The sequence below is a fragment of the Pseudonaja textilis genome, chromosome 4 (genome assembly GCF_049901715.1).
Source record: "Pseudonaja textilis isolate UNSWEBS1 chromosome 4, rPseTex1.2, whole genome shotgun sequence".
Classification (NCBI taxonomy): Eukaryota; Metazoa; Chordata; class Lepidosauria; order Squamata; family Elapidae; genus Pseudonaja; species Pseudonaja textilis.
In genome coordinates this window covers 92,723,987-92,787,170 of record NC_141993.1, presented here as the reverse complement: position 1 = coordinate 92,787,170, position 63,184 = coordinate 92,723,987, and the positions used below count along the sequence as shown (strand labels likewise).

The 63,184-nt window shown below is 46.7% G+C and overlaps 1 protein-coding gene across 1 annotated transcript; it reads left to right on the top strand.

The window, feature by feature from the left end:
- The first annotated feature begins 18,757 nt into the window (after positions 1-18,757).
- On the top strand, positions 18,758-33,535 carry GMNC (geminin coiled-coil domain containing). The gene is made up of 5 exons (XM_087933796.1): positions 18,758-18,778; positions 19,665-20,028; positions 24,340-24,425; positions 25,893-26,009; positions 31,897-33,535. Exons 1-5 carry the CDS (start codon positions 18,758-18,760, stop codon positions 32,467-32,469), a joined length of 1,161 nt encoding a protein of 386 aa, XP_087789922.1. The 3' UTR covers positions 32,470-33,535.
- Positions 33,536-63,184: the final 29,649 nt, after the last annotated feature.

Sequence of the window (63,184 nt, the reverse complement as noted above, 5' to 3'; positions counted from 1 at the left end):
ACTCTGGTCTTCTTGCAGAAGCCCCTCCCCCCGAAGGGGTCCAAACTACGGGGACAGCCCACCTAGGACACCTTCTCTCCCTCCCCACCGACTGATCCGTTGACAGCTGATTCACCACTTTCCTGGCTTTTCATTTTCCAGATGTTTTAATCTGAATTTGATGAATGAGATTTGCGGAAAAGCCTCCCCCTGAGCTGCATTTTTGGTTTTCCGTTGCCCAGGTGAACATTTAAAGAGTTCAAGGCAACCCAGACAGACATCAGTTGGTTCCCTTCTAAAAGGGGACAAAAACAAACAAGTACGTACAAAATAATGGTGGGTCTTCCTTCCTTCCTTCCTTCCTTCCTTTCACTCCCTCCCTTCTCTGACTTCTCCTTCTGTTCCTTTTCCTTCCTTCCTTCCTTCCTTCCTTCCTTCCTTCTGACTTCTCCTTCTGTTCCTTTCTTTCTTCCTTCCTTCCTTCCTTCCTTCCTTCCTTCCTTCCTTCTACACTCCCCCTTCTCTGACTTCTCCTTCTGTTCCTTTCTTTCTTCCTTCTTCCTTCCTTCCTTCCTTCCTCTCCTTCTGTTCCTTTTCTTTCTTCCTTCCTTCCCTTCCCTTCCTTCTACACTCCCTCCCTTCTCTGACTTCTCCTTCTGTTCCTTTTCTTTCTTTCCTTCCTTCCTTCCTTCCTTCCTTCCTTCCTTCTGCTCCCTCCCTTTCTTTTTTCTTTCTTCCTTTTTTCTTTCATTCATTCTTTCTTTCCTTCTTCTCTTTTCTTCTTTCCTGTTTCTCTCTTTTGCCTTTTTCTCTTCCTTTGTTTCTTTCTTTTCCTTCCTTCCTTCCTTCCTTCCTTCCTTCCTTCCTTCCTTCCTTCCTTCCTTCCTTCCTGTTTCCTCTTTCTTTTCTTTCTTTCTCTTCATTTTTTTTCCTCCCTCCCTTCCTCCACCATCTTTCTCTTTCTGATAGATTGCAAGGAAACTGTCAGAATAGAGCTGGAAAGGACCTTGGAGGTCATCTAGTCCAACCCCCTGCTCAAGCAGGAGACCCTATAACATTCCAGACAAATGGTTGTCCAAACTCTTCTTGAAAGCCTCCAGTGATGAAGGCATCTCCCATTCTCACTGATTAATTGTTCTCGTTATCAGAAAGTTTCTCCTTATTCCCAGGTTGAATCTCTCCTGGGTCAGTTTCCATCCATTCTTCCTTGTCTGGCCTTTGGGTGCTTTGGAGAATAGCTTGACCCCCTTCCTCCTCCTCTCTGGGGCAGCCCCTCAAGTATTGGCACACTGCTCTCCTGTCTCCTGGTCCTTTTGCTCATTAAAATCAGATTAAAGTCTGATTAACAGAGTTGGAAGGACCTGTAGATCATCTAGTCCAACCCCTCCTCAAATATTGGAAGATGCTCTCCTGTCTCCCCTGGTCCTTTTATTCATTAAAATCAGATTAAAGTCAGTTTAACAGAGTTGGAAGGGACCTTGTAGATCATCTAGTCCAACCCCACCTCCCTCAAATATTGGAAGATGCTCTCCTGTCTCCCCTGGTCCTTTTATTCATTAAAATCAGATTAAAGTCAGATTAACAGAGTTGGAAGGGACCTTGTAGATCATCTAGTCCAACCCCACCTCCCTCAAATATTGGAAGATGCTCTCCTGTCTCCCCTGGTCCTTCTCCTCCCTAGACCAGCCAGGCCCAGTTCCTGCAACCGTCCGTCATATGTTTCAGCCTCCAGTCCCCTCATCCTCCTGGTTGCTCTTCTCTGCACTTTTTCTAGAGTCTCAAGGTCTTTTTTATAGTGTGGGGACCAAAACTGGATGCAGTACTCTAGGTGTGGCCTTACTAAGGCTTTATAGAGTAGGATTAGTCTTTCCCTTGATCTCAATTGTATCCCTCTGTTAATACAACTTAGGATTGCATTGACTTTTTTGGCTGTTCAATTCTCTCTCTCTCTCTCTCTCTCTCTCTCTCTCTCTTTTTTCCTCCATCCACAGAGAGAAATGCACACACGGAATTGATAAGGCAGGAAATTACAGGTAGTAAATGGATTTAGTGACTGTTTGAAGTTACAAAGGCACCGAACAAAGATTTTTCACACTTATGACCATTTGCAGCATTCCCGTGGTCACGTGATCCAAATTCAGAGGCTTGGCCACTGGTATGTACTTATGACAGTTGCGGTGTCCCAGGATCACATGATCTGCTTTTACAACCTTCTGACAAGCAAAGTCAGTGGGGAACCCAGATTCACCGAAGCAGCTGCATTGCTAACTGCTTAAATGCAATGATCCATTTAACAACGGTGGCAAGAAATGCCGTAAAATGGAGCAAAACCAACTTATCTTTCTTTTTTTTTTTTCATTTAGCAATATAAATTCCAGGTTCAACGATGGTTGTAACTCGAGGATGTCCTGTATTTCTTTGCCTTTTTTTGCACCTGCCTTTCGAGAAGAGATTGGGCTTCCCCTTCGTCTGAGGTTCTCCTGCTTGAAAAAAAAAGGGGGGGCTGGACTAGAAGACCTCCACGGTCCCTTCCCGCTCTGTTATTCTATTTTCAAATATTTGGGGAGTGGGTGATTTTCTCTTGACTCAGCTGACTCCGATTTACTCCCCCCGTGCGGAAGAAAAGAGCCGATGGGGAAAATACAATCCGCTTAGGCGGCGCGTAATCTCGTTAGAACAATAACCAGCCGCCGTAGCCGTCTGTCCGAGCACCAAGGATTACCTGGGCAGCCTGCAATTATGCCCCAGACCTCCCCATTTCCCCTTCTCCTCCTCCTCCTCTGCAGCCATGACTCCTGGCCACCACATTCCTCCCTTCCCAGAGCCGGCCTGCTCGCCTTCCCCGCTGCTCCAGGCTCTGCCCCGGGTTACAAACAGCCGGTGAGTTCCGGCCCCTGTGGTTCCAACCCGTGATTAGCTCCCTTGCCAGCCATCTGGGCTACCAGGTGGGCACATTCCTGCCCCCTTCAGGCACAGGGGAGGGAATGTTCTTGGTCAAAAGAAAAATGCCCCGACCATGTACCGGTGTCCAGCTTGGACCATAATCCCCTGCTTGGATGCAAGATGTCTTCCCATCTGCCTCGGATGCATGGCTTACCTGGGGGGGAAAAACTTCTCCACCGACTTCGATGGCTCTCGTTTTGGTCACCCCACTACACAAAGGATGTTGAGACTCTACAAAGAGGGCAGAGAAGGGCAACTAAGAGGATTAAGGGACCGGAGGCTAAAGCGTGTGATGGACAGTGCAGGAACTGGGCCTGGCTGATCTAGGGAAGAGAAGGACCAGGGGAGACAGGAGAGCAGCCTTCCAATATCTGAGGGAGGGGGTTGGACTAGATGATCTACAGGTCCTTCTCAACTTAACTGATTTTAATGAATAAAAGGACCAGGGGAGACAGGAGATCTTCCAATATTTGAGGAGGGTTGGACTAGATGATCTACAAGGTCCCTTCCAACTCTGTTAATCTGACTTTAATCTGATTTTAATGAACAAAAGGACCAGGGGAGACAGGAGAGCATCTTCCAATATCTGAGGGAGGGTTGGACTAGATGATCTGCAAGGTCCCTTCCTGTTAATCTGACTCTGATTTTAATGAACAAAAGGACCAGGGGAGACAGGAGAGCATCTTCCAATACTTGAGGGAGGGGTTGGACTAGATGATTAGGTCCCTTCAACTCTGTTAATCTGACTTTAATCTGATTTTAATGAACAAAAGGACCAGGGGAGACAGGAGAGCATCTTCCAATAGTTGAGGGGCTGCCCCAGAGAGGAGGAGGAAGGGGGTCAAGCTATTCTCCAAGGCCAGACAAGGAATAATGGATGGAAACTGATCAAGGAGAGATTCAATTTGAAATAAGGAGAAACTTTCTGACATTGAGAACAATCAACCCGTGGAACAGAAGTTGCCCTCGGAAGTTGTGGGAGCTTCATCCCTGGTATAGAAGTTTTATAGATCTGTATTATATATTTTAAAAAAAACTTCTAATAATTTATCCATTTCAAATCTTATGCTCCTTTTTGCTTTTACCATCACATTATTAAATATTCCTATTCTTTTGGTATATTCTCATTTCCATATCTATTTCAAATGAGGTTTGTCTCTAGTCTTCCAATAGTTCTTTCTTTGACTTCAACTCTAATATTTTGGATAGCCCCCTTCTTAACGACCACAATATCCTTCCGTGCAGAATCTCTTGTGCTAAACACTTGCTACCCATCGTCTCCAATCCATTGGATGGAGGATTATTAGAAACCCAACCTAGAACTAAGGAGAAATTCCCTAAGAGTGAGGACCATTAACCAGTGGCGTCGTGGGCGCTCCCACAAGGGAAGCTTTGAAGAAGAATTTGGAAGAGCCCTGTGTCCAGACGATCTCCTGCCTGAAAAGGAGATCAGGCTAGAAGACTTCCAAAAACCCGCTTCCAACTCTCATATTCCGTTCTCTTATTTTGCTTTGCTTAGCCGCGGAAGTTCTGTCCCACGCTGTGGTGATAAGCGAAAGACTCGTGTTGTGGTATATTACCCAGAGCTCCTGGATTCGCTCTGGAACGACAGGGCGTTGCAAACAGACAGACCATCCTGCCTCCACCAAGGCGTTCCAGTTTGCAGGCCAAGCAAAGGTTGAGTTCTCTCCGTCTGGCTAATCCAGCTTCCGTCGGCCTCCTCTGCCTGCGAAGCAAATGTAATGAAATTTTCTCAGCAGGCGCGTGGCCTCCGACGGAGACGGCGAGGATGGAGAACTCCAGCCTCAGCAAATCCCTTGTCCAAGAAGGAGAGAGAGAGAGAGAAGAGAGAGAGAGAGAAAGAGAGAGAGACGGGGAATTGCAACCACTTACAGAGAGCGTGGAACTGACTCTTAATGAAAACCCTGGACAGAGTCAGCGCAGTCCTTGGGTTGACCTACAGCGAAGATGTCGGCAAGGGCCTACTATGCTAATCCTCTTTCGAAGAGGCTTGGAGAAAGGTTTCAGTGACCCGCTGCCCCGGCCCGGGGTATTTCGTATGCATGCTGACTCGGTGGTTTCCCTTCTTTTGAGCACCCCCCGTTTCCAGAAGGGGTTGAGGAACGGAACAACGATGGCCTTCATCGGGCTCTTCCAGGACGGAGAGGCTGGGAGGGGATGGACTGGCTCCCCCCACCCCCCCCCCGAGGGGATGATGGCCTGCAAATCCAGTCCAGACAGGATAAAAACGGTCTTTGATTCCAAGGATTCCCAACCTGAGCAAGTTGGAGATAGCAATAGCCCTTTGACTTATATACCGCTTTATAGGGCTCTACAGCCCCCCTCAAAGCAGTTTACAGAATCAGATGCCTGGACTTCAACTCCCAGGATCCCCCAGAGAGAATTTCCCCTTGAAGTGCACGAGCCCCAAACCTGCCAAGGTTGGGAAATCCTGTTTGATTGAGACGGGCTGTAAGACCACAATCTGACCAGTTTAAATTGTTCTATTCCCCTCTTCCTCCCCCCCTTCACCTCCTCCTCCTCCTCCTCCTTGTTTCTCCTCCTCCTCCTCTTTCTCCTTCCTCCTCCTCCTCCTTTTCACTTTCTCTTCCTTCTCCTTTCCACTTTCTCCTTTTTCCTTTCTCCTTTTTCACTTTCTCCTTTTTCTCTTCCTCCTCCTCCTTCTCTTCTTCCTCCTCTTCTCCTCTTCCTCCTCCTCCTTCTCCTCCTCCTTTTCCTCCTGTTTCTCCTTTTCCTTCTTTCTCCTCCTTCTTTCTCCTCTCCTCCTTCTCTTCCTCCTCCTCCTCCTCCCCCTTTTCCCTTTCTCCTCCTTCTCCTTTTCCTCCTTCTCCTCCTCTCTTCTCCTCCTCCTTCTCTTCTTCCTCCTCTTTCTCCTCTTCCTCCTCGTCCTCTTTCTCCTCCTTTCTCCTTCTTCTCCTCCTCCTCCTCCTCTTTCTCCTTCTCCTTTCTGTTTATCCTCCTCCTTTTCCACTTTCTCTTCCTTCTCCTTTTCCTCTTTCTCTTCCTTCTCCTTTTCACTTTCTCTTCCTTCTCCTTTTTCCTCCTCCTCCTCCTTTCTCCTCCTTCTTTCTCCTCCTCCTTCTCTTCCTCCTCCTCTTTCTCCTCTTCTTCCTCCTCCTTCCTCCTCCTCCTCCTTTTGCTCCTGTTTCTCCTTTTCCCTTTATCCTCCTTCTCCCTCTCCTCCTTCTCCTTCTCCTTCTTCCTCCTCCTTCTTTCCCTCTTTTCCTCCTTCTCCTTTTCCTCCTTCTCCTCCTTTCTTCCTCCTTCTTCTCTCTCTCCTTTCTTTTTCTCTTCCTTCTCCTCCTCCTTTCTCCTCCTTTCTCCTTCTTCTTCTCTTCCTCCTTCTCCTCCTCCTCCTTCTCCTCCTTCTCCTTTTCCTCTTTCTCCTGCTCCTTTCTACTCCTCCTCCTTCTCTTCCTTCTCCTTTCTCCTCCTCCTCCTCACTTTTTCTTCCTCCTCCCTTTCCTCCTTCTCTTCCTCCTCCTCTTTCTCCTACTGTTTCTCCTTTTCCCTCTTTCTCCTCCTTCTCCCTCTCCTCCTTCTCCTTCTCTTCCCCTTTTTCTCTTCCTCCTCCTCCTCCTCCTTCTCCTCCTCCTTCTCTTCCTCCTCTTTCTCCTCTTTGTTTCTCCTCTCCTCCTCTTTCTTCTTCTTTTTCTCCTCCTTCTCCTCCTACTCTTTCTCCTCCTCCTTTTCCCTCTTTCTCCTCCTTCTTTCTGCTTCTCCTTTCTCCTCCTTGCAAATCCCCGTCCCTCCTAGCACCGATGATATTACTGAGCTGGGTCATGAAATGTCTGCAAGAAAACAGTCAGGCTCAGAGAGCACCCAGGACCCCACAGTCATCATCGTTGTCCTCCTCCTCCTCCCTCTCCTGCTTCCTCCCCTCCTCCTCCCCCTCCTCCTCTTCCTCCTCGGGTTGGTCCCACGGCTGACCCAATCCTGTGACCCTTTTTGCAGCTTTTGTTAAGCGAATCAATCAGTGAAAAAAATACGCTCAATCAGACTACAGCTGGAAGGGGCCTCGGAGGTCTTCTAGTCCAACTCCTGGTCAAGCAGGAGATAGAGACTCTGGACCCTTTGAGACATGGGACTGTCTAGAGACCCTTCTTTGTGGTCGTTAAGCAAACGGCCCAGTTATTAAGTGAACCCACTATTCGCTACGCACTGTGATTGCTGCACTGAAGAGGAAGCCATCTTCTGATCCGGGACTGGGTTGGTGGGTGGTTATGTCATTTGCGGCTTAACAGAACCTGACACGATGGGTATGGATTTGCTGAAAACTGGAAGTTACTGCTGGTTTTGGGCAAAAATGACCTCAATTGTGGCCCTGTGACCACAAGAAACTACAAACAGCCAAGAATACGGCCCAGCACCAAGCGCTCCAAGGGCGAACCCGTGACGGTGGGAAGGGCCGGACGGTCAGTATTTCAAATCTGGGACAGACTTACTCCCAGATAGGCCTGTGGGAACTTCAAACGGTTGCTAAGTAACCGCTTGTACGTCAAGGGCTGTCTGTCGGGAATCCTTCATTCATTGCATTGAAGAGACAGGCATATTTTGGGGTCCTCTGCAAACGTGGCTGTACCCCCGTTCTGATTACGTCATTTGAGGAGAGATTTTTCACCACTGTTTCCAGTTTTCCGTTCAGACAGCCGTTCCCATCTGTTCAGTTCTTGGTCTGTTTGGAAGCCATTAAGTGGGCCACGACTCTGCCAACCTGATCTTTCTTATTTATTTATTTTATTTTATTTATTTATTTTTGTCAATTGCTTACAAGATAATAGGTATAAGTAAAAACATAGTTATGAATACATGGATACTTATAAGAAAAATAAAAAAAAGAAACAATAGGGACGATTGGTGCGCTTATGCACGGCCCCTACAGACCTCTTAGGAAAGGGGTGAGGTCAATAGTAGACAAGTTAAAGTTTTGGGGGTTTGGGGAAGAAACCACAGAGTCAGGTAGAGGATTCCAGACATTGACCCCTCTGTGGCTGAAGCCGTATTTCCTGCAATCAAGTTTGGTGCGGTTAACCTTGAGTTTGTATCTATTGTGTTGCTCTTGTGTTGTTGTGGTTGAAGCTGAAGTATTCATTGACAGGTAGGACATTGCAATGTATGATTTTATGTACTATACTTAGATCGGGCTGAAGGTGGCATAGTTCTAGGTTTTCTAGCTCTAGAATTTCAAGTCTGGTGGCATAAGGTATTCTGCATAATTCCCCAAAATTCCCAATTGCCATGTATGGCTGTGAAAGTTGGACCAGAAGGAAGGCTGAGCGCCAAAACATGGAGGCCTTTGAACTCTGGGGCTGGAGAAGATTCCTGCGAGTCCCTTGGACTGCAAGGCTATCCAACCGGTCGGTCCTAAAGAAGATCCACCCTGACTGCTCTTGAGAAGGCCAGATCCTGAAGAGGAAACTCAAAGACTTTGGCCACCTCATGAGAAGGAAGGAAGGAAGGAAGGACTCGCTGGAGAAGAAGAGATGAATGTTGGGAACGATTCAAGGCCCAAAAAGAAGACGAAGGAAGGGCTGGATGGAGTCACAGAAGCAATCGGACTGAGCTTAAATGGACTCCAGAAGATAGAAGGAGAGGAGAAGAAGGCCTGAAGGACCATTGTCCATGGGGTTGCAATGGGTAGGACATGACTCCGAGACTAACAACAGCAATTCCCAAAACCTCCCCTTCATGAGACCCCTCCCCATCCATAAAAGTTCCAGGGAGGCACCCAAACCAGTTCTTATTAATTCTTACAATCTTGGAATCATAGAATCAGTCATAGAATCCTACGATAATCATAAAATCATAGAATCAATTATAAAATCATTGAATCAATGCCACAAGCCTAGAATCATGGAACCAATGGTAACGTCAGAATAATTAAAATCATAGAAGTCACGGAATCATAGAATCAATCATAAAACCATCCAACCAATCATAAAATCATAGAATCAATTATAGAATCAATCATAAAATCATAGAATCAATCGTAAAATCATAGAATCAATCATAAAATCCCAGAATTAATCATAAGATCAATAGAATCAGCCATAAAAATCATAGAATCAATTATAAAATCATAGAATCAATTATAAAATCATAATCAATCATAGTATCATAGAACCAATCATTGGATGAAAGAGTTAATGATACAATGATAGAGTCAGTTATTGAAATCAAAGAATCACTCATAGAGTGACACGTTCAACCTCAGAATCATAGGCTCCTAGAATCACAGAATCCCTAAGGCTGGGAGGGACCTCAGAGGTCTCCTAGTCCACCCCTACCCTATCCCATTGTGGACCAATGGCTGTCCAACCTTTCCCGGAAGACCTCCAGCTATGGATCCAGGGATTTGCATGGGCCATCCTGCCCCTCCCGCCCTTTCTGATCCTTGCTTGGATTTCCAGGGCCTTTGGCAAACAGACCAGCATTCAACCCGACATCCGTGCATCCACCCAGGTGCTCCGTTTTCGAGTCCCTGGCAGCCCTCGCTAGCCGGCCGGCCGGCTGGTGTCAGGAACGAAGCTCTTCTCGGCTTCTCCTTCTTCTTCTTCTCCCAGGCGGCTCATTAGGTCAGGCTCTCCACGGGGGCTGGTGTTCAATTAACTAGCTGACTTCTGCTCGTGACCCCCTGCAAGCCAACCGTGGTCTGTTTACCAACACAGCCTGCCAGCCCATACGGAAAGGCCAGGGCAGGGCAGGCTCCCGCTGGGGGAGTTTGTTCAAAGCTAAACAGAGCTTTGTCAAGGGAAGGATCAACATCTTGGTTCCGGAGGGAGGGGGCCACGGGGGAGGGGTGGCTTTAATGGTGGGGTTGCAATTGGGGGAAAGGGGGGCAAAGAGACCCCTCTGCATATTCAGCCTTTGCTGCCTCCAGATGAGAGGATTGTGGGGGGGCAGTCAAGAAGGGAAACCTCCGCACTTGCAAAGCATTTCTGTCCCACGAGATGCAATTCACCATCCTTCCTTCAAACCGGGATTCCCAACTCCCAACTATTATTATTTAATATTATTATTATTATTGCTATTATTGCTATTATTGCTATTATTATTCGCAACAGTGTACACAGCAAACGAGATAACTATGCTGGGCTTCATATCACAAATCACTAGTCGAACACTTCCCAAGTGTTTAGGACCGCGTGATGCATCGGCGGATTATGCGAGCAGATCCCAGTAAGGTGGCCTTCTGCAACGGATCAATGGTGATCTTGTCAGCGCCAATGGCTTTCAAGTGCTTGCCTAGGTCTTTAGGCACAGCAGCACCCAGTGTGCCCAGTACCACTGGAACCACCTGCACTGGTTTATGCCAGAGGCTCTGCAGTTCGATTCTCAAGCCCTGATATCTGGTGACTTTTTCAAGTTGTTTCTCGTCGATTCTGCCGTCACCAGGTAAGGCAACGTCGACGATCCACACTTTTTTCTTCTCCACAATCGTGATATCCGGGGTATTGTGCTCCAGAACTTTGTCAGTCTGTATTCAGAAGTCCCCACATGTATATTACTATTACTACTACTAGTAGTAGTAGTAGTATTTTTCAAAATACGTATTCATTTACATTTTAACAGCACCGTGTCAAGCATCACTTATATTTACAATTCTTTTTCATATTGAACCTTGTTTCTCTTCTTTAACCATATATACCACATTTCCAATACCTCATAAAACTCAGACTCCTCTTTCCCTTTCAATTTCCTTGTCAGCCTATCCATCTCGGCACAATCAAGTATTCTGTTTATTACCGTATTCTTGGAAGGTACCTCATCTACTTTCCAGCTCTGGGCATAAGCAATTCTTGCCGCTGTTATGATGTGTGTTTTTGACTCATTGGATATGTTTTTTTTTAAATTTCCTTTAATCATCCCCAATAAAAATGTTTCTGGTTTAACCCTAACCCCCATTTTTTTTTTTAATTGATGCATTTATGTTCTGCCTTTATTGTTTCTATATATCACTCAAGGCAGCAAACATCCCTAATATGCCTTCCACCTCCTATTTTCCACATAACAACAATCCTGTGAGGTGGACTGGCCTGAGAGAGGACTGGCCCAAAGTCACCCAGTTGGCTTTCCTGCCTAAGGCGGGACTAGAACTCACCGTCTCCTGGTGATTGGCCCAAAGTCACCCAGCCGGCTTTCGTGCCTAAGGCAGGACTAGAACTCCCCGTCTCCTGGTGATTGGCCCAAAGTCACCCAGCTGGCTTTCGTGCCTAAGACAGGACTAGAACTCACCGTCTCCCGGTGATTGGCCCAAAGTCATCCAGTTGGCTTTCATGCCTAAGGCAGGACTAGAACTCCCCATCTCCTGGTGATTGGCCCAAAGTCACCCAGCTGGCTTTCGTGCCTAAGGCGGGACTAGAACTCACCGTCTCCTGGTGATTGGCCCAAAGTCACCCAGCTGGCTTTCGTGCCTAAGGCGGGACTAGAACTCACCGTCTCCTGGTGATTGGCCCAAAGTCACCCAGCCGGCTTTCGTGCCTAAGGCAGGACTAGAACTCACCGTCTCCTGGTGATTGGCCCAAAGTCACCCAGCCGGCTTTCGTGCCTAAGGCAGGACTAGAACTCACCGTCTCCTGGTGATTGGCCCAAAGTCACCCAGCTGGCTTTCGTGCCTAAGGCGGGACTAGAACTCACCGTCTCCTGGTGATTGGCCCAAAGTCACCCAGCCGGCTTTGCGTGCCTAAGGCAGGACTAGAACTCCCGTCTCCTGGTGATTGGCCCAAAGTCACCCAGCTGCCTTTCATGCCTAAGGCGGGACTAGAACTCCCGTCTCCTGGTGATTGGCCCAAAGTCACCCAGCTGGCTTTCATGCCTAAGGCAGGACTAGAACTCCCAGTATCCTGGTGATTGGCCCAAAGTCACCCAGCTGGCTTTCATGCCTAAGGCGGGACTAGAACTCTCCGTCTCCTGGTGATTGGCCCAAAGTCACCCAGCTGGCTTTCATGCCTAAGGCGGGACTAGAACTCCCCGTCTCCTGGTGATTGGCCCAAAGTCACCCAGCTGGCTTTCATGGCTAAGGCGGGACTAGAACTCCCCGTCTCCTGGTGATTGGCCCAAAGTCACCCAGCTGGCTTTCATGCCTTAGGCGGGACTAGAACTCCCCGTCTCCTGGTGATTGGCCCAAAGTCACCCAGCCGGCTTTCATGCCTAAGGCGGGACTAGAACTCCCTGTCTCCTGGTGATTGGCCCAAAGTCACCCAGCTGGCTTTCATGCCTAAGGCGGGACTAGAACTCCCCGTCTCCTGGTGATTGGCCCAAAGTCACCCAGCTGGCTCAAAGTTGCCAGTTGGTGAGGAATTCTGGGAGTTGAAGTCCATACATCTTAAAGTTGTATAGGTTGAGAAACCCTACATTAAACCAGAAAGAGGTTTGCTTATTTAGGAGCAACTTCTCATGTGAACCCAGAAACTCTGGTTTATTAATCTAGATTTGGGGGTTAAATAATTGGAATAAGTGAACCCAATTTATGGGTTCCATTAGTGGGCGGGATGACAACTTCTCCGCTTTCAACAGTTTTTTGTACAAATCGCTTTGGACAGTGAGAGGGGTGGCATATAAATGTAATAAACAGACATAAAATTAATAAGCCCCTCCCTCCCTCCCTGTCAAAATTCACTTAGAAGAGACTAGCTAAGTTTTTATATTTAATCATCTAGTTTGTACTTCCTCACCTTGATCCAAGTTTGCGTTGTTTAAAATTCTGAATGAAATACAGAGGAGAACCTGACCCGCAACACGGGTAGTCCTCAATTTATGACCACAATGGAACCCGACATTTCTGTCGCTAAGTGAGAACTGAGTTTTGCCCCATTTCCCAACCTTTCTTGCCACCATTAAGTGAATCTGGGACACTGTTACCACGTCGTAACTATGACTCACTTACCCAGTGTCTGAATTTGGGGATGTTGCAATGGTGACAAGTGTGAAAAACGGCCATCAATTATTATTTTTCAGTGCCGTTGTAACTTTAAACAGTCCAGCAGTTGTATCTTGAGCTTTACCAGTCAGGGATCCTATGGCAGAAACATTTTTTGCAAAAACGGCAAACACACTAGGAAAAAAAGACTGTAGGGAGATGGTGCGCGCAAAGTCAGCGTGTGAATGTTTATACACGCTGAGGTTAAGAATCAAACTTGTGGTCAAACTGAATGACACGCAAAATAGACCAAGATTTGTGTCTCTTTTGAGGGGAGAGAGCGCAGAATTTGTGGGCAAAGGTGGCTGGTCAGAACCAAGGACAGATCCCAAAGGCTAGGAAGAGTGCGGAGAAGAACAACCAGGATGATGAGGGGACTGGAGGCTCAAACATGCGACGGACGGTTGGAGGAACTGGGGCCTGGCTGGTCTAGGGAAGAGAAGGACCAGGGGAGACAGGAGAGCTAGTGGTCCAATATTTGAGGGGGCTGCCCCAGGGAGGAGGAGGAAGGGGGTCAAGCTATTTTTTAAAGCACCCGAAGGCCAGAGAAGGAAGAATGGATGGAAACTGAACAAGGAGAGATTCGACCTGGAAATAAGGAGGAATTTTCTGACAGGGAGAACAATCCACCCATGGAACAGAAGTTGCCTTCGGAAGTTGTGGGAGCTTCATCCCTGGAGGCTTTCAAGAAGAGGTTGGACTGCCATCGGTCAGAAACGGTGTAGGGTCTCCTGCTCAGGTGGGGGGGTTGGACTAGATGACCTCCAAGGTCCCTTCTAACCCTGTTAATCTGTTAAGACACTGATCTTGCAGCAAAATCCTTGAAGTGGTTGAACCAGACTAGAGAGTGCCGGAGACTGAGCTTGCGTTGCACAATGGTCAATCAATCAGAATAGACCTGGAAGGGACTTTGGAGGTCATGTAGTCCAACCGCCTGCTCAAGAAGGAGAACCTAGACCGGACAAAGGGCTGTCCAGCCTCATCTAAAAACCTCCAGGGACGGAGTCTTCACCCTTTCTGGAGGGAAGCACTTCTCTAGCCACTGGCTAAGAGACTTTTGTCCATTTTATGACCATCCTGGCCACCTTTGTTCAACGAATCGCCGTTAAGCAAATCCGGTTGGCCCCTTGACTTTGCTTGTCGGAAGGTCTCAAAAGGGGACCATGGGATCTGTTGCCCGGCGTCCTAATTTTGACCCGGTGACCCTGGTGGGGGGGATGTTGCAACAGCTGTTAAATGTGAAAAAAAAACCGCCATAACTTTTTCAACGCCATCCTAACTTTGCACAGTCCTGAATCCAAGGGCCGCAATCCGAGAACAGCCTGTAACATGAAACCAGCGCCAATGCATTTTTTGGTCCATCTCTGGTTTTGCCCAGGCTTGCTCAAACCAGGATGGAGTGGGGGGTGGGGGGGGAAGGTTGGAGAGCCAACTTTGTTGGCACGATGCAAACTCAACCCCTTCTCCCCCCACCCCCAAAAAAACCCCAAGACCCCTTCCACCTCCCCTTTTCTCCCACGCCCTCCAAGTCCTCTCCATGAGCCTGGAGACATCTGCGCCCCAGCTGGGGTGCAAGCCCAGGTGGGGCATGTGCCTTCCTCCCCGGTGCCGCCCCCCCCAATCCGGTGCCCACCGGGGGCGAGGCCAATTAAAGGAGGGTCGCGTGCGAGGAAGCCACGCCGCGCGCCGCCCTTAACCACAAAAGTCTTAACCGCCTCCAAATCTCTGTTATTACCAAGCTGTTCCTGCCGGCGAGCGCACCAGCCCCAGACAAACAACAAAAAAAGAAGAATAGATTAAGATCTAGCCAGCCAATTCCCGCCTCCCCCCACCCCAAAAAAAGGCTGCCCCCCCCCTCCCGCCCCAAACTCTCCCCCCAGCACCTCCTCGGCTGGCGGCTGCAGCCCCGCCGCCGCCGCCATATGCTCACAATTAAGCCCCAAACTTCTCACGCTGGCACCGGCGCCCCGACTCGCCAGCGCCCCGGAGCAGCCGCAGCGGCCCCCGAGGGGATTTGGGCAAGGGGGTGGGTGGGGGGGTGGGCTGATCCAATTGACGCCACCAGCCGGGCCGGAGGAGGCCGTCCGCCGACGCCCCTCGGCCCCCCGCCTCCCCCAGACCCAGCCGGTTCCCTTCCAGCTGTGGCCCCGTCCGCCCCGCTCGCTTGATCCCCAATTTAAAAAACCAGCGTGAAATCAGGAGAGGCGGGAGGAACGGGAGGAAAGAGGAGGAGGAGGAGGAGGATTATGGTGGGGTCCTCGGTGTTCTCTGAGCTTGGTAGTTTTCTTGCAGATGTTTCATGACCCAACTAGGCAATATCATCCATGCTAGAAGTGGACTTTGTGGAGAGGGGGAGGAGGAGGAGGAGGGGAGGAGAGGAGGAGAGGAAGAGGAGGAGGAGGAGGAGGTGAGGAGGAGGGGAGAGGGAGAGGAGGAGGAGGAGGAGGAGGGGGAGAGGAGGAAGAGGAGGATGAAGAGGAGGAGGAGGAGGAGGAGGAGGAGGAGGGAGGAGGAGGAGGAGGAGGAGGAGGAGGGGAGAAGGGAGAGGGGGAAGAGGAGGATGAAGAGGAGGAGGGAGAAGGGGGGGAGGAGGAGGAGGGAGGGGGGGGGAGGAGGAGGAGGAGGGGAGAGGGGAGAAGGGAGAGGGGAAGAGGAGGATGAAGAGGAGGAGGGAGAAGGGGAGGAAGAGGAGGAGGGGAGAGGGAGGAGGAGGAAGGGAGGAGGAGGAGGGGAGAAGGGAGAGGAGGAGGAGGAGGAAGAGGAGGAGGGGAGAGGGGGAGGAGGAGGAAGAGGAGGAGGAGGGTAGGAGGGTGAGGAGGGGGATTCTTGGCTTCTCTGAGCTTAGTAGATTTTTTCCAGATGTTTCATGACCCAACTAGGCAACATCATCCATGCTAAAAGGGAGGAGGAGGAGGATTCTTGGCCTCTCTAAGCTTGGTAGTTTTCTTACAGACATTTCATGACATTTCAGATATTCTTCTATTCTGCCTAGTATCCAATTATCCACACTTCCTTCTTTTCAATCACAGTTAAATCTGACACGTGCCAAGAGTTTATCGGCTTGTATGTAGAAATCCCGCACCATTTTCACCTGCTCATTTTCAAATGCATTCACAAACTTCATCTTCCATAACTGGCACACGGTTCCTTTTACAGGTATTCCAGTGGATCATTGTGGCCATTGTGTTAGGCGGTGATTTATCATCCGTTAGTGCAATCTTCTTGCACAAGCTTTATTTTCTCTTTCTTCTGCTTCTTTGCACAACCTGCACTCTGAATTATTGACTTGACTTTTTGGGTTGTGGGCATTAGTTGGAATAGCTTGCTCGTAAGCAACCAAAATCGAACTTTCACTTTCTTCTCTTAATGTCCTAGTTACAAGGCACGGCCCGTTTCATCTTTATCCACTCTCCACTCAGTTTTTTGTAGAAATGGGTCCTGAAAAAGGGTCACTGCCAGCATTCAGGTATTTTTAAATAATAATAATAATAATAATAATAATAATAATAATAATAATAATAATAATAATAATAATAATAATAATAGTATTGTATATTTCATTTGAGAATAACTTGGAAGCCAAGGTCAACGTGTGGGCAAGAAACAAAACAGTAAAACAACGAGGATGAAAATTGGGATAGCCAGTACCTGATGGTTCTTGGGTAAGTCTCCAAAAATGGTCCTCTCTTAAAATATGTCATTGATCATTTTATACACCTCCTGCCTCTTTTGACTCAAGGAAGTTTACAGCATGCCATTTCAATGGTACATGACATAATGTGAAAAAGCAAAAATGCACAGCCTGTAACTCCCTATTGATTTGTAGAGAGTGGGAGGAGGAGGAGGAGGAGGAGGAGGAGGAGGAGGAAACAGTGGGGTCCTTGGTGCTCTCTGAGCTTGGTAATTTCCTTGCAGACATTTCATGACCCAACTAGGGAACATCACTGGGCTACAAGGGAGTGGGGTTTCCTTTCTGTTTATATACAATATGACATCATTCCCTTCTAGCATGGATGATGTTGCCTAGTTGGGTCATGAAACATCTGCAAGTAAACCACCAAGCTCAGAGAGCACCAAGGACCCATAGTCCTCCTCCTCCTCCTCCTCCTCCTCCTCCTCCTTCCTCCTCTCTTCTTCTTCCTCCTCCTCCTCCTCCTCCTCCTCCTCCTCCTCCTCCTCCTCCTCCTCCTCCTCCTCCTCCTCCTCCTCCTCCTCTCTCCTCTCTCTGTCAAAGACAGCAAGGTTACAAAAGAACATTCTCCAGATTTTACAGAGCGAAGGCCTCATGCAAGCCACACACACCCCCTGAGAGCTGCCTGGTGCTGTATCAGCATGTTCATGTGAAAAAATATTGCACCTTTTCAAACAATAATGAATATCTAGGATAAAAGTTGGGTAAATTTTAGTGCACTATTTTAAGCCTAATCGTCGGTGTGCACATTGTTTCTTCTGTTACACGTTTGCTCCTGAAGCAATTATATTTCTGCATAATTGCAGTTTTCCTCCTGTTTGATTAATGGGCTGCATGAACCCGTTTTTAATAATGAAAATTTAATAATGAATGTGTTTTTACATTCGGGCTATTTTACACAGATCCGAGGTTGTTTGCTTAGTATTTTATTTGTGACCGTAGGTGTTGTTTCATTGTGTTAAAACATAACCCCAACATTTGTTTGGAGTGCATTTTTTTAATGAACGAATATGAAAAGAAATGTTTCTCTTTAGTCAAGGATGTGTGTGTGTCATACACACCAGGAGAGTCAAGTTAAGCATTTTCTTAATTTTTGACACTTTTGTCAGCCCGGAAGATTTTCCCACCGCTGCTCTAACAGGGAAGTGAGCTTTTCCCTCTTGCAGGTTGTTCTGAGAACCACTTTGGCAAAACTGACCCATAATCAGCAACGCAGCTGCGACTCCAAGGTTTGTTGCATCTCAGCTTGGACTGGAAAGCCCGCAAGTTGGAGGCTGGTGTGGTTGTTGCCCCAGACCCACAATGGCCAGGTGGGCAACCGTGGCCCCCTTCCGACCTGTGGACTTCAATTCCCAGAATTCTCAAACCAGCAGGAATTCCTTCCTCCCTCCCTCCCGTCCTTCCTCCTCCTTCTCCTCCTCCTCCTCCCCTTCCTTCCTTCCTTCCTTCCTTCCTTCCTTCCTTCCTTCCTTCCTTCCTCCCTCCCTCCCTCCCTCCATCCCTCCTCCTCCTCCTCCCTTCCTTCCTTCCTTCCTTCCTTCCTTCCTTCCTTCCTTCCTCCCTCCTCCCTCCCCATCCCTCCTCCTCCTCCTCCCTTCCTTCCTTCCTTCCTTCCTTCCTTCCTTCCTTCCTTCCTTCCTTCCTTCCTCCCTCCCTCCCTCCATTCCTTCCTCCTCCTCCCCTTCCTTCCTTCCTTCCTTCCTTCCTTCCTTCCTTCCTTCCCTCTCCTTCCCTCCATTCCCAATTCTTTCCACCTTTCTTCCTTCCATCTTCCTCCCTCCCTTCATTCCCATCTCCTTCCTTCCTCCATCCCTTCCTTCCTTCCTCTCCTTCTCTCCATTCCCAATTCTTTCCTTCCTTCTTTCTCATTCCCATCTCCTTCCCTCCCTCCCTCCTCCTTCCTCCATTCCCAGTTCCTTCCTTCCTCCATCTCCTTCCTTCCTTCCCTCTCTCCCTCCCTCCATTCCCAATTCTTTCCTTCCTTCCTTCTCATTCACATCTCCCTCCCTCCCTTCCTCCCTCTCTCCTTCCCCTCCTCCTTCCCCTCCCTCCCCCCCTTCCTATTTTTAAATGGTCCCCTCCCTGGCTGGCTCAGGGATTTTTGGGAGTTGAAATGCAGAGCTCATCCAAGGACCACCGTTGCCCGCCTCCGCACTACCCCCCCCCAAAGAGGCCGGGGTCTCCTTCCAAGGCCAGCGGCCGAAATGCCAGAACATCCTTCGCTGGTGAGGCGGGGGGCGTCTCTTCTTCTCCCTTGGCAGTCCTCCGGCAACAAACCAGCCCTGCCAGGGAGGCTTCTTAGCGCTGCCAGAGAAACGGGTGGGGGGCGGTGGGGTGGGGGGTTAAGGAACACCAGAACTATAGATAACCCAAGCAAGGGGCCCCACTGGCCCATCCGAGGGCTAGCAAGATAGGTGTGCCCCCCCCACTTGCCTTGATGGGGGGAGGCTTTGTTGCACGGGGCCCCCAGCAGCCCAAAGACCCCTGGGCCTTGTCCGCGGGGGTGGGCAGGGGTGTGTGCGGGTGTCGGTGGGTGTCCCCCTGACGTGGGCCGGGCCGGGCTGGCACCAGCGGAGCTCCAGACGGCTCCTTCGCCCCCACCTTCCCTCGCCTGGCGTGCCCCCTTTTCCCCGTCCTCCCCCCCCCCTCCCCACGGTCAGCGCTCGGCTGCTCCGCGTCACCGCTTTGACAGGCTGGCCCCGGGGCGGGCGGCGGCGGAGGCGGCGGGCGTACCAACCTGGGCGCCTCCTCCTCCTCCTCCTCCTCTTCTCACCCGCCCGCCCCGTCGAGGGGCCGCCGCTTGCAAGGAGCCTCGACGGAGCCCAGGCAGGGGAGGGGGCTGGATCCGACCCCTCCGCCCCGGCCGCTCAGATGGTAAGTGGGGAGCCCTCCCGAAGGGGAAGGGGCTCCGGGGCCGAGGGGGGTGGGGTGTCCCTTTTTTCCTCGGCTGCTCCCTCCCTCCTCCCCACCTCGGACATCGGCGCTGCCTCGGTTGCGGGTCTCAGCCGCGGGCGAGAGAGCTGCATTTGCAACCGGGCGCCCGCGCTCCACTGGCGGCCAGGGAGGGGGTGTCCCTCGCCCCCCAACTTTTCCCCCTCGCCCCGGTTGCAGGGAGGTCGCCTAGCCGGACGGGACGGCGGGGGTCGGAGAAGGGCCGGAGCAGTCGCCGGGGCCCGCATCCCGACCCAGCCGGGCGACGCGTGTCGTGGGAAGGCGGCCGTCCAGCCTGCCCTTCCCGACTCCTCCGACTCCTCTTCCTCCATTCACGCGGCCTCTCTGCCTCTTTCTCCCGGCCAGAGCAGCGCCGCGCCCTGCCAAGAGCCTCCGCCGCCGCCGGCCCTGGCTGGGGTCCCGGCCCACCTCCTCCCCTGGAGCCCCTCGACGGCGGCTGAGGTTGCCCCGGAGACGTGGCTCGACGCGATCTGGGCCGCCGCCGCCGCGGCTCTCCCCGACGACCCGGCCCCGGCCGGCGGAGGTAAGTCTCGGCTGCTGCCGTCCAGGCGAGGGAGGGAAGCGGCACCTGGAAGGAGCCGTCGCGGATGCCGCTGCTGGCCGCGCAGAGGCGCTTCTGCCCGAAGCCAAAGCAGGCGGGAGGCTCAGGGAGGGCGAGGGAGAAGGGAAGAGAGAGGGAGGGAAGGAGGGAGGGAGAACGGGAGACAAAGAGAGGAGGAGGGAGAGAGAAGAGAGGGAGAGGGAGAGGAGAGAGGGAGAGAAAAGAGAGAGGGAAAGAGAGAAAGAGAGAGGGGGAGGAAGGGAAGAAGAGAGGAGGAGGGAGAGAGAAGAGAGGGAGAGGGAGAGAGAGAGGGAGAGAAAAGAGAGAGTGAAAGAGAGAAAGGGAGAGAGAGGGTGTGGGGAGAAAGGGAGAGAAAGGGGAGGAGGGAGAGAGAAGTGGAAGAGAGAAGAAAGAGAGAGAAAGAGGCAAGGAGAGAGAGAAGAGATAGAGAGGGAGGAGAGAGGGAGAGAAAGAGAGAGAGAAAGAGACAAAGAGGGAAGGAGAGAGAGAGAAGAGATAGAGAGGGAGAGAAAAAGATAGAGGGAAAGAGAGAAAGGGACAGAGAGAGGGAGGGGAGAAAGGGAGAGAAAGAAGGGAGGAGGGAAAGAGAAGAGGAAGAGAGAAAGAGAGAGAGAAAGAGACAAAGAGGGAAGGAGAGAGAGAGAAGAGATAGAGAGGGAGGGAGAGAGGGAGGGAGGGTGGATGAGAGAAAGGGAGAGAAAGAGGGGAGAAGAGGAGGGAGAAAAGAGAGAGAGAGGGAGAGAGAGGGAAGAGAGAGAGAGGGGAGGAGGGGAGGAGAGAGAGAGAAAGAGAGAGAGAGGAGGGGGAGAGGAGGAGAGAGAACAGGGGCCATCATCCCCCTGCGCCCCATCCTGTCTGGGCATCCCAGCTTCAGGACCTACTGGGCACTGCCAGGTGTGGAATTAGAGACCCTTCCAGGTGGGGAGGAGGGGAGGGGCTGGAGCCCGAGAAATACCTGGCAGGCTCAGGTGAGGGTTAGAACCTCCAACTACCAAGGCAGTTTACCTCTGAGATACTGAGCAGGGGTGGAAGGCGGGGCAGCCTAGTTAAGGGGTTGGTCTTGCACTCTCCAGCCCCCCCCCAGCCCCCCCCTTCCGCCATATAAAGGCTGGGGAATTCTGGGAGCTGAACTCCACATGTCTTTAAGGGGTCTTTAAGGTTGGAGACCCCTGGGATGGATCGCACCGTGGTAGGAGAATCCCAGCGTGGCAGGTCAGCCTCCCTGTTGCTGAGGAAGTCAGCTGTCAAGTGAGGTTTCACCTCCTTTTATGACCTTCCTTGGTACCGTCGTTAAGCGAATCGCTGCAGGGGTTCAGTGAGTCACACGGTCGTTAAGCAGATCTGGTTTCTCCCCATCGACTTGGCTCCTCAGAAGGTCTCCAAAGGGGAATCACGTGATCCCGGGAATCACACTGGGACCGTCATCAATAAGTGCAGGCCAGTTGCCAAGCCTCTGAATTTGGATCACGTGACCATTGGGCAATGCAGCCATGGTTGTAGGTGTGAAAAATGGCCCTTATTTTCATGGCCGTTGCAACTTCGAATTGTCACTAAAATCAATGGTTGTAAGTCAAGGATTACCTGTACATTGTGCTCTTTGCTGTTCAACACACACACACACACAATGTGATGACCCAAAGGGGCGTGGCACAAAAGCAACAAAGTCACAAAAAATTCCCTTGAATTCCTCCAACTCGGCCTTCAGTGTCCAGTTATCCTCGACTGGAGAGAAAACTCTTCCAAAACCAGTTTTTAAAAAGAAGAAATTCAGTCCGAACCCAAAGTACATCTAAATTATAAATAAAAACCAACACAAACCGGAGCTGCAGCAATTAACGAGACAGGGATTGAAGACATCAAAAGATAATGAAATACACACCCTTGGGAGGATGCCAGAACCCAGATAAGGAAGAGGAAGGAGAGAGAAATAAGGAAGGAAAGGAAAGAAAGAGGAAGGAAGGAAGAGGAAGAAGAAGGAGAAAAAGAAAAGAAAAGAAAGAAAGAAAGAAAGAAAGAAAGAAAGAAAGAAAGAAAGAAAGAAAGAAAGAAAGAGAGCAAGGAAGGAAGGAAGAGGAAGGAGAGAAAAAGAGAAAGAAAGAAAGAAAGAGGAAGAAAGGAAGGAAGGAAGAGGAAGAGGAAGGAGAGAGAAAGAAGGAAGGAAAGAAAGAAAGAGAGAAAGAGAAAGGAAGGAAGGAAGAGGAAGAGGAAGGAGAGAGAAAGAAGGGAGGAAAGAAAAGAAAGAGAGAAAGAGGAAGCAGAGAAAAAGAAAGGAAAGAAGAGGAAGAGGAAGGAGAGCAAAAGAAAGAGAGAGGGAGGGAAGAGACGGGAGGAAGGAAAAGGAGAGGAAGGAAGGAAGGAAGGAAGGCGTGATAGAGGAAAGTGGCCCCGAAAGGAGGGGCAGGACTCCCCCTCCCCAGAGACTTGGAGCCGGGCCGGTGCCCCCATCTGAGCGCGGGGGAGGCGGTGTGGGGCGGCTCTGGCAGAACCGGGCCAGGCTAATCCGCCCGAGAAGCGCCGGCCTCCTCGCCAGGCAAACCCTCTTAATTAGGGGGTGGCGTCTTTCGGCCCCATTGTTCGGCGGGGAGGAAGAAGGAACCGGGTGACTCATGTTTGCCCAGGCAGCGGCGGCGGCAGCGCTTCTGTAAGACGATCCAGGCGCCGCCAGGAGCTCCCACGGAGGAGGAGGAGGAGGAGAGAGGAGGAGGAGGAGGAGGAGGAGGAGGAGGAGGGTCAAGAGCCAAACGTTTGCCCCCAGGCCAGGAGTCGAAACAGGGCAGGACAGGGAGCTGCTGGCAAGGGGGCCAAACCGGCAGTTGGAAGGACCCAGGAAAGGGGGGCTCGGCGGGCTTCGTTGGGGCTGCCGCCTTGAGTCCCCCCACCCCCTCCAAAGGTTCTTTTAATTAAAGTTTATTTGCAGTTAAAAATATATTTTTTTAAAAAAAATAAGAAACCCCAAAAGTTAGAAAACTAAGGAGAAGAAGAGAAAAACTCACTTCTGGACTGTCCAGTCATTCACCTGAGCAGACTTCCGGCTTCTGCCTTCAGCAACAGGTGATTTACCTGTTTTTCATTCTTCTCTTTGTTTTAGGGCCCACAAAGCGCACACACACACACGCACACACACACACACACACACACGATCACCCCTCCTCTCTCTCTCTCTTTTTCTCTCTCTCTCTCTTTCTCCTTCTCTCTTTCTCTCTCTCTCATCTCTTTGTCTCTTTCTCTCTGTCTCTGTCTCTCCCTCTTTCTCTCTCTCTCTCTCTTTCTCTCTGGGTTTCTCTCTTTCTCTCTTTCTCTGCTTCTCTTTTCTCTCTCTCTGCTTCCCTCTTTCTCTCTCTCTCTCATCTCTCTCTCTGTGTCTCTTTCTCTCTCTCTTTCTCTCTTTCTCTCATCTCTTTCCTCTGTTTCTCTTTTTCTTTCTTTCTTTCTTTCTTTCTTTCTTTCTTTCTTTCTTTCTTTCTTTCTTTCTTCCTTTCTCTCTTTCTCTTTCTCTCTTTCTGTCTTTCTCTTTCTTCTCTCTTTCTGTCTTTCTCTTTCTGTCTCTCTTTCTGTCTTTCTCTTTCTGTCTTTCTTTCTCTCTTTCTAATCTCTTATCTGTGTAATCTCTCTCTCTCTCTTTCTTTCTCTCTCTCTCTTTCTTTCTCCTCTCTCTTTCATTCTGTCTTTTCTCTCTCTCTTTCTGTCTTTCTGTCTTTCTCTTTCTCTCTTTCTTTCTCTCTAATCTCTTTCTGTGTAATCTCTCTCTCTCTCCTCACTCATCCGGGTCATGTTTGTCCCAAAAGTCTCATCTCCAAGACTTTCTTGGGGTTTTTTTTTCCCCTTGAAAACCAGAACTGGAGAAGCTTCTTGGATGAGAAGTGAAATGTTTTCAAGTATAAAACCAAGAAAACCCAGTTTGCCTTCGGGGCTCTCGGCACAAACAGGCTGATTAAATTCTGCTCTCAAAGCTCCATCAAACGGGGTTTCCCAACCTTGGCAGCGAACTTAAGACCCGCGAACTTCGCCTCCCACCGTTCCTCCGCCTGTTTCGTTCCCCCACTTCAGCCACTTTTAGGAAGTCTGGTCTTGAACTCCCAGAATCCCCCCAGGCTGACTTTGGGGAAAGTGAAGGTGTTGGCTTAGGAGGGGGAGGGGAGACCAGAGACCCTGCACCCCATTTCACCTGGCTGACCCACTCAGGATGAGAGGGGCTGCGCCACCTGTGGGGGCGGGGGAGAGGGGGATATGTGGAGGGGGTCTCTGACCTCTTGACCTTCTTCCTTTGTTCAGATCAGGTCTACTTCCCAGGTGACGTCCTTCCAGATGTTGCCCCCTCTGGAGACCAACTCTCAACCCAGCTCTTCAGAAACCAACAGGTAACCCGCAACATCCCCGTCCGGATTACTGCACTTCCCTCTACGTGGGGCTGCCCTTGGAGACTGTCTGGAAGCTTCCATCGGTTCCAAAGACGGCAGTGCGTTGGCTCTGCGCAAGGCTAGATTTGCACACACACCACCCCTGTTGCGGGAGCTGCGCGGGCTACCCGTTGGCTCCTAAATCTCATTCCGCCACCTGAAAGACCGCTGGGGACTTCAACTCCCAGAATTCCCCAGCCAGCATCCTTCACGCGGTCAAGATTGAGACACTGGTGCCGTTCAGAACTGCATCCGGAGAAGAGGAAAAACATGGAAAGCTTTAATCCTGAAGTAACTAACTAAGGCTGCTAGTAGTCCCTGACTTACAATCACTATTAGTACCAGTTTCGGTTGCTAACCAAGGCAGTTGTTAAGGGAATTGGACCTCATTTTTACATCCACGTTTGTTAATGGCTGAGTGGGGGAATCCTGGGACTTGAAGTCCACCCATCTCAAAGTCACTGAGGTTGGGAGAGACGCTGGTTTAACAGGGGTGGGCTGCTGGGGTTCGCAGGAGGAGAGCCCCAGCTAAGACTCTGCAGGGCTCGGAGAGACAAGCAGCGAGGAAAAGCTCTTAGTAGGTTTAATTGAACTTCTGGGCATTCTGCCAAAAGCATTTCACACCTGGTAAAAGTGTTGCAAGCTAGATAAACAATCCACTCTTGCTTGAGAGAGAGAGAGAGAGGGAGGGAGGGAGGGAGGGAGGGGGAGAGAGAGAGAGAGAGAGAGAGAGACCCCTTGAGAAAATCAGATAGCACAGCCACTAGCCTCCAAGCGGATTAATTCCCAAATAATAAGAATCCCGTAACTTACCAGAAACTCCAGTTAGATTCCAAGATCCCTCTCACAGTCACTGCTATTAAGCCTGGTTTCAACCAGTCTTTTATTTAAGTATTATATTAGATGCACGAAATAATAAACAACTTTTTGGTATATTATTATATTGTTATTATATTATTATTATTATTATTTAGGTAATTAGGGCAAAGAAGTGATGTTGAATTGGCCACACCCACCCGGCCACATGACCACCACCCAGCCACGCCCACCCAGCCAGTCATTAGGGCAGAGAGCCCCTTGCTAAAAAAATTTGAGGCCCACCCCTGTCTACACCATTGGAGATAGGAGAAGAAGTTCTCAGAGATCAGACACCAAGTCCTTCACGGGCGGGTGTCCGCTGAGAAGTTAATCTCATAGAATCCTAGGGCTGGAAGGGACCTTGGAGGTCTTCTAGTCCAACCCCCCAGGCCAAGGCAGGAGTCCTCATCAAAGCGTGGACAAAGGGTTGTCCAGTCTTTTCTTGAAAGCCTCCAGTGACGGAGCACCACAACTCCAGGAGACAAATTCTGCCCCACGGACTCATTGTGGGGGATGTCAGGGAGTTCCGGGCGGAGTCCAACCTCCTTCTTCATCTCTCTCCCTTGGCAGTTGCGGGACATCCTGGTCCAGAAGGAGGTGGAGCTGGCTCGGCTGCAGGAAGAGAACCAACACCTTAGACACTTCCTCAACTCGGCCCTGGTCCAGCAGCTGGAAGAGAAGACCAAGGTAGCTATGTATCTGCAGCCAGGCCAACTCTGGACCTCGTGGTGCAAAGAAACCCGTCCCCTGCTCTATGCAACTGACATCTGGGGGTGAGGGTGGTGTCCTGTGGGGGTGGGGAGGGGGTTCCCCCCAAAATCAAAATGGCAATTGAAGCATGAGTTTTTCACTGTTCTCCAAAAATCTTGGTGTGACCAAACTAGCAGCAGAGTCGGACAGTAGCGAGGAGGTTGGGAAGGAACCTGGGCCGGTTCTGGAATCTGGGGAAGGCTCGGGTGAGGGCTCTGCATCGGAGGCTGAGATGGGGCCAGGGCCGTCCGACAGTTATCAGCTGCCTTCGGGGTCAGAGATCAGCGGGGAAGAAGAGCAGCCGGAGCCTGTTCCCAGTGTGCGCATGCACAGAGCTGCCAGATGAAGGGAATAGCTAAGGAACAAGAGGCAGAGATGGGGCCAGGGCCGTCCGACAGTTATCGGCTTCCTCCGGAGTCGGAGATCAGTGGGGAAGAAGAGCAGCTGGAGCCTGTTCCCAGTGTGCTCATGCGCAGAGCTGCCAAAAGAACAGAACAATTACAAACTAAGGGATGACGTGGGAGTAAGGCCACAGGTGGAGAGTGAACGGCCCCTCCCATGGGAATTAAAAGAGGAGCAAACGGGGAGGAGGCTTTTCAGGAAACAATTTGTTGGCTGCAGCAGTGTGAAGATCTGTCTGTGCATCTCGGGGACTCTGTGCTGAGCCCTTCCTTGTCAGCACTGCGTTTGGAGATATTTACTTGGCAGCTCTCCAGGCTAGATAAGGTCTGTGCTCCTCATTAGACCCTTGAAAAGACTGTTTGCCAGGCCTTTGGCTGAAAGTGGATGCAAGAAATTCACCTTCGTTTAATAAAAGGGGTTTGACCGGGACAAAAACTCGGCTTAGTGCTTTTGGAGGAAGCCGAGGTCAGACCAAATCTGCCTATTTTAATCTGTTCATTCAATGCCATCAAACTGATGTTAACTCTTAGTGTGGTCAGTGAAAAGACTTTCTCCAGGAGAGTAGTCCCCAATCTGGTCCTTCAGTGGTGCCTCCATCACTTTTATCTGTTGCTGAGCTTCTCCTTCCTTCCACCTTTCCCACCACGGTGGACTTCTCAATGGAGCTGGACCTTTGCACCGATGGATGGTTGAATGCTATCCGATCAGTGTTGACTCTTAGCAGCCCAAAGGATCGATGTTCTCCATGATTGATCTGTCTCCAACCTGGTCCTTCAAATCTTCTAACAGGGATCCCATCACTGCTGTAACTGAGCCCATCTTTTCTGGTTGTCCTCTTCTTCTTCCCTCTCCTTCCATCGTTCCTGGCATGATGGACTTCTCCAAGGAGATGGACTTTTGCATTTAGTTGATTAATTGACGAATTGATTATGTGCCATCATCAAATCTGTACTGATTCTTAGCGAACCACTTAGATGGACCTTCTCCATGGCCGATCTGTCTCTGGTCTGGTCCTTCAGGTCTTCCAATAGCGCCTCCTTCCCGATCCTGAGATCATCTACCTCACCACTGGTTGTCCTCTTCTTCTATTTTCTTCCACCTTTCCCTGCATGATGGGCTTCTCAAAGGAGCTGGAACTTTGCATTTATTGACTTATTGATTAATCAACTCATCATGTGCCATCAAGTCAGGGTCAACTTTTAGTACCTGCATGGATAGCCCTTCTCCATGGTGGATCTTTCCCTAAGCAAGTCTTCCAACCGCGTCCCTATCACCACTGTAACTGAGTTGATCTTCTTTGATGGTGGTTGTCCTCTTCTATTCTCTCCTTCCACCTTTCCCTGCATGGTGGGCTTCTCAAAGGAGCTGATCTTTGCATTGATCGATCATTGTTGACTCTTAGCAGGCAAAAGGATAGGTTTTCTTCACGGCTGATCTGTCTCCAGCCTGGTCTGTCTGGGTTGGGGTCTCAACCTAGACTGATATGGTCCTTCAGAACTTCCTTTCACTGCTGTAACTGAGTCCATCTTCCTTGCTGGCAGTTGCCTCCTTCTCTTTCCTTCCACCATGATGGACTTCTCAAAGAAACTGGGTTTTGCATTGATTGACAGATTGATTAAAGACTACCAGATGACTGTTGACTCTTAGCAGCAAACAGGATAGATGTTCTCCATGATAAGCTGACCTCAACTTGGCCCTTCAAGTCTTCCAATCTTGGCCCCCCATCACCACCATAATTGAGTCCATTTTCTTTGCTGCTCAAAGTCCTCTTCCTCTCTTTCCTCCCACTTTTCTCAGCATGATGGGCCTCTCAAAGACGTTGGGACCTTGCCTTGATTGACTGATTGATCAGTTGATGAGGTGCATCAACTTAATGTTGCCTATCAGCCGCCACATGGATAGAATTTCTCCAGAAAGATCCGGCCCTCATTCAGGTTCTTTAGATCTTCCAATAGTGCCCCCATCACCTCTGAGTTTCACTGCGTCCATCCCTCGGTCTCCTGGTTGCCCTCTTCTCCTCCTTCCTTCCATCTTTCCCACCATGACGGACTTCTCAAAGGACCTGGGTCTTTGCACTGATTGGGTGATGATCAGTTGAGGAGATGCCATCAAGTTGGGGTCAACTGCTAGTGACATCGTACCATAGATAGACCTTCTCCACAGGTATATGTCCCAAACTTAGATCTTCAGGACTTCCAGTATTGGACTCCATTATAACTCAAGTCCTTCCACTTTTCTGCTGGCCATCTTCTTTTGGGCCTTCTGTCTTTCCCAGAATTACAGCCTTCTGCAGAGACCTTGACCTGGAGTTTGGTCTGCACAACTCTTGTACGTCTAAAATATGTGATCGTTTGAACCTGGTCAGTTGTGCCTCGGTTGAGAAGTCTGGGTTGATTAATGCACAATATCCCTTTCTATTTTCAATTTTAGGGCTCTAAATTGTGCCAAAACAGGCAAATAGGTTGAAGATGTTGACCGAGAAGAACCAAATATTTAGCTTATTAATTCAGTCTGAATGCATTCCTTCCCATGTGAGGCCAGACAGACAATAGATATTTTTCATTGGAGTTCATAGTTCATAAGGCAGCAGGCTGGAAACTGGGAGACAGTGAATTCTAGTCCTGCCTTAGGCATGAAAGTGGGCTGAGGGACTTTGGACCGGGACATAGAGAATAGAATAGAATAGAATAGAATAGAATGGAATGGAATGGAATGGAATGGAATGGAATGGAATGGAGTGGAGTGGAGTGGAGTGGAGTGGAGTGGGGTGGAGTGGAGTGGAGTGGAGTTTACTGGAATGGTATGGAATTGAATGGAATAGAATGGAACGGAACGGAACGGAACGGAACGGAACGGAAGAGAAGAGAAGAGAAGAGAAGAGAAGAGAAGAGAAGAGAAGAGAAGAGAAGAGAAGAGAATAGGAATAGGAATAGGAATAGGAGTAGGAATAGGAATGGGAATGGGAATGGGAATAGGAATAGGAATAGGAATAGGAATAGGAATAGGAATGGAATAGAATAGAATAGAAAAGAATGGAGTGGAATGGAATGGAATGGAATAGAATAGGATAGGATAGGATAGGATAGGATAGGATAGGATAGGATAGGATAGGATAGGATAAGGAATAGGATAGAATAGAATAGAATAGAATAGAATAGAATAGAATAGAATAGAATAAGGAATAGAATAGGATAGGATAGAATAGAATAGGATAGGATAGGATAGGATAGATAGGATAGGATAGAATAAGGAATAGAGTAGAATAGAATAGGGTGGGATGGGATGGAATGGAATAGAATAAGGAATAGAATAGGATAGAATAGAATAGAATAGAATAGAATAGGGAATAGAATAGGATAGAATAGAATAGGGAATAGAATAGAATAGAATAGAATAGAATAGAAATACAGGAATAGAATAGAATAGCAGAGTTGGAAGGGACCTTGGAGGTCTTCTAGTCCAACCCCTGCTCAGGCAGGAAACCCTATACCACTTCAGACAAATGGTTCTCCAATCTCTTCTTGAAAACCTCCCGTGTTGGAGCAGCCACAACTTCTGGTGGCAAGCGGTTCCGCTGGCTCATTGTCCTCCCTGTCAGGAAATGTCTTCTTCATTCTCAGTTGGATCTTTCCTTGGTTCGTTTCCATCTGTTGCTTCTGGTCCTGCCGTTGGGCGCTTTGGGCCTGAAGGCCGTGCAAGAAGCCATGGATGGAAACTCTTCTTTCTATCCTTTTTTTTTTTCCGGCAGCCTCTCAAATATGAAAACTTTGCTCTCCTGTCTCCGCTGGTCCTTCTTTTCATGAAACTAGACAGGCCCGGTTCTCGCAACCGTCCATCGTAGGTTTTAGCCTCCAGTCCCCTCATCCTCCTGGTTGCTCTTCTCTGCACTTTTTCTAGAGTCTCAACCACTTTAGTATCGTGTGGTGACCAAAACGGGATACTATATTCCAAGTGTGGCCTTACTAAGAGTTCTAGTAACGCCTTAAGTATGAAAGCCGGTTGGGTGACTTTGGGCCAATCACCAGGAGACAAGGAGTTCTAGTCCCGCCTTAGGCATGAAAGACGGCTGCGTGACTTTGGGCCAATCACCAAGAGACGGGGAGTTCTAGTCCCGCCTTAGGCATGAAAGCCAGCTGGGTGACTTTGGGCCAATCAGCAGGAGACGGGGAGTTCTAGTCCCGCCTTAGGCATGAAAGATGGCTGCGTGACTTTGGGCCAATCACCAGGAGAAGGTGAGTTCTAGTCCTGCCTTAGGCATGAAAGCCAGCTGGGTGACTTTGGGCCAATCACCAGGAGACAAGGAGTTCTAGTCCCGCCTTAGGCAGGAAAGCCAGCTGGGTGACTTTGGGCCAATCACCAGGAGACAGTGAGTTCTAGTCCTGCCTTAGGCATGAAAGCCAGCTGGGTGACTTTGGGCCAATCACCAGGAGACAAGGAGTTCTAGTCCCGCCTTAGGCAGGAAAGCCAGCTGGGTGACTTTGGGCCAATCAGCAGGAGACGGGGAGTTCTAGTCCCGCCTTAGGCATGAAAGCCAGCTGGGTGACTTTGGGCCAATCACCAGGAGACGGGAGTTCTAGTCCCGCCTTAGGCATGAAAGGCAATTGGGAGACTTTGGGCCAATCACCAGGAGACAAGGAGTTCTAGTCCCACCTTAGGCAGGAAAGCCAGCTGGGTGACTTTGGGCCAATCAGCAGGAGACAGGAGTTCTAGTCCCGCCTTAGGCATGAAAGCCAGCTGGGTGACTTTGGGCCAATCACCAGGAGACAGGGAGTTCTAGTCCCGCCTTAGGCATGAAAGCCAGCTGGGTGACTTTGGGCCAATCACCAGGAGACGGGGAGTTCTAGTCCCGCCTTAGGCATGAAAGGCAATTGGGTGACTTTGGGCCAATCACCAGGAGACAAGGAGTTCTAGTCCCACCTTAGGCAGGAAAGCCAGCTGGGTGACTTTGGGCCAATCACCAGGAGACAGTGAGTTCTAGTCCCGCCTTAGGCATGAAAGGCAATTGGGAGACTTTGGGCCAATCACCAGGAGACGGGAGTTCTAGTCCCGCCTTAGGCATGAAAGCTGGTTGGGTGACTTTGGGCCAATCACCAGGAGACAGTGAGTTCTAGTCCCGCCTTAGGCATGAAAGGCAATTGGGAGACTTTGGGCCAATCACCAGGAGACGGGGAGTTCTAGTCCCGCCTTAGGCATGAAAGCTGGTTGGGTGACTTTGGGCCAATCACCCGGGGACAGTGAGTTCTAGTCCCACTTCAGGTACAAAAGACAGCTGGCTTACTTGTGCAAACAATAAAGTCAGGATATAAATCTATAATCCCACCCCTAAAGCTTTCCTCCGAATACGATGCCCCCTCCTGCCTGGCTCATCCATCTTGTCCTCTTTCTTCTTCTTCTTCCTCCTCCTCCTCCTCTTCCTGAGCAGAAGCTGCTTCTCCTTCAGGACAGCCAGGACATCGATGGGACCTGGAAGACCGGCAAGCGACACCGGAAGTCTGAGAGCCGCGTGGCCCATGAGGGGCGCCACCCACCCAAGGCCAGGCGGGACCTCTCAGGCGCTTTCTCGGCCTGCGAAGAGCAGCCGGCGCCTCCTCCCGTGGACTCCTGGGTCCTCCAGACCCTGGGGCTCAAGGACGTGGACACCGTGGACGAGTCAGCTAACTACAGTGCCTCGACCCTGGACCCCTCCCCTGTGGGGTCTTCCCTTTGGGGTCTCCCCTTTGGGGGCCCCGACCTGGGCCTCTGCGAGAGCCAACCTGGCGAAATCATCCCCTTAACCTCCCCAGCGGACAACGCTGCTGGCCCCTTCCTCTCGCTCTGTCCACCGCCTTGTCGCTCTGACCGCCCCTCTCCAGCCAAGATGGACGTGGCCTTCACCACGTCCCTGAGCCCCCATTGCAACGTGAAGACCCACAGCTTCCGCCAGGGACAGGCCTTCGTGCGCAGGGATGAAGACGGAGGGTGGAAGCTCACCTGGGTGCCCACCCAGTCGGAATGAGGCCTTTTCCTTCCGTCCCAGGCGGCCACCGGTCCACCGTGCCGTAGTAGGGTTCTTCTACTTGAGCGAGGGGGTTGGACTAGAAGACCTCTCAAGGTCCCTTCCAACCCGGTGAGGGTCGGAACCATCCAACCCCGCTCTAACTGCCAGTGAAGGATGTGTTTACAGAGGGGGGGGGTCGTTTCCTTCTAAGGTCTCATCGACTCTACATTGCACTTGCTTCGAGGATGGAAGGATTATAATCCTAAGGATTGTCGGGATTATGTCGGCAAGGTTCACACACAGCCGTAGGAAGGTTGGCCACCAGGGCCACGCAAGGTGCCACAAACGAAGAGCGCGCCAGGAGCAGAAAGCCCCTCCAGATGCGAGGAAGAGAAGCTGCTGAGATGCTGCCTCCTAAATCCCCGGCGTCTTCTGAACTCCGAAGAGATTGCCATGACCCGTTGGGTTCTAGAAAAAGGTTCTTGCTTGGAGGGACCTGTCAACTGACCTGGAAGGCATGGCCTTGATGGAGTGAACCGGTGAGAGGAAACTGTCCATTTTGCCTGGACTTGGAGACACCTTGACTTGCTCAACACTAGCCTTCCAAAACGCCACCCTTCTGAGATGCCTGCTCTCTGGTACGGCTGCTATTGTTGTGTTAGTACCAGAACTTGGAAGAGGGACTACCCACAAATGCCTGAAGAAGACCTCTGCAAGGTTCAAAGACCTGTCGGTTGACTCCGATGAAGGAAAGCTTTTTGTGAAGGATCGCGTGGTGGCCACTCTCTCCTGGCTCTCGAAGGCCAGCTATGCTGCTCCTGCCTATTTTATTATTATTATTATTATTATTATTATTATTATTTTTGATGTGCCCTAAGTGGGGAGCATTCTCTGATGAGTCCCATCTGCCAATTTTTTGGGGGGAAAAGTTAGGAAAGGTATAGCTGATGGGCTAAGGTTAAAAAGGGGAGAATTCGAAAGGTCTAAGAATTTGGGGAAAATATTAGGAGAGATGTAGCAGATGGGCTAAGATCAAGAAAGTGGGGGTGGGAATTCAGAAGATCTAGATCAGGGGTCCCCCAAACTTGGCCACTTTAAGACTTGGGGACTTCAACTCCCAGAGTTGCTAAGGTTGGCTGAGGAATCCTGGGAGTTGAAGCCCCCAAGTCTTAAAGTGGCCAAGTTTGGGGGACCCCTAGGAAGAATTCAGAAGATCTAGAACTTTGGAAAGAGATGTAGGTGTAGCAAGGAACCCAAAGGGAGAATGACTAAACATGGAAAGGGGAGGGGGACCGGTAAGTGGGAATGAAGACAGGTATCAACCTTGGCACTCCTTGGGACTTCACCCCAGAACAGGTGGCTGAGGAAATCTGGGGTGAAGCCATCTTAAAGTGCCAAGTTTGGGACCCTGATCTAGAACTTCAAAGCTCTCTGGAGAGCAGGTGTCTGGAGAAGATTTTCCCCAGGGTGACCTCCTTGGTGCTCCTTTTTTATATACTCCACGGAGTTGATGCAACTAGATTTGTCAGTCTCTTTCTAGATATTTTCTAGGCTTTTCTCAGCTTCAGTTGATTTTATCCAGCAGAGTCTGGATAATGGACAATTGTGAGATTGCCTCGTGTTTATTACAGCTATTATTTGTGATCATTACCATCAAAATAATTGGCCCTTTGGATCTCTGCCTGATATTTTTTTCCCCCTAAATTAAGATCACATAGAACCAATAGAGAGAGAGACGTTTCCAGTATCTCTTCTTCGAGAAATAAAGTAAAATATTAACTTCCCAGGCTGGATCATCGTTTTCTGCATGGATTCCAAAATTTTGTTTAGCGTGAAAGCATCCATCAATGGGAATAAGGGGGCTTGCGGGCGCATGGACAGACGCATGCCGTTCTCACTTGGGAGTCTCTTGGGGATTTCTTGATTTTTCTCCTTCACTTGGGTTCAAACTTTGAATTTTCTAGGCTAATTGCCCCAGAGGAATGAGGGCTGGGGTGTGGTGTGGGGGGCACACTGGCTAATCCCAACCTTCTGGATTGGTGTCTTTCGACTTTCAATCTGGAAAGCTGCCTGGGTGCTGGGGTGTCTATTAATTAACGTCTATTAAATTAGTGCAGTTTTTCTCTCTCTCCCCACTCTCTCTCCTTCTCTCCCTCTCTCTCTCTCTCCCTCTCTCTCTTTCTCTCCCCCTCTCCCTCTCTCTCTCCCTCTCCTTCTCCCTCTCTCTTTCTTTCTCCCTCTCTCCCTCTCTCTTTCTCTCCCTCTCTCTTTCCCTCTCCCTCTCTCTCTCCCCTCTCCTTCTTCCTCTCTCTTTCTCTCTTTCTCCCTCTCTCTCTTTCTCCCCCTCTCTCTTTCTCCGTCCCTCTCTCTTCCTCTCTCTCTCCCCCTCTCTCTCCCTCTCCTTCTTCCTCTCTCTTTCTCTCTCTCCCTCTCCCTCTCTCTTCCTCTCTTTCTTTCTCTCTCCCTCTCTCTTTCCCTCTCCCTCTCTCTCTCCCCCTCTCCTTCTTCCTCTCTCTTTCTCTCTTTCTCCCTCTCTCTCTTTCTCCGTCCCTCTCTCTTCCTCTCTCTCTCCCCCTCCCTCTCTCTTTCTCTCTTTCTTTCTCTCTCCCTCTCTCTTTTCCTCTCCCTCTCTCTCCCCTCTCCTTCTTCCTCTCTCTCTCTTTCTCCCTGTCTCTCTTTCTCTCCTCCTCTCTCTTTCTCTGTCTCTCTCTCTTCCTCTCTTTCTCCCCCTCTCTCTCTTTCTCTCTCTCTTTCTCTCCCTCTCTCTTTCTCTCTTTCTTTCTCTCTCCCTCTCTCTTTCCCTTTCCCTCTCCCTCTCTCTCTCCCCTCTCCTTCTTCCTCTTTCTTTCTCTCTTTCTCCCTCCCTCTCTTTCTCCCCCTCTCTCTTTCTCCGTCCCTCTCTCTTCTCTCTCTCTCTCTTTCTCTCTCTCTCTTTCTCTCCCTCTCTCCCTCTCTCTTATCTCATCATCTATCCTTTATCTATTTATCATCTATCATCTATCATCTCTCTCTCTCTCTCTCTCTCACACACACACACACACACACACACACACCACACAGAGACAGACATCAAATACAAACTGAAAATTCCCGACAGTGAGAACCACTTAATCATCGGAAAGGCTTTGCCTCCAGAAACTGTGAATGCTCCAACACTGGAGGTTTTTTTAAAGAAGAGACTGGACAATTATTTGTCTGGAATGGTATGGCGCCTCCTGCTTCACAAGTGGGTTGGACTAGGACCTCCCCCGCCCCTCCATCTCTTTACTATGATTGGACAACGGTTCGGAAAACGAACCAAGTTCCGAGTTGTGAATGCTCCATCACTGGAGGTTTCTGAGAAGGGATTGGACAGGGGGTCCAATGAGCAGGGGGTTGGACTAGAAGACCTCCGAGGTCCCTTCCAAGTCTTTTACTCTGAAAGTGTTTTTGATTATGGACTATCAAGTCAAGGTTGACTTTTAGCAGCCCCAAGGACAGATCTTCTCCAGGGTGAAAGGTTGTCAGTTCCTTAGAGCAGAATTCTGGGAGTTGAAGTCCTTCTGGCTTAAAGCTGCCCAGGTGGGAGACTCCCCTCCCTTAGAGAAAGACTTCCAAAGGAACTGAGTCTTAATATTATTTATTAAATGTTAATAAATATTTGCATTATACAGATATGCAATATGGGTAGCTCTGCTGGAGCTGGAGAATTCTGGGAGTTGAAGTCCCCAGGTCTTAACGCAGCCAAGATTGGCCACTTTGATTCCAGGCTAGCAAGGCTACCCTCCTGCCTTAAACCTTTCAACTTTGAACCCCTAAAAAACAGGGTTCCCCCACCACCACCTTGGATTGGACTGCTCCTCTTGAAGTCGTGGTTTTGCTGGAGGAGGGAAGACTTAAGAGGCTCACTCCGCAGAAGGCTGGCCAAACACCCATGGCAAGAGGGTTAGATTAGCAGAGTTGGAAGGGACCTTGGAGGTCATCTAGTCCAGCCCCCCTCACCCAAGCAGGAGACCCTACACCATTTCTGACAGGTGGCAATCCAGGCACTTCTTGAAAGCCTCCAGGGATGAAGCTCCTACAATTTCTGAAGGCAACTTCTGTTCCAATGATTAATTGTTCTCACTGTCAGAAAATTCCTCCTTATTTCCAGGTTGAATCTCTCCTTGTTCAATTTCCACCCATTGTTCCTTGTCTGGCCTTCAGGTGCCTTGGAAAATAACTTGACGCCTTCCTCCTCCTCTCTGGGGCAGCCCCTCAACTATTGGAAGATGCTCTCCTATCTCCCCTGGTCCTTTTATTCATTAAAATCAGATTAAAGTCAGATTAACAGAGTTGGAAGGGACCTTGTAGATCATCTAGTCCAACCCCCTCCCTCAAATATTGGAAGATGCTCTCCTGTCTCCCTGGTCCTTCTCTTCCCTAGACTAGCCAGGCCCAGTTCCTGCAACCGTTCTTTTTAAAAAAAAATATTTTTTATTTCTATACATACATCATTGTATGAACAGTGTGAGCTCCAGGTCATTTAACATTTTGAAACAAACCTAACCATATTTTCATATTCATACTATTCACTTTCTTGTCTAATTTAGTATTCCTTTGTAGTATCAATTTTTATCATTCAATATTCTCATATGGTACTTTATATCAATCACTATATTCTTTTTATTTATTTTTTGTTACACATATTCCCTTAATACTCATATTTGCAATGTTTAATAAATTGTATTGTTTAAATCATCATATAAGTTCATATAGAATAGAATTCTTATTGGCCAAGTGTGGTTGGACACACAAGGAATTTGTCTTTGGTGCAAATGCTCTCAGTGTCCATAAAAGAAAAGATACATTCGTCAAGAGTCCAGAATCATCAGGTACAACACTTAATAATAGTCATAGGGTGCAATAAGCAATCAAATCATACTGGGAAACAGTCAATAAAAATTGTTAGGATACAAGCGACAAAGTTACAGTCATAAGGTGGAGGAGATGGGTGAAAGGAAGGACGGGAGGATTAATAGTTATAGTAAAAGTAATGCAGACTTTGTAAATAATTGGACAGTGTTGAGGGAATTATTTGCTTAGCAGAGTGATGGCGTTCAGGGGAAAATATGAAAAAATATTAATTTATATTGTGCAGTGTTTTATCCCCTTTTTAATATTAATTGTGCCACTATTATATTTTAAGACAAAATCTCTCTCTGATCTCATTGTGAGACACAAATCATAGTTTCCATCTTATTTTCATTTAACAAATGATACATTCTGATAGTAATATCATCATTTATATCTATTAACATACACCAGGGGTTCCCAAACTTGGCAACTTTAAGACTTGTGGACTTCAACTCCCAGAATTCCACAAGTTGAAGTCCACAAGTCTTAAAGTTGCCAAGTTTGGGGACTCCTGATCTAGAACTTTGGGGAAATTAGGAGAGATGTAGAAGATCTAGAACAGAGGTCTCCAAACTTGGCAACTTTGAGACTTTGGGACTTCAACTCCCAAAGTTGCCAAGGTTGGCCGAGAAATTCTGGGAGTTGAAGTCCCCAAGTCTTAAAGTGGCCCAGTTTGGAGACCTCTGCCATATACTACATTATATTATTTTCTTTGTATCGTACTCCACGTGTCATTTCTTTCCCTACAATATCATATTGATTTTCATACATATTTCAATTCACAATTCACAAGCCTTAAATAATAATCCTATAAGAAGACCCTGCAACCGTTCTTCGTGAAAGCGGGCAGATGGGAGGAAGGCAGCCTTAGAAAGGTCCGTTGTGGTTGACTTCCCTGAGGGCCAGTTGCGTTGTTGATTAACTCCCGATGGGGTTGATGAGTAATGGTGGCTCAGGTGGCATCAGAGGGAAGATGTTCCTTTCATAGGAATGCAGAGATGGAGGGACGGCCCATCGAGGACGCCAGGTGCCTCCAGATCCCTGGATCTCCCAAGGTCACTTTTGATCTTCCAACCAAGCTCCTCTAGCAAAGGGGAATATTAGTATCTCTTCCTGGAAAACCAGAGACTTCAGAAATCATTGACAGAATGGAAGCAAACCCCTCTCCCAAAGCGGGAAATTCCTCCACTGAATGACCAGAATCGAGCCCAACATTTCTAGCCGCTAAGCAAGGCGGTTATTCAGTGAGTGGTGCCCCGTTTTACAGTCTTTTCTCACCATGGGAGTTCACTGAAACACTGCCGTTGTTCAGTTAGGGCCATGGCTCTTTAAGTGAACCTGGCTTCCCTGTTGACTTTGCTTGTCCAAAAAAAAATCACGTGATCCCAGGACATTGTGTCGTGTCACCACCACCATCCCCGTTGGAGTCTGAATCCTAGGAGGAAGGAGCTGACGGAGTGGGAGTGTGGCTCCGTTGGCTGTGGAGGAAACTGAGGAAGAGCAAAGTCCGGCTGGGCAGAGCAGGGGAGAGGTAGAACAAGGGAGAAGGGAGTTCAGAGGAAGACCCAGACCCACCCCTTCCTCATCCTAGGGCACGCAGGGAGGAACAGAGAAGGGAGCAAGGTGAGTTAGGTGGCTTACAGGGGAGGAAAGGGCCCTGATTCCCTTCATTAGCCACACCTGGGAATGAGAGTTTAAAAGAGATGCAAGCTGAGAGTCGCAGCTTCTGGGAACAAATGTGAGTTTATCTTGTGTTGACTTTGCTTATCTGTGTTCCTGGAGTCGTCCCAACTGGGTTGATTTACTGCCGTGTTACTTCACTTCTGTAACTTTTTATCTTGCCCTGCCGGATTTATCTTGTCTTGCTAAATTCATATTTTAAAGTTTTCTGTTTGTAACCTTTTGGACTAGAATATCCATAGTCGAAGGCTGTTGCAGGTTCCTGGGAGAGTTTTTTTTTCCAGACTGGAAGGTAACCGGGACATACCAATCAAGGGACCCATACCTATCATCTGGCTGCGTTGCCTTTTTGCCATGCCCCGGGTCACCACACATTGCAACCCTCATAAATGTGAGACAGTCTCCAAGTCCACATTTCGATCACACGACCACGGGGATTGTGCAGTGGTGGTCATAAGTGTGAAAAATGGTCACCTGTCGCTTTCTCCCATGCCGTTGTAACTTTGAACAATGACTCAACGGATGGTTATAGGTTGATGGTCCATTTATTTATGATTTGGGATCTGTCTTTCCAAAAAGTACTTGATCCCAGGATCAGTGTGGAAAGTATGGAACGGGCCCCTTGTCCAAAGTCCTTCAGGCTGCGTTCTCACAAAACACTTAACCAGGTTAAGTCAAGTCTGGGTGGCTCACACCACAGGCTACAATTCGTAATCACTGTTCAATTGTGATTAGGTTTGCGGGATCTAGAGGCTTATGTGTCAACTCGTAAAGCATTCCTATGCCTGTTTTTGAGTTGCCATAAACAAGGGTGGGGGGAGGAACCTGAAGGAGCAGCACAGCAGTTTCAAACCAGAAATACATTCCATGCTTATCTTACAACGATTGTAGCCTAGGCTACCGGATCTTCCGCCCAGGGAAAATCCTTCATTGGAGAACGTGATTGATGACACCCGTGAAGGTGCTTCGTTGGAGAATCTGATTTATGACACACCTGGGTGGTGGTGGTGGGGAAACAGTCACAGGTGGCTGTGAATTACGTACGTCAGAGTTGGTTTCATTTAAGGTTAATGCCGGCACGGTGCTCCTAATAAATCTTGTGAGTCTTTTTTTGAAGTTGGGCTCGAGGCTCATGATTGAATTCAGGACAATCGCCAGCACCCTGACATGATGTGAATCTAATACCTTTGGTTTAACTGGTGTAATTGTGTGAACCCAGACAGCGGATCCAGTAATCAGGTTGACCCTGTGTAGAAATGCAGCCACAGAGCACCAAAACATTGTCAGAAGACATTTTGGGAGACATCGAAAGGTGTTGAGGAGACCACAGTTTCAATTCATCTTTAGAACGTTGAATAACAGAATTGGAAGGGACTTTGGAGGTCATCTAGTCCAACCCCCTGCTTGTCATTTCAGACAAATGGCTCTCCAGTCTCTTCTTAAAAACCTGCAGCGATGGACCCTCCACAACTTCTGGTGGCAAGTAGTTCCGCTGGGGGAAAGAGAAGGGCAACAAAGACGATCTGGAGGCTAAAGGATATTGAGGACGGTTTAAGACTTGGGTATGTCTAATCTAAAGAAGAGAAGGATTATGATAACGCTCTCCCAATATTTGAGGGGCTGCCCCCAAAAAGGAGGGGTAGTCAAGCTATTCTCCAGAGCACCTGAGGGCAGGACAAGTAGCAACAGATGGAAACTAATCAAGGAGAGAATCAACCTGCCGCTAAGGAGATGTTTCCAATTTCAATTAATCCAATTAACCATGGAACAGCTTCAGATTTAACAGATTAACAGAGATGGAAGGAACCTTGGAGGTAATCTAGTCCAACCCCGCCCCCCTACCCAAGCAGGAGACCCTGCACCATTTCTAACAGATGGGAGTCCAGTCTCTTCTTGAAAGCCTCCAGGGATGAAGCGCCCACAACTTCTGAAGGCAACTTCTGTTCCATTGAATATGGAATAACAGATTCGGAAGGGTCCTTGTAGGTCATCTAGTCCAACCCCCTGCCCAAGCAGGAGACCCTGCACTATTTCTGACAGATGGCAGTCCAGTCTCTTGAAAGCCTCCAGGGATGAAGCTCCCACAACTTCTGAAGGCAACTTCTGTCCATTGAATATGGAATAACAGATTTGGAAGGGACCTTGTAGGTCATCTAGTCCAACCTCCCACCCAAATGGGAGACCCTACACCATTTCTGACAGATGGCAGTCCAGTCTCTTCTTGGAAGCCTCCAGGGATGAAGCTCCCACAACTTCTGAAGGCAACTTCTGTTCCATGGGTTGATTGTTCTCACTGTCAGAAAATTTCTCCTTATTTCCAGGTTGAATCTCTCCTTGATCAGTTTCCATCCATGATTCCTTCTTTGGCCTTCAGTTGCCTTGGAAAACAGCTTCCCTCCAATTGTGGTTGGCACTCCATCACTGGAGTTTGTTTTTTTTTTAAACAAGAAACTGGACAACCATTTTTTCCACGCTGGAATGCGGTCTCCTGCCTTGGTCTGGGGGTTGAACTAGATGACCTCCCAGGTCCCTTTCAGCCCTAAGATCCCATGTTGGGGACCTTGGTAGTTGAGTGACTTTTGTCCTGCTTCTCCAACTCAAGCAGCTGTCTTCTCCAACTCAAGTTTGCCTCTGGCCAAGGTGCTGACACCGAAAACTCTCCATAAAAGGAGCACATTTGTTGCTCAGGGTTGACATGAGGGCTCCTTGGCTTGGCGGTTTCCGTGAAGACACTTCAGGACCCAAACTAGGGGACATCATCTGAGTTCCCCAGCTGGCCAGGCCTGGTGTTCCCCCCCCCCTCCTATCTTCTAGAGTGGAGAGACTGCCGAGGAAGGGATGATAAGAGAGTAAGCAGGCCACAATGGGGATAACACCAAAGGGAATGTCCGCTCCGAGATTCACCTGCCAATAAGGTTATGTGAAGAAATGAAGGGGTGTGTGTGAGAAAGTTGAACAGTTCAAGGTTATTTAGTATGTCACCTTAAAAAATTCCAGCTGGAGTTAATTGGTTCTCATGATTAATGAAGTGGAAGGAGATAGGGTGGAATTTGTGATACCCGCTGGGAATGAGTATCAGTTTTGGAAATGTCCATAGACGTGCCAGAGCTGTTCCTAATAAATCAATTGGCGATTATGCTTTTTCTCGGAGCGATTGATTCCCATGGATAATTTCTGGATGCCTAACAGGGAACGCATTTGTGCCAGGGAATTCTGGGAGCTGAACTTAACACCTGTTGGCTTGGGGATTCTGGGTGATGAAGTTCACACATTTTTATTGATGTATTTTTATTTGTTTATTTTATTTGTTTGTCAAACACGTACAAGAGAAGCGTAGGTCTGAACGTAAACCCGAACAAGGGAAATAAATACAGATAAATGGGGACAGTAAAACAAGGATGGGAGGCACGCTGGTGGGCTTATGCGCGCCCCCTTCAAGGACCTCTTAGGAATGGTTAGACAGTTTGAGGTTAAAGTTTTTTGGGGGGTTGGTTGAGGATGCAACGACAGAGTCGGATAGGGTGTTCCGGGTGTTGACCGCTCTGTTGCCGACGTCGTAGTTTCTGCAATCGAGTTTGGAGCGGTTTACTTTGAGTTTGCATCAGTTGTTGGCCCGTGTGTTCTTGTGGTTGAGGCTGAAGAAGCCGTTGAGAGGCGAGATGTTAGCGCAGACAATGTTGTGAAATATGCTTAGATCGGACCATTCAAGATTGTCCAAGCCCAAAATTTCAAGCCTGGAGGTGTAGGGAATTCTATTGTGAGTAGAGCAGGGGTCTCCAACCTTGGCCACTTTAAGACTTGGGGACTTCAACTCCCAGAATTCCTCGGCCAACCTTGGCAACTTTGGGAGTTGAAGTCCCAAAGTCTCAAAGTTGCCAAGTTTGGAGACCTCTGTTCTAGATCTTCTACATCTCTCCTAATTTCCCCAAACTTCTAGATCAGGAGTCCCCAAACTTGGCAACTTTAAGACTTGTGGACTTCAACTTGTGGAATTCTGGGAGTTGAAGTCCCCAAGTCTTAAAGTGGCCAAGGTTGAAGACCCCTGGAGTAGAGGAGTGGAGTGACCTTCCGTAGAGACTCCCAGTCATCCAGGTCCTGGTTGTCCCAAAGGTGTTTTTTTCAGAAGGCAACTGGACTTCTTCGAAGACATTTCGCTTCTCCTCCAAGAAGCTTCTTCAGCTCTGACTGGCTGGTGAGGAAGGGAAAGATTTCTACTCCTTGCAGACAGCTGGTCATTTGCCTCCTTTGAGAGGGTCCTTGAGGCCACTTGGAGGTTGATCTGCGTCCTCAGCATCCATCCTTCCATTCTATACATGGGTTATAAATGGTTGAAAAAATCCACAAGTCTTAAAGTGGCCAAGTTTGGAGACCCTTGTTCTAAGGTTTAAAGCAGGCCCGTCCAACCTTGGCGACTTCGTCCTTCCATCCCCCAGAATTTGCCCCGCAGGGAATTCTGGGACTTGAAGTCCACCAGAATTGAAATCAGAAACAGCTCAGAGGCGGCGTCCTGCACGTGCCAGGAACATGGGAGGCCTGGCTGACGGCCACCTTTTGTCCTCTGCAGTAGTTCCAAAGGCAGAGCAGATGGATTTCTTGGTCTCCGTCACAATGGTGTTGCAGGGGTGCGTGTGCGCGTGTGGAGTGTGGCTTCTCTTAGCAACTGGCAAGGCGGCGGGTGGAACGCGCGAAGGGGAGTCAACCCAGGTTAACCTGGCCGGATTAAAAATTCCCCCAGCTTCGACGATCTTAAATGGAGCATGACGGACATTTCTCTCCTCTTTATGGACATTTAAGGAGCCTCTCAGCTCAGCTCTTCTCCCCAAACACAGGGGTTCTACTCCCATCAGCCCCCTCCTCTTTCTGGACTCGGATTTCTATCCTTTTTTTTTGTTTAATAAAAGTTTTTTATTTTTATTTTTTTATAAGTACAAACAATTCATCTTCCATTTAACGGTGTGTCGTCTGAGTACAGATCTCTTGTGTGACAATAATCAAAATTACTATCATATTCATTACACTGATATTAGTTCTCCATTGTTATCTTGTTATTAATATGCATAATATCTCTTAATATCCTATAACAATAACATTGTTTAGATCTTCACATTATTAGTATACAGATAATCAGAGTTGGAAGGGACCTTATAGGTCATCTAGTCTAACCCCCCACCCAAGCGGGAGACCCTACACCATTTCTGACAAATGGCAGTCCGGTCTCTTTTTGAAAGTGTCAAGTGATACACATATAATATATCTATCATTATAACAATCCTCTTCTTACCATGTTTAATTCTATTTTCCTTATTTCACTACTCTATTAGATATTTCTAGCTTTCACGTTGTTTCTCTAACCATCGATAAAATAGTTCTCATATCTCATCATATTCAGATTGCTCATTCTCTGTAATTGCAAGTGTTAATCTGTTCATTATGGCCCATTCTAATATTTTCCTAATCACAATTTCATCAATAGGAATCTCTCCGCGTTTTCCAGCGTTGTACAAAGACAATCTGGGCTGCAATTAGGACACGAATAATTAAATATCTATTCTCTTTGTTCTAAGTTTCAGGTAAGATCCCCAGCAGGTATATTTCAGGTGTTAAATCAATAATGCTGTTGTGTCACTTTTTTCCAACCACGGATGCATTTTTGTCCAGTATTTTTTGGCTTCTACGCATGTCCACCACGTATGATAATATGAGCCAGGTGTCTGGTGGCCCTTCCAACACTTTTCCCTTTGTGAACAGCCAGCTGGCAGCAGCTCCCTGGCCATGGATGTGGGCTTGGAAGCTGAGACGGTTCCAAGGGAGGCAGGGGGGAACCTTGGTCTCCCTTCGTGCCTTGTAGAGGGAGGGAGGGTCCTTGTTTGGAGTCTGACCACCTCCCTCCACCCTTTGGAGATCGGAAATGGGAGATCCCTCATCTGGATCCTTCAAGGAATTGGTGGTCTACTCCCTTCATCCTTCCCCTGCCGTGTACAGGTAGTACAGATAATCAGAGTTGGAAGGGACCTTGTAGGTCATCTAGTCCAACCCCCTGCCCAAGCAGGAGACCCTACACCATTTCTGACAGGTGGCAGTCCAGCCTCTTCTTGAAAGCCTCCAGGGATGGAGCTCCCACAACTTCCGAAAGCAACTTCTGTTCCATGGTTTGATTGTTCTCAATGTCAGAAAGTTTCTCCTTATTTCAAGTTGAATCTCTCTCCTTGGTCAGTTTCCATCCATTATTCCTTGTCTGGCCTTCAGTTGCCTTGGAGAATAGCTTGACTCCCTCCTCCTCTCTGGGGCAGCCCGTCAAATATTGGAAGATGCTCTCCTGTCTCCCCTGGTCCTTCTCTTCCCTAGACTAGCCAGGCCCAATTCCTGCAACCGTTCATCATATCTTTTAGCCTCCAATCATCCCCTCATCATCCTGGTTGCTCTTCTCTGCACTTTTTCTAGAGCCTCAACCTCCTTTTTATAGTGTGGGGACCAAAACTGGATGCAGTGCTCTAGGTGTGGCCTTACTAAGGCTTTATAGAGTGGTCTTAGTACCTCCCCTGATCTGGATTGTATCCCTCTGTTAATGCAACTTAGGATTGCATTGGCTTTTTTGGCTGCTGCTGCACATTTGCTAGCTCCTATATAGCTGGTTGTCCACTAAGAGTCCAAGATCCCTCTCCCAGTTCCTGCTATTGAGTCCTGGTTTCACCCAGTCTATATGGGTCTTTTGGGGTTTTTCTTGCCTAAGTGCAGGACTTTCCTTTTCTCTATGCTGAATTTCATTTTGTTAGATACGTCCTGCTGCGGGGGACGTTGGGGGGCGCGGGGAGTCTCTGAACTGGAGGCTTTGCTCACAGGCCGTTTATTGCCAAGCCAGGGACCGGCCTCTAACCAAGCGGGCTTGTCACAAATAAATGCGAATTCCTTTCTTTCTCTCTTTTGTGCCTCGTTTGTCAGGTATTCAGCTCCCCAGCAGATGCTACAAGGTGAAAAATTAACTCTCCCTAGCGAGAGAGAGCAAATCAACCTGAAATCGAGGGAGTTGAATTACTCTGGAGGAGTAACTCAACAGCTGTCCAGAAGTTTTGTCAATTCTTCTGCTCTTCAGTGTCAGTTGCCGCCTCCACCTCCTCCTCCTCTTCTTCCTCCTCCTCCTCCTCTTCCTCCTCCTCCTCTTCTTCTTTCTCCTCCTCCTCTTCCTCCTCCTCCTCTTCCTCCTCCTCCACCTTCTCCTCCTCCTCCTCTTCTTCTTCCTCCTCTTCCTCCTCCTCCACCTCCTCCTCCTCTTCTTCTTCCTCCTCTTCTTTCTCTTCCTCCTCCTCCTTCTCTACCCCTCCTCTTCTTCTTCCTCCTCTTCCTCCTCCTCCACCTCCTCCTCCTCTTCTTCTTCCTCCTCTTCTTTCTCTTCCTCCTCCTCCTTCTCTACCTCCTCCTCTTCTTCTTCCTCCTCTTCCTCCTCCTCCACCTTTCCTCCTCCTCCTCCTCCTCTTCTTCTTCCTCCTCTTCCTCCTCCTCCACCTTCTCCTCCTCCTCCTCCTCTTCTTCTTCCTCCTCCTCTTCCTCCTCCTCCTCCTCCTCCTCCTCCACCTTCTTCTCCTCTTCCTCTGTCATAAATATGAGTCACTTGTCGAGCGTCTGAATTTTAATCCCGTGACCCATGGAGATGCTGCAACGGTCATCCGTGCGAAAAAGTGGCCCTTCAGTCACTTAATCAGTGCCGTCGTCACAGCCACCAAATGAACGGTTGAAAATTGAGGACTACTTTGCACCTCAAAATCTGCCTGCTTATCAGGAAGCAAATTATAAAGGTGCAAAACTCCAGGACGCGGGTTGAAGAGCCTCCACCCCAAAAAACTTCAGCCTCCAGAAGTAAAAAAAAAACAAAAAAACGAGTTTGATAAATAATAATAAAGTGTGTTTATCCAGATTTAGACTCACCGAGATCCTTCTTGGGTAAATTTAAAGAGAGCTTAACTCGTCCACAAACACGCAGAGGAGCCCCGAAGGCGTGGAAGGCATTGTTAGTGGAGAGAAGGAGAAGTTTAAACGGGGAAGTATTGACTGTCTAGAGGCTCCAATAATACCCAAAGTAAATCAAAGTGAAGGATTAGGTTTTAAGAAGGCCGTGAAAAGGATTTTGTTTGTTTTCTTTTTCTTGTAAATAAATGGCCGTTTGCAAAAAAGGGAAAGCTGGTGTTTGTTTTCCAGAAGCCTGAAAAACCTTCCATAAATCATGACGATTGTTTAAATGTTTTCTAAGGAGCTGAACTAGCAACCAGCGTGGAACAGGCTGAAGGAGCCTTGATTTATGGCGGCCTATTCATTCTCTCTGCCTCTCTATACGACACGGCACAGATTGGACACTTCCCGGGGATGAAGGATCCTAGCTGTCAGTCAACCTGACTGGTTGGGGAAGGGGCTTCTATTTCTGCAGAATGCATTAGGGGGTCTCACACTGCACCACCTGTGGCTGATGCATTCTGGGAGTTGAAGTCCGCAAGGCTTAAAGTTGCCAAGTTTGGTGACCCGTGGTAGAGTGTCTCCTGGGGGTTGGACTAGAAGACCTCCAAGGAGCCTTCCAGCTCTTGTTATTCTGTGCTATTCTTTTTCCTTCCCTCCTTCCTTTCCTTCCTTCCTTCCTTCCTTCCTTCCTTCCTTCCTTCCTTCCTTCCTTCCCTCCCTCTCTCCCCCCTCCCCCTCCCTTACCTGCCTACTTACCTCCTCACTGGAGGTGTTTAAGAAGAGACTGGACAGCCACTTGTCTGAAATGGTATAGGGTTTCCTGCTTGAGCAGGGGGGTTGGACTAGATGACCTCCAGGGTCCCTCCCACTTTAGTTTTCTGTTATTCTGGATGGAAGACGCCTCATATTTCAGTGACTTTGATCCAATTTGCCCTCCACTGCGGAAAGGACATCAGGATGGATCCAGCTGGGTGAAGCTCTTTGGATTTCTTTAAATATGAGAACATGGATTTCCTGGGGCTGGAAGGGACATTGAGCCCGAACCCTGCTCAAGACGGGAGCTTTATACAATCAGTCCAATGGTTGTCCAATCTCTTCTGAAAAGCCTCCAGTGGTGAAGCACCCACAACTTCTGGTGGCCAGCAGTTCCACTGGTAAATTGTCCTCACTGGTAGAAAATTTCTCCTTAGTTCTAGGTTGCTTCTCTCCTTGATGAGTTTCCATCTGTTGCTTCTTGTCCTGCCTTCAGATGATTTCTTAATTTTTTTTAATAGATTTTTAATTTTATAATGTTTCTTCTTCACCCGATGCAGAGCATGTTTCCCAATGGGTATCGGTATTTAAATTCCCCGTTTATTTTATTTATTTTATTGATTGATTGATTGATTGATTTGATTTGACAATCAATTACAAGATAATAAGTATAAGTAAAAACATAGTTATGAATACATGGATATTTATAAGAAAAATTAAAAAAGAAACAATAGGGACGATTGGTGCACTTATGCACGCCCCTACAAATCTCTTAGGAAAGGGGTGAGGTCAATAGTAGAAAATCTAAGGTTAAAGTTTTGGGGGTTTGGGGAAGAAACCACAGAGTCAGGTAGAGGATTCCAGACACTGACCAATCTGTGGCTGAAGTCGTCTTTCCTGCAATCAAGTTTGGTGCGATTAACCTTGAGTTTGTATCTATTGTTTGCTCTTGTGTTGTTATGGTTGAAGCTGAAGTATTCATTGACCGGTAGGACATTGCAATGTATGATTTTTATCTACTATACTTAGATCGGACCGAAGGCGGCGTAGTTCTAGGTTCTCTAGGTCTAGAATTTTAAGACTGGTGGTATAAGGTATTCTGTATAATTCGCCAAATTCTCAATTGCAATGTATGGTTGAAGCTGAAGTATTCATTGACAGGTAAGTAATTGCAATGTATGATTTTATATACTATACTTAAATCAGACCGAAGGCGGCGTAGTTCTAGGTTTTCTAGGTCTAGAATTTCTGGTGGCATAAGGTCTTCTGCAACGAGTAGAGGAGCAGAGAACTCTTCTTGTGAAATAAATATTGTGAAATTCTGTGATGCAGAGCACGTTTCCCAACGGATATCAGGGCCTTTAAATTCCCCATTGCCATTTGCGGTGTGTTTCCTGCACACTTCAGCTAACTGATTAGCAAAGAGTTCGTGCATTGTTAGTACACGCCTCTCGCAAATTAATTTCTTCTCTCTTTTAATATTTACCCAAATACTTTCAAGGATTGTATTGTTCATTTATGTGGAAGTCTACTAATTCCTTAGATACAGTACAATGCAACCAACCCAACTCTTTTGTTCGGTCTGTTTCTTTTGAGAAAACTTTTTTCTCAAAAGTTTTTTCCCAAACGCCATCACTCTGCTAAACAAATAATTCCCTCAACATTGTCCAACTATTTACGAAGTCTGCACTACTATTAATCTTCACATCACTCCTATCGCCCATCCTCCCCCACTTATGACTGTATGACTGCAACTTTGTCGCTTGTATCCTTACAATTTTTATTGACTGTTTCCTAGTATGATTTGATTGCTTATTGTACCCTGTGACTATCATTAAGTGTTATACCTTATGATTCTTGACTCTTGACGAATGTCTCTTTTTTTTTACGAACACTGAGAGCATTTGCACCAAGACAAAATCCTTGTGTGTCCAATCACACTTGGCCAATAAAGAATTCTATTCTATTCTATTCTATTCTATTCTATTCTATTCTATTCTATTCTATTCTATTCTCCACTATCCTATTTGACTGTTTCCTAGTATGATTCAATTGCTTTTTGTATCCTGTTAAGTGTTGTACCTTTTGATTCTTGACTCTTGATGAATGTATCTTTTCTTTTGTGTACTGGGAGTATTTATACCAAGACAAATTCATCGTGTGTCCAATCACACTTGGCCAATAAAGAATTCTATTCTATTTTCTATTCTATTCCTCTTCTCTTCTCTTCTCTTCTCTTCTCTTCTCTTCTCTTCTCTTCTCTTCTCTTCTCTTCTCTTCTCTTCTCTTCTCCACTATCCTATTTGACTGTTTCCTAGTATGATTCAATTGCTTATTGTACCCTATGACTATCATTAAGTGTTGTACCTTATGATTCTCGACTCTTGACAAATGAATCTTTTCTTTTATGGACCCTGAGAGCATTTGCACCAAGACAAATTCCTTGTGTGTCCAATCACACTTGGCCAATAAAGAATTGTATTGTATTCTATTTTATCCTTTTAGTTGTATGTCCCAGTCATGGGTTCCATCCCATCAAAACTAAAACATACAAAGAATAGTGGCAGGAATTGGGTAGGTCTAGTCTAATGAAGACAGGGTGGGGCATGATAACAGTCTTCCAGTATTTGAGGGGCTGCCACAAAGAAGAGGAGGGGGTCAAATTATTCTCCAAAGTAGGAGAAGAAGCAATGGGTGGAAACTAATCCAGGAGAGAAGCAACCTGCAATTAAGGAGGAATTTCCTGACAGGGAGAACAATTGACCAGTGGAACTGCTTGCTACCAGACATCAGGTCTGCTCCATCACTGGAGGCTTTTAAGAAGAAACTGGACAGCCATTTGTCTGGAATTGTATAGCATCTCCTGGTTGGTTAGGGGGTTGGACTAGAAGACCTCTAAGGTCTTCCAGCACTATTCTTTTTTTTTATATATAAATTTTTATTATTTTTTTAACATAAAAAACACAACAACAAAGCATAAAAGTATCAGCCCCCCCATATTTTTGTACACACCGTAAGTCGGTTGGTCCATCGGTTTTGTGCATTCACCACATAGTCACAATTACAGTTACTTTATATAATACTCTTATCAATACAAATTTATAAATCCTAGTATCTCTATTAAAGAAAAAAAAAGAAAAAAATTTGACTAAACTTTTATTCGGTCATGCCTTTATGAGATAACTATATTTTAAATATTTTATTCTAAAACAAATCTTATAATCATACCAATTCTATCCCAAATATGAAAAAGAAAGAAACAAAGAAAGCTATTATATAAATATAGTATCAAAAACCAATAAAAGGAAAGGGAAAATAAAGTCATTATTATTCCTTATTATCTAACTTTTATATTTTAATATTTCATCATTCAACCATTGATAGAAAAGATCCCAAACTAAATAAAATTGTTTATCTTCTTGCTCTCTAATTTCAAAAGTCAATCTACTCATCTCAGCACATTCCAAAATTTTCTTTACAACTTCTTCTTGCAATGGAATTTTCTCATTTTTCCAATTTTTTGCAAATACAATCCTAGCAGCAGTCAATACATTTACAATCAAATATTTCAACTCTTTACTATAAGTATCTGGTAGTATTCCCAATAGAAAAAACTCCGGTTTCAAGTCTATATGCTTCTTTGTCATTTTTCCAGCCACATGTGGATTTTAGTCCAATATTTTCTAGCATCCTCACAAGTCCACCACATGTGATAGTATGAACCAGGTTTCTGATGACATTTCCAGCATTTTTCGGATTTGTTCTTAAACATTCTTGCTATCCTTGTCGGGAAAATGCCACCTGTAAAACATCTTATACAAGTTTTCTTTATAGGCTGTAGACATTGTCATTTTATAATTTTGCGACCATAATTTCTGCCATTTCTCTAAATCAATCCCATATCCAAAATTCCTCCCCCACGCAATCATAGTTTCTTTAACTTGTTCTTCCTCAAGCTTAATTTGCAATAAATAACCATACAATTTTTAATCACCTTTTCATCAGTACCCATCAAATCTTATCCAAGTCAGTTTGCTTATCATAAAATCCCTCTGCTTTGGAATCCTCATGGTACTTTGAATATATTTGCAAATATGAAAACCAATTCATCCGTATACCTTGTTCTTCCAATTTTTGCATCGATTTAAGTTCACCCTTTTCATCTAATAATTCCCCATAGTTAACTGTTTGTTCCTTTTTATAGATTATAGGATAAGAAAACGCTATCTATCGTCGATAACCAAACTGGAATTTTCAAATAACACTGTTTTTATCTTCTCCCAATTCAACCACAGAGACTCCGTATATAATGCCTTCTAAAATACCCCTGTGTTTTAGTTCCCTTGTACCATAAAAAAGCATGCCAGCCCAACAACAAATCATGACCTTCTAATGTCAACAATCTGGTTTTCCTTAATGTTATCCATTCTTTAACCCACGTCAAGTTTGCAGCTTGGTAGTACAACTCCCAATTAGGCAGTCCAAACCCTCCTCTAAATCTAGCATCCTGTAAAAGCTTTAACTTTATTCTTGCTTTCTTACCTTGCCATATATACTTCAAAACAATTTTATTTAAATCCTCAAAATATTCTTTTCCAAGCCTAATTGGTATTGTTTGAAACAAAAATAAGACTCTGGGTAAAATGTTCATCTTAATTGTTGAAATCCTTCCTATTAATGACAATTGTAAGTTCTCCCATTTTTTCAAGTCTTGAGCTATCTGTTGTTTAAGTTTAATATAATTATTCTCCTTCAATGTACTACATCTTGATGTCAAATATATCCCCAGATACTTAACCTTGTTTGTAACTTGAATTTTTAACAGTTCTGCCAACTCTTCCCTTTGTTTCAGCAACATATTCTTTGACAAAATCTTTGTTTTATCTCTATTTATTTTCAAACCAGCCACCTCCCCATAGACCTCTATCTTTCCAACAGTTTCGAGGCTGTTTCTATAGGGTCTTCCAAGATAAAGACTAGGTCATCTGCAAAGGCTTGTAGTTTAAATTCTTCCTTTTTAATTTTCATTCCTTTTATAGTTTTATCTTCTCTGATATTTCTATTCAACACTTCCAAAGTCAATACAAATATCAAGGAGAAAGAGGACAACCTTGTCTTGTGCCTTTTCTTATATTAATAGGATCTGTAAATTCTCCCTCCATCATTACCTTAGCTGTTTGTTCATTATAAATTGCTTCTATTGCCTGAATAAATCTTCTAGCAAAGCCCATCTGTTCCATTAAAAGTAACATAAATCTCCAATTCACGTTATCAAATGCCTTTTGAGCATCTAAAAATATCAAAGCCATTTGCTTTTCAGGATGTGCCTCATAGTATTCCAGGGTGTCCAGAATTACTCTCATATTGTCTCTGATTTGTCGCTTTGGCAAAAACCCATTTTGGTCTGAGTGGATAAAGTTATTCAAGTACTTTTAAGTCTTTCTGCTAATATTGAAGCAAAAATTTTATAATCTGCATTTAGTAAAGAAATCGGTCTATAATTCTTGATTTGCAGTAGGTCCGCCTCCTCTTTTGGAATAAGTGTAATGTAAGCCTCTGACCATGTTTTAGGTATCATCTTTTTTAACATAACTTCATTCATAACTTCTAACAGTGGAATACACAGTGATTCTTGAAAGATTTTATAAAATTCTACAGGAAACCCGTCTGGACCTGGTGCCTTTCCATTATTTTGTTTCTTAAGTGCTTGACTTAACTCCATCATTGTTATATTACTTTCTAGCATTTCTTCAATCTCTTTAGGTATCTTAGGTAGATTTGCATTCTGTAGGTATTGTTTAACTTTCTCCTCGTCAATGTCTTCTTTCTTATACAAATGCTTATAAAAATCATAAATAATCTCTTTTTTTCTTTGCTGCCATAACAAATTTTACCTTGGTCGCCTATTAACTGCGGTATTTTCCTCGACTCTTTCTCCTTTCTCAATTTGTATGCTAGCCATCTACCTGGCTTATTTGCATCCTCAAAATAATTCTGTTTAGCATTCCTAATTTTCTGTGCCAGTTCTTCTTTCTCTATTAAATCCATTTTATGTTTAGTTATATCCAGTTTCATTTTAACATCTTTTCTGTGTGGCATTTTCTGTAATTCTTTTTCAAGTCCCTTATATTCATCATCCAAGGCTTTAAGAGTTCGCCTTTTCCTGTTGTTCTTTTTCTTGTATAGTCTATTATCAAGCCTCTAACATAGGCCTTCATTGTGTCCCAAACATTCTGTATTGAGGTGTCTTCTTTTCTGTTCTCTTTAAAGAAGAAGGCCAATTCTTTCTCCATCCATTGTATAAATTCCTTATCCTTTAAAATAGAATTATTTAATGTCCATCTCGATCTTTTCCTTTGTCCCTTCCATTCAATTGTCAATGGGTTATGGTCAGCCCAAGTACTTGTTTCAATATTTACTTCTTGAATACTAGACATTAAATCTGTTGAGATCCAAATCATATCCAGTCTGGACCATGATAAATGCCTATTTGAATAGAACGTAAATTGCTTAGATTTATCATTTCTTTCTCTCCATATGTCTTTTAAAGTTAATTCATCTATCATTTTAAAAAAGGATTTAGGAAGAGTTTTCCTGTTATGCTTTACTGTTGTTGCAATATAGTCAAGTCTATTATCCACAATTCCATTAAAGTCTCCCATCATAATTACATTAGCATAGTCAAGTTCGGCAGTCTTAGTATGTAATTTTCTATAGAATTCTTCCTGTTTATCATTCGGTGCATAAATTGCAATCAAAAGTATCTTTCTATTATTGTCCATTATTTCTACCATTAATATTCTCCCATCATCATCTGTATAAATCATTTTTGCTGGAATGGCCTCTTTAATATATAAAACCACCCCTCTTTTCTTGGATTGTGTCAAAGAGGTATACAATTTCCCTAATTTTGGTTGTAATAACAATTGTTCATGTTGCTTTTTAATATGAACTTCTTGTAAACAAATTATGTCGAACCTTAATTTCATTAATTTATGGAAAATCTTCCTTCTCTTAGCAGCTAAGTTCAGTCCATTTATATTCATTGTAATCAATTTTTTTCTTCCATAATTATGTTTTATATTTAGATTTAACCACTCTCGTGGGTCTTGCCTCACGTTGATCTTTAATATCCACTTGTCCACCTACTGCACCTTCTTCTTTTCCAACCTCCATTTGTTCCTCTTGAGATTCAATTGATGGGACCTCCTTTCCTGCTCCTCCTTCTCTGCCTCCAAAAACCTCTGCGCAAACAGTTCTGCTTTCTCAATTGAATCAATTCTATGTCTCTGTTCCTGCCACGTAAACATCAATCCTTCTGGAATCAACCACCTGTAAGACACCTCTTTTTCCAATAACCTTTTAGTCAGGAATCGGTATTCTCTTCTCATCTCTCTCACTCTTCTAGGTATTTGTTTTAAAACCAAAATTTCTTTACTTTTGTATTTCAGTGGCTTCTCTCTTGCTACTTGCAATATTTGTGTCTTCAAAGATTTTTTAATAAATCTAATATGAACTTCTCTGGGTAGGTTATTTCTCATCGCATATCTTGTAAAAACTCGATATATCTCATCAATTCCATCCATCATCTTCTCTTCTGTTATCTCGAGTGCCTCCGCCAAGATTCCTACCATTATCGCAACCAAATCTTGTCCTTTTTCTTCTTCTATATTTTGGAATCTAAGATAAAATTCTGATCTATCCAACTCCCACTTCAACATCTCACTTTTTTCTTGTTCAATCGCTATTAATCTATTGTCGATATTTCCAATTTTCTCCTCTCTTTGTTTGCCTCCCTCTTCAACATTTTGGAGTCTCTCTTCATATTTTTCCATCATCTGTTCCATCCTACCTGTTCTTTGTTCAATAGTATCCATTTTTACCTTAAGATCTTGAATTCCTTGCATAATCATCTGGAAGGATACTCTTTCTTGTTCTTTTTCTTTCTCCTTATCTTGCTTTAACAATGTCTGAATTGAACGCTGTCCAGATGGTGGGGAGGCAGAAGCAGACATAGAGGCACCCGAAGATATAAATTTCTTACTCATTTTAAGTGGTTCCAACTCTTCAAGTTTTTTCAAATTTTAGTCCACAAAAAAAAAGAGAAAGAAATATGAAATTTTAATCCAAGGTAAGAAGGCCAACAATAAAAAGCCAAAAGTGAGAGAGAAAAGAAAAAAAAAAGAAAATTCTTCAAATTCTTCCTGACCTTAGTTCAATAAAAAAGAATGAGAAAAAAAAACCATAAAAAAAAAAAAAAGTAACAGTAAAAATAAAAACCCAATAATAATAATAAACAAGACAAAGCCAAAAAGGAAGAAGGGAAAAAGAAAAAGAGAAAAACAAAAAACAAAACAAAAACCAAGAAAAATAAGTTTCTTCAGATTCCACACCTTAGTCCAGCCAGAAAAAAAAAAAAAAAGAAAAACCTCAATTAAAAAAGGAAAAAGAAATAGTCCGCTAATGTACATTAAAAAAAAAAAAGGAAAAAAGAGAAAACAGGATCCAAATAGACAAAAGAAAAAAATAAAATCAGTTAAATCAAAATAAAATATAAGTAGAAAAAGAAATTCAGAGGCTTCCTTTGCAAATAAATCAAGCTTAAAAGTCAGGACCTTGATGTTAGTGAAGGGGTTGGCAGAACTCAAAAAAAACAACAACACTGCACTCTATTTAATTATCCAAGGCTCTAATTATAACTCCCTTCTCTTTCCCACAAGCTTCAAAGCTGAGCCATGTATATCCAGAAAGACACCTGTAATAATATTCCACAAAGTACTTCCAGCACTATTCTGGTGGATTGAAATTTCAATAATAGCTACACTCTCATATTTGCCCTCATATACCAGGATTTCAAGTTCTCCCTGTTCGTTCCTCGTAATATGAACATTGGTACTCAGGCATTTGAGGCCCTTATTATTGACCCTAGTTTTGCTTACACAGTAGAGTAACAGTTGGAAGGAACCTTGGAGGTCTTCTAGTCCAACCCCCTGCTTAGGCAGGAAACCCTACAGCATTCCAGACAAATGGCTGTCCGAGCTCTTCTTAAAAAATCTTGCAGTGTTGGAGCAGCCACAACTTCTGGTGGCAAGCAGTTCCACTGGTTCATTGTCCTCACTGTGAGGAAATCCCTCCTTAATTCCAGGTTGCTTCTCTTCTTGGGTTTCTCTCCATTGCTTCTTGTCCTGCCTTCAGGTGCTCTGGAGAATAAGTTAAACCCCCCGCCGCCCTTCTCTGGGGCAGCCCCTCAAATGTTGGGAGGCTGCTATCATGTCACCCCAGGCTGTCTTTTCATCAAACCAGACACACCCAATTCCAGCCACTGTTCCTTTTATGTTTTAGCCTTTGGTCTCCTAATAATCTCTGCACTCTTTCTAGAGTCTCAACAAACCAAAACTGGATGTTGTCTTACCAACCAACCACTTCCACACCAGGAATAAATAAACTCTTTCTGTATCTCTCTCTCTCTCTGTCTCTCTCTCTCTCTCTGTGTGTGTGTTTCTCTCTATCTGTTTCTCTCTCTCTCTGTCTCTGTTTCTTTCTGTCTCTGTTTCTCTTTGTCTCTCTCTCTTGTCTCTCTGTTTCTCTCTGTTTCTGACTCTCTCTGTCTCTCTCTCTCTCTGTCTCTCTCTCTCTCTCTCTCTCTCTGTGGGTGTCTCTCTCTCTCTCTCTGTTTCTTTCTGTCTCTGTTTTCTCTCTCTCTTTGTCTCTCTCTCTTGTCTCTCTGTTTCTCTCTGTTTCTCTCTGTTTCTGACTCTCTCTGTCTATCTCTCTCTCTCTCTCTCTGTCTCTCTCTCTCTTTGTCTCTCTCTCTTGTCTCTCTGTTTCTCTCTGTTCCTGACTCTCTCTGTCTCTGTCTCTCTCTGTGTGTGTTTCTCTCTCTCTCTCTCTGTCTCTGTGTGTGTCTCTCTCTCTGTCTCTGTTTCTCTCTCTGTGTGTGTGTGTCTCTCTCTCCATGTTTCTCTCTCTCTCTGTGTGTGTGTGTCTCTCTCTCTCTCTGTTTCTTTCTGTCTCTGTTTCTCTCTCTCTCTGCCTCTCTCTGTGTGTCTCTGTCTCTCTGTTTCTCTCTGTTTCTGACTCTCTCTCTCTGTGTCTCTCTCTCTTTCACACACACACACACACACCCTTCTCAGTGACCACAAGCCCAAGCTTGAGTGGTCTGGGTTTCTCAAGCATGAAAATGAGCCCCAGTGGGTTAATTTTTCAACCGATAGCATCAGCCTCCATGCCCAGCTGCGGGAAGAGGGACTGAGAGAGAGACAAAGGCCTTGCTCCTTCACCCAAGACTTCCTCCGTGGAGCTCTTCCTGGAGGGCCATTAGCTCCACGCACCGGGGAGAGGCCGAGGAGCGCTCTAATGCTCTGGAGGCAGGGCCTGCAGAAAGACCTCAACAGCCATGGCCACTCGCATTAAACATTAAACATCCCAGAATCTCCCAATTACCAGACAGGAGGAATTCTTGTGGCTGGATTGGGGTGGAGAGTCAATTTTTAAATAAGATGTTAATCAGCAGGAGGAGGAGGAAGAAGAAGAGGAAGAAGAAGATGATGATGAAGAAGAAGAACAGGAAGAAGAAGAGGAGGGAGAAGGAGAAGAAGAAACTGCAGAGTCCTTGGTGCTCTCTGTCCTTGACTGTTTTCTTACTGACATTTCATGACCCAACTAGGGAACATCAGCAACGCTAGATGGGGGGGGGGAGGAGGAGGAGGAGGAGGAGGAGGAGGAGGAGGAGGAAGGTGGTGGAGGAGAATGGTTATGGGGTATTTAGTAATTAGGATTTATTTGATTTGTCAATCGCTTACAAGAAAGAAACAATAGGACAGGGACGGTAGGCACGTTGGTGCGCTTATGCACGTCCCCTACAGACCTCTTAGGAAAGAGGTGAGGTCAATAGTAGACAGTCTAAGGTTAAAAGTTTTGGGGTTTGGGGAAGAAACCACAGAGTCAGGTAGAGTATTCCAGACATTGACCCCTCTGTTGCTGAAGTTGTATTTCCTGCCATCAAGTTTGGTGTGGATTACCTTGAGTTTGTATCTATTGTTTGCTCTTGTGTTGTTGTGGTTGAAGCTGAAGTATTCACTGACAGGTAGGACATTGCAATGTATGATTTTATATACTATACTTAGATCGGACCGAAGGCGATGTAGTTCTAGATTTTCTAGGTCTAGAATTTCAAGTCTGGTGGCATAAGGTATTCTGCAATGAGTAGAGGGGCAGAGAACTCTTCTTGTGAAATATTTCTGGACTTTCTCAACTGTGTTAATATCAGATACGTAATGTGGGTTCCAGACTGATGAGCTGTATTCGAGTATTGGTCTAGGAAATGTTTTGTATGCTCTAGATAGTAGTGTAATATTACCAGAGAAAAAGCTACGCAGGATTAGGTTAACAACTCTTAATGCCTTTTTGGCTATGTAGTTACAGTGGGATCTAGCACTTAGATCATTAGAGATGAGTATTCCAAGGTCCTTGACAGAGTTTGGATCATTAACAAGGTCTTGACTATTCAGCCTGTATTTTATTTTCTGATTTTTTTTTTGCCAGTATCTAGGACAAAGCATTTATTTGTTGAGATTTGAAGTTGCCCTTTGTTTGACCATTCTGATACATAGTCGAGGTCTTTTTGGAGGGTAGTAGTATTGGCTGTGGCGTTGAATAGCTTTACATCATCAGCAAAGAGAACACAGTTGCTCTTAATATGATCACAGAGTCAAGGGGGCCTTGGTGCTGTCTAAGCTTGGTGATTTTCTTGAAGATGTTTCATGACCCAGCTAGGGAACATCATCAGGGGGGCTTGTAGGGAGGAGGAGGAGAGGCAAAGCTGATGTAATTCTGTGGGTTGCAATTTATGGCTATGTATTTCATGCATTTAAGCCTTCTACATGCATCACACGTCTTCTTTCATCTACAATATGAAACCAAACCAATTGCATACAAGCCCCAAAACATGGTGTAAGAATTTTGAAATGGGATCTCACCCCACGATTCATAGGTTTGGGGTGTAGGAAAAGGAATTGGAAAAAACTGGTTTAGTAGGTGCTGAAGGTGCTGGAAACCAGGAGGCTGGAATTCGAATCCTGCCTTAGGCACGAAAGCCAATTGGGTGACTTTGGGCCAATCACCAGGAGACAGGGAGTTCTAGTCCCGCCTTAGGCACGAAAGACAGCTGGGTGACTTTGGGCCAATCACCAGGAGACACTGAGTTCTAGTCCCGCCTTAGGCATGAAAGCCAATTGGGTGACTTTGGGCCAATCACCAGGAGACGGGGAGTTCTAGTCCCGCCTTAGGCATGAAAGCCAGCTGGGTGACTTTGGGCCAATCACCAGGAGGCCGGGAGTTCTAGTCCCGCCTTAGGCATGAAAGCCAGCTGGGTGACTTTGGGCCAATCACCAGGAGGCCGGGAGTTCTAGTCCTGCCTTAGGCATGAAAGCCAGCTGGGTGACTTTGGGCCAATCACCAGGAGACGGGGAGTTCTAGTCCCGCCTTATGCATGAAAGCCAGCTGGGTGACTCTGGACCAATCACCAGGAGGCTGGGAGTTCTAGTCCCGCCTTAGGCATGAAAGCCAGCTGGGTGACTTTGGGCCAATCACCAGGAGACGGGGAGTTCTAGTCCCGCCTTAGGCACGAAAGCCAATTGGGTGACCTTGGGCGAATCACCAGGAGACGGTGAGTTCTAGTCCTGCCTTAGGCACGAAAGCCAATTGGGTGACCTTGGGCCAATCAGCAGGAGAATGGGAGTTCTAGTCCCGCCTTAGGCACGAAAGTCAATTGGGTGACTTTGGGCCAATCACCAGGAGACAAGGAGTTCTAGTCCCACCTTAGGCAGGAAAGCCAATTGGGTGACCTTGGGCGAATCACCAGGAGACGGTGAGTTCTAGTCCTGCCTTAGGCACGAAAGCCAATTGGGTGACCTTGGGCCAAACAGCAGGAGAATGGGAGTTCTAGTCCCGCCTTAGGCACGAAAGTCAATTGGGTGACTTTGGGCCAATCACCAGGAGAATGGGAGTTCTAGTTCTTGTTCCACATCTCCAGGCAAACCATCTGGGTGTCCTTCGGCCAGTTCCTCTCTCTCAGCCTAGCCCACCTCACAGGATTGTTGTTGTGGGGAAAATAGGAGGAGAAAAGAGGGTTAAGTTTGTTTGCCACCTGGATTTATTTATAAACAATAATGAAGGTGAGATAAAAATAATATCATAAAATGATAGATAAGATATAAAAAAAAATAAAAGATAAAACAAGATACAAGGCAAGACAAGATACATGCAATTCAGCACTATTCATACTTTTATTATTATCAAATTTATATGCTGCCCATATCATTGGTTCACATGACCACTGCAACCGCCATAAGTATGATCCAGTTCCCAAGAGTCCGCATTTTGATATCATGTGACCCTGAGGAATGCTGCAACGGCCGTAACTGTGAAACATGGTCCTAAGTCACTTTTTCCCCAGTTACGCTGGTACTTCAAACGGTCCCTAAATGAACTGTTGTAAGCCGAAGACTGTCTGCAGAGTTTCTTCAAATGTAAATCTTTCTCTCCTCATTGCATCGTGCGGCTTTTAAGGTGAGAGTTGTAAGATGGACCATCGGCCGGAGGAGACCAAGCGAGTTGGCTTGTCGGTCAATGAGTCTGCGAGGGGCGGGCAGCCCTTGCATATGGACTGGGTGAAACCAGGCTCAATAGCAGGAACTGTGAGAGGGATTCTGGACTCTTAGTGGACAACCAGCTACATAGGAGCCAGCTGTGTGCAGCGGCAGCCAAAAAAGCCAATGCAATCCTAAATTGCATTAACAGAGGGATACAATCGAGATCAAGGGAGGTACTAAGACCATTCTATAAAGCCTTAGTAAGGCCACACCTAGAGTCCTGCATCCAGTTATGGTCATCACACTATAAAAAAGATATTTGAGACTCTGGAAAGAGTGCAGAGAAGAGCAACCAGGATGATGAGGGGACTGGAGGCTAAAACATACAACGGACGGTTGCAAGAACTGGGCCTGGCTAGTCCAGGGACGAGAAGGACCAGGGGAGACAGGAGAGCATCTTCCAATAGTTGAGGGGCTGCCCCAGAGAGGAGGAGGAAGGGGGTCAAGCTATTCTCCAAAGCACCTGAAGGCCAGACAAGGAATAACGGACGGAAAGTGACCAAGGAGAGATTCAACCTGGAAATAAGGAGAAACTTTCTGACAGGGAGAACAATCAACCCCTGGAACAGAAGTTGCCCTCAGAAGTTGTGGGAGAGCCATCACTTGAGACTTTCAAGAAGAGACTGGACTGCCATCTGTCAGAAATGGTGTGTAGGATCTCCTGCTTGGGAGCGGGGTTGGACTAGATGACCTATAAGGTCCCTTCCAACTCTGATTATCTGTTAAATCTGTTAAACAGAAGCAAAAACACCACTGGCAGTAGGTCAGAAGGCTCAGAACAGCAAGCAAGCAAGTCAGTTTCACTTTCGATTCTCCTTCAAGCACACAGAGCCAAACCACACCCACCCAAGCTGTCCGCTCCCATTGGCTGGTCTGTTGCCATGGTTACTTTGTGAACCATGTCTCTGCCAGTTCATGAATATATTCTGACAGTTTGCTTTCTCTGACTTTGGTTGCACTCCGCTACCCACGTGCCCTAACTACCAAGGACGGTTACAGAATAGCAAAGTTGGAATCTTCTGAATTGTTCTTGAATCCAGGTGGCAGGATAACAAGAGTTGGAAGGGGCCTTGGAGGTCATCTAGTCCAACCCCCAGACTGAGCAGGAGATCCCATACCATCCTGGTCAAATGGTTGTCCAGTCTCTTCTTAAAAACCTGCAGGGATGAGGCACCCACAACTTCTGGTAGCAAGCTGTTCCACGGGTCAATTGGTCTCACCGTCAGGACGTTTCTCCTTAGTTCCAGGTTGCTTCCCTCCTTAAATAGTTCCCACCCATGGCTTCTTTCTCCTGCCTTCTGGGCCTTTGGAGAAGAGGTTGACAACCCCCCTCTTCTTTGTAGTGGTCCTTCAAATACTGGAAGATGCTACCACGTTGCCCCCGGACCTTTTTCCTCATGAAACTAGACACGATGTCCTCTGCTGGTTGTAGGGTTCTCTTGCGGGGCCTTGAGGGACTCAACTTCCTTCGGAAGAGCAGGAACCGAGCCTGAAGGAAGATTTCCAGAATTGAGACTCTGGAAAGAGGGCAGAGGAGAGCAACAGAGATCATTAGGGCACTGGAGGCCAAAACATAAGAAGAACATCTAGGGAGATCTTCAGTCGTCCAGGTCATGGTTGAGAAAAAGCGCTTTTCTTAAGAGACAACTGGATTTTTTCCTCTGAAGATGTTTCACTTCTCATCCAAGAAGCTTCTTCAGCTCTGACTGGATGGTGGAGAAGGAAAGGATTTCTATTCCTTGCAGGCAGCTGGTCCTTTGCATCCTTTGAGAGGGTCCTTGAGGCCATTTGGAGGTTGATCTGCATCCTCAGGATCCATCCTTCCATTC

Coding starts and splice junctions, on each gene's coding strand:
- GMNC (XM_087933796.1), top strand. CDS start 18,758: ATGCCAGAACATCCTTCGCTG. Junction 18,779..19,664: donor TGCCAGAACATCCTTCGCTG/GTGAGGCGGGGG, acceptor CCCCGGTTGCAG/GGAGGTCGCCTAGCCGGACG. Junction 24,426..25,892: donor AGCTCTTCAGAAACCAACAG/GTAACCCGCAAC, acceptor CTCCCTTGGCAG/TTGCGGGACATCCTGGTCCA.